A 69,968-nucleotide genomic window follows, 5' to 3' on the forward strand; every position below is an offset into this window, starting at 1 on the left:
TTTCTCCATGTAAGTCAAATCCTTACCCGTTTCTTAAAATTTTTATGTTTTTGTGATTTTTACATTTAGGTCCAATTAACCTTGTAACGACCCAAAATCAATGAGCACAGAAAAAGTGTGTTATCGAGCCTCCGTCTTAGTGAAATAAGTTCGAAAATAATTATTAAAAAAATTTATGAGCCTAGTGGTGTGTCTAATTAAGTTTTAATTAAGTAAATTTAGCTTAATTTAGAGTAATTAGCAAAAAGGATTAAATTGAATAAAGAGTGAAAGTCTAATTATAGATTAAAAGAAAGTAAAAAGGGCTAAAATGGGAATTAAGCCATTTAGCATAAGTTGAGATGGCAAACATGTTAAAATCTAAGATATTTTTAGATTTTAATTATGTAAATATATATAATTTAATTATTAATTACTTTTTTATTTAAGTATATAGATATTTATTATTTATTATTATTCTATTAAATTATAATTTATATTATTAAATTATGATTATTATTATTATTATTAAAAATAAATTAAAATAAAGACAAATGTATGGTGATTAAATTATACAAGTGTAATTCATATATTTATACATTTGTAATATATTTATTTAATTACTTTTTATTTAAGTAAAAAGATTTTTATCATATTAAAATATTAAATTATATAAACTAAATAAAATAAGGACAATTGGATGGTGATGATAATAGGCAAGTGTAAAATATATGTGTGTCCAATTGTAATATATATATTTGTTATTAAATAAGATATTTATAATTATTATTATTATTATTATTATTATTATAAAGTTAATAAAATAAAAGAATAAAAGAAATGAAATAAAATAAAGTAAAGAAGAAACAGAGAACATTTCGAAACAGAACAGGAAAGAAAAAAGGAAAGAAAGAAGAAAGGGAAAATTAAGGTTTTAAAGCTTGAAGTTTAATTGGTAAGTTTAATCAAGTCCTTTTCTTATAAATTTGATGTTTTTGGAATCTTAGAGTGAAATACTCTTGAATTTAAGTTGAAAATTTGAAAGTTAATAGATTTTTGAGTAGGGTTTATGTTGAACAAATGATGGAATTGGGGGATTATTTGATAGAAATTTTGATTAGAATTGGATAAAGGATAAAATTGTAAACTAAGCTATAATTTTTGAGTTTTAGGGATTAAATTAAAATAAATTAGAAATTATGAAAATATGATAAAAATTAAGTAGTTAGATGTGAGTTTGGTAAGAAATTGAGTAGTAAAAAGGTATGAATTGAGAAAGAAAAATATATAGGTTTAGTTGGGATTAAAGTGGAATTAAAGTAAAAGTTAGATAAAAATTTCAGCATTTAAATTGTGTTATGCTAATAATTCTGGAATTATTTTAATTGTTCGTAACTAATATCGAGCCTGAAGCATCGGCCCAAAAAGGAAAAGGAAAGATCGTCGAGGATTAAATCCGAAGAGAATTCTGGTTTGTATCACTATAACTCAAGCTTTATAATTAATATGTGTTTAATTTAATATGAATATGTGGTAAGTATTTTAAGGTAAGTATTTAATGAAATAATAAAATTTGTGATTGGGTATTAAAATTAAGATTGATACTGAACTGAATTATTGGATTCTAAATATTGTTTTGAATACCGAATTGAACTGTGAAATTACTGAATAATGTTACGTATATTGCATTGAACTGTAAAATTTCTAATTAAGTGAATTACTGTATTACTGTGAAAATTGATCAAAATAATAAATTATAATTAATATTGAATTGAAATGGAAATTATACTGAAAAATGATTTAAATACCCTATTAACTAGTCGGGCTAGTCGGATATAGTTGGCATGCCATAGGATATGGAAGAATACGGGTTTTTGCCGGCTTACTGATCAGGCACTTATGTGCCGAACATTGTTACTGTTACTGTTACTGTTACCGATTCGACACTTTGTGTGTCGAATACTGTTACCGTTACTGTTACAGATTCAGCACTTTGTGTGTTGAATACTGTTACTGTTACTGTTACTGCTACTGCTACCGTTACTGATTACTTATTAGATATTGTGTACCGTTAAGGCACATTGTGCCGTACTGGTGTGTTGGTTGGAATCCGTGTATCCGTTGAGTCCGAGTCAAGTTAATAGGGATAAATGAAATAAATCTATTGATAAAACTAAATTTGAATGATATGTCCTATGTGAAAGTTGAGAATTGAAATAAAGAAATAAGAATGGTATATATATAATTGAATGATAACATGAAAGATTGAATTGTTCATTAAGTGATGATAATTGTAATGTAAAAGTATGTGTGTGATTTAATGTATTTAATTATAAACTGAATTATAGTGATACCACTGAGTATATGCATACTCAGCGTACGGTTGTTTCCGTGCGCAGATTGTAGAAGTCAAGTACTGAACCAGCATCCAAAGCTAGACCCGACTTCAGCAAACTTTTGGTGATGTATATTTTCTTTTGGTGATGTATATAAATGGCATGTACTTAGGATGTGTATAAAGGTTATTATGTTTTGAATATAAATGGTTTAAAATATTAATATTGCAAGTTTAAGAATTATAATGAAAAAGTTTATTCATTTCAATTTAATTAGCACAATGATAAATTTAAATTAATATTATATTGATTAAGTTGATTAGAAAGTAAATAGAATAGAAAATGAATGCGTGAAATAAATTGGTTGAATTGGTTATGTTTGAAATGATATGGTTTTAATTGCAGGGGGTTTTATGTAAAAATAAGCAGAAATGCTGTCGAAATTTATAAAAAAATAAAAAAATAAAAATAAAAATTTGGAGTATTTAAAAGGATCTCGTTTCACTTAAATGTATGTTTTAGACTTTGAGAGTTCGATATAGGGATTTAGTAATTAAATTATGCTATGAATGTTATTTTATTTGTGAGTTATTCATAAGTTGTCTGATACGTCCGATAATGCCTCGTAACTCTGTTCCGGCGACGGTTCGGGGTTAGGGGGTGTTACAAACCTTTACTTTGGTTTTTGATTTTATTGAAAATCTTAGAAGTTACCATTGATGAGTTCATATGATTTTAGTTATTAGATGATGAATTTGAGGTGTTGATAGATATTTAAAAGTGTTTTATTAAAGAATTTTGATGAAATCATGATTTAGGGATTAAATTGATAAGATGTTGAATTCATGGAAAATTCTGAATTTTATGGAATCCATGGATTGCTATTAATATGTATTAAAATTAATAGGCTTGGAATGAAGATTAAATTTCATGAATTTCATTTTTCGAGCCTAGGGACGAAATTATAATTAATCAAAAGCATAGGGGCAAAATGGTAATTTTTCCTAAGATGTAAATTGAATGTGAATTGTATTAAATTGATTTAAATTTACTCGTATAGATCCAAATAGACCAAGTTTAGAATTGGATCGAGAAAAACAAAAAGTATCGAATTAGTAGCCTACGAACGCGAACATTGACAAGGTAAGTTTGTGTAACTAAATTGTGTACATTTATATGTTTGAATTAAATGTTTTATATGTGAATTTTATAATTTCCATGTATATGAAATTGATTGAATATCCGATAATGCCTGATAAATGTTAAGTCCCGTTTGAACAAATGAAAATCGATGGATATAGGTCTCCCCTATTAGCTGTAGTATTGTATATGTTGTGAATACACCACAGCTCGAAAGAGGATCTCATTATTAGCCCTCTCAAGTTCTTGCGAGCTTCCCGTTAATAGCTCTTCGGAGCATCCCAATTGGTTGTGATCCTACATATGTTGTAGACTCACCGTAGCTCGTATAAGTTTCCCGATTATGGCTCTTTGTGAGCTTCCTATTAATTGGCTCTTTGTGAGCTTCCCGATATGGCTCACTTGAACTTTTCGATACTAAGCTATTTAGAGCTTCCCGTTTTGGCTCTTCGAAGCTACTCTATATTGGCTCTTATGAGCTTCTTGAATATGGCTCTTATGAGCGTCTCGTTATAAAGCCCGAATAAGCTTCCCATTATATGGCTCGAGAGAGTGCTTCCCGTTTAAGTGTTCTTATGAGCACTCTCGAATATGAATTGACGGATTACAAATTCATACACTTTATTGTGCACTACCCGATGTCCATCGATATTTCATAAGGTTCAATGGCAAAGTTCCGATATAAGTTAAGATAAGGTCTGAATGAATCAATAATTGTATCTACCTAAAAATACATAGAAAGGTTTATACGATGAGCTCATCTCTGTTACTTGAAATGCACATGAAATACATGACTAACATGCTTGATGAGTATATGTGTTTAGGAAATTGGCCAAATTGCTTTGGATGCATGTTTATTTGTATGCTTACAGTTGTGAAGTAAAGGTGAGTTAAATTACATGTTATACAAACTTTCAAAGCTTAAAAGCTTACTCTATTTTATTTCCTCTGTTTTATAGTACTCAGAAGCTCGTGAAGGTTAGAACTTGGTCGGAGTCACATCACACTATCCCTCGGACTTCTCGGTATATAAAGCAAGTTAATTTTTTGTTATAATGGCTTGTATAGGTTAAATTAGCCAAATGATGGTATATAAATACTTGGTTGGAACTAGCTATTGGAATTACTTGTAATAGTTATATTTTGAAGTATATATATTTGTATGTAGCTTTATCATGCTTGGTATGTGTTAAGTGTTGAAAAGCATATAGATATATTGATGGTTAGGTTGAGTTATCATATTTAGTCCAATATGCATATATGTGAAATAGGTTAATTTAGTAAGTTTGAATACTTAGTTATATGTGATATTACATCATACTTAATACATGAATTTGGCTTGATTTGAATAGTTTGAATTGGTTGGTGAACATGTTTAAGTGTTTATGTAGGTGGAAGGCAATTTGGGTGAGAAATAAAGCTTGAGAAAGGCCTTATTTTATCCATACAGGCAGAGACACGGACGTGTATTTCAACCGTGTATAACACACGGCCATGTGCATAGATATGTGGTTTGGTCGTCTGTTCCCTGCATTTTAAAAATTAAGAAACAGAGTGCTCTGAATTGCCCATATGGGCAGAGACACGGGCGTGTGTCTCAGCTGTGTATGACACACGGCCTAGCATATGGGCGTGTGCCTTGGCCGTGTGACCCCTATACCTAATTATTGCAAATTAAATTGTTCACATGGCCTAGCACATGGGCGTGTGGATTGGTCGTGTGACTCAAGTCAGAGAGTTACACAGGTATAGACATGAGCTGGGATACAGTCGTGTGCCTCACATCGAATGCCCACATGGCCTGGGACACGGGCATGTCTCTTGGTCGTGTAAGCCACACGGCCTAACCACGCGGGCATATGTCCCCTGCACTTAAGAAAAATTTTAAAATTTTGTAAAAAATTCTCTAAGTTTCCAATTTAGTCCCCACTTGTTTATAATGTATATTTTGGGCCTCAAGGGCTCATGTAAGGGACAATGTGAGTGAATTATGATTGGTTTCTGATATGTGTATTAAATGATATAAAATGTTCATAATTGATCTGAAAAGCTCGGTAATGTTCTATAACCCTATTCTGATGATAGATAAGGGTTAAGGGTGTTAAATTTCCTATAAAGGAAAACTATATATCTTCTAGATATGTTGGGTCAATAACCTTAGCCAAACACATTCTCGATTTGCCTCATGCATTGCAATTATTTTTGTATGATTTGAAAAGGCGACAGTTATTAAACGCGATGATATGGTAGTACCACTACATGTAAATAAACACCTCGTTTGAGGTCGACATTTATATGGATCCGATAAATATCCAACACCAGCATAGTTGGCTAATAGGGACTTTGAATCATTTGAATAAAATAATCTTATATCAATGGTCCTTCTAAGATATCCGAATACATGTTTAACTCCGTTTCAATGTCTATATGTTGGAGAAGAACTAAATCTTGCTAACAAGTTTACAGCAAAAGCTATATTAGGTCTTATATTGTTTGCAACATACATCAATGCCCTTATGGCACTTAGATATGGTGCTTGAGGATCAAGAAACTCTTCAACATTTTCACAAAGACGAAATCAATCTTTATCCACATCTAATGATCGTACAACCATCAGGATACTCAATGATGTGTTTTATCCATGTAAAATTTCTTTAAGATCTTTTCCGTACAAGTTGACTAATGGAAATAAATTCTATCTTTTAAATGCTCGATCTGCAAGTCAAGAAAAAAATATATTTTTCCAAGATCTTTCATTTCAATTTTTTCTTTAAATAATTTACTGCATTTTGAAGCTCTTCAAGAGTTCTAATAATATTTAGATCATCAATATAAATAGCAATTATCAGAAAATCTGATCCAAACCTTCTTATAAAAACACATTGATAAATTGGATCATTTTATAACCTTCTTTTAATAAATATTCACTAAGACAATTGTAACACATACGTCCAGATTGTTTTAATCCATATAGACTTTTTTTTAATTTGATTGAGCAATTTTCCCGAGAAACTCTTTATCCTTTTGGGATTTTAAATCCTTCTGGGATGTCCATATAAATTTCACTACCAAGTGTACCGTACAAATAGGCTGTAACAACATCCGTTAGACGTATGTAAGGTTTTTTACGTACTGTTAGACTAATAAGGTATCTAAACATGATTTCAACCACCACAGGAGATATGTCTCTTCGTAATTAATGTTGGGCCTTTGTGAAAATCCTTGTGCTACAAGTCGAGTTTTATATCTTACAACTTCATTTTTCTCATTTCGTTTTCGCACAAATATTCATTCATATTCTATCGGCTTTACATCTTTAGGTGTTTGGACTACAGGTCCAAAAACCTCATGTTTAGAAAGTAAATTCAATTTTACTTGAATTGTGTCTTTTCATTTTTCCCAAGCTTTGATATTTTTACATTTCTCAATAGATTTTTCTCAATCTTTTCAATAGAAACATTATAAGTAAAATTGTTGTTGACAATTATAGTTTTCCAGTTCCATTTTTATCTCGTATTGACATAATTTATCGAGATCTCTTTATTTTCATCATTTTCTTTATCACTTTCAAGTACCTGAATCTCTTCTTGAGTTTTATAATTAGTTATGTCATGGGTCTCTTCAGGAACCCCCACCTCCATTGTATGATCATATTGAATGTTTGCTCCTTTTCTTTTACGAGGATTTTTATCTTTGGAACTGACTGGTCTTCCACACTTCAAGCGTGTATTACTTTCTTTTGTACTAATAATTTGTCCTATTAGGACATCAATTCATATTGGAGCATTTTCAGTTGATATGTGAGATATTGTAATTCTCTTTAGGTTAGTAAATGAATCTGGCAGTTGATTTGTAAAATGAATTATTTGTTGAACTTCTGGTTCACATTGCTTTGTACGAGGATCTTAGACAGTGATAATTCATTTCAAATACTTTATTGATCCAACTTTTTATTCTCTCCCCCTAATGTTCGGAATATTATTTTATCAAAGTGGCATCAACAAATCGTGCACTAAATAAATCTCCAGTTAACAGTTCAACATACTTAATTATAGAAGAAGATTCATATATATTTCCAACCTCCTTTGAGGACCTATCTTTGTGCGTTGTAGTGGAGCAATTTGAACATATATCACACATCCAAAAAATTCTAAAATAAGAAATATTTAGCTCTTGACCAAAAGCCAATTGTAATGAGGAGTATTTTTAATTTATTTACTTGATGTGTAAAACATGCAAATCACACATTCTCATGTTGAAATAGGAAGCTTTGTTCTTATAAGTAATGTTTAGCTACTAGTTGGAGGCGTTTGATAAACGGTTCAACTAAAACATTTTATGTGTGAACATGAGCTACAGAATGTTCAACTTTTATCCCTATTGATATACAATAATTATTGAAAGTTTGGGATGTAAACTCACCAGCTTTCGCAAGATGAATTGTTTTAATTGCATAATCTGAAATTAATCATTTAAACAAGCAATCCTGCAAGCTACAACTTGCAAGTTGCAAGTTGCAAGTTGCAAGTTGATAACACATGTGATTATTTTTGAAGATGCATCTACCAAAACATATAATATCAAACCATCTATATGGTGGATGAATGGACCCATATTCATTTCAGAAATTAAACCTCAACTTTAGTTAGTGAGTTTGTAATAATCAATTATCTTCGAGAACAAGTAATGCATGAGAATTCTTTAAATTAAAAAAACTTATGGTTTTTTAATGAATGTCCATATGAATTCTCAATATTTTTCGCATCATATATGATCTAGAATGGTTTAACTGGTCATGCCAAGTAGTAAATGTTTTTGTATCAATAAACTTCTAGTTCACTTTAACATGTTTTTCAATTGTACTAATAATGTCTATATAAATTTTGACAATTGATAATTTTATTGACATTCCTTTTACTTTGTATCCACATATAAGAAATGTTGTGACATTCACTTCTGGAAATGTCTACATTAATTTGAAGTCCATAATGTCATTAACTCAATAAAAGAAATATAATTTGCAAACAATTATTTGCAATATTTACTTCAAGAAATATGCCAAAAATTTTAAATGTCCAAATTGACTTTAATGATCAAAAGTTATTACAAAAATTTGTTATATTTATTACAAACATTCACTTCAAGGAATGTGCAAAAAATAATTCATGCAAAATGTAAGCGTATATCATATTCTTTACCAACAGCATCATATAGATATAACCTGTTTCAAGGAATGATTAATTAGTATAAATCATTGGTCATTATGTTTTAAGAATGAAATGTAGCAACATTTCGAATCATCCATTTTTTTAATCCATTTGTCAATACTGATAATAGGTTCCGTTATTATAATTGTTATGTATTGTTACATTCACTTCGGAGAATGGAGCAGAACCAGTGGAACGAATAACTCATTATTTTGTTTAGCCATAAGAAGGCATGGAATCAATTCGGAATACTTTAAAAACCCTTTTCACAAGAATTTTACATTTTTAATTAACTAGAAAGAAATAGTCAACTCATGCATGAAATTTATTGTAAATCAAATGTATGGATAAAACTGACATCTAAAATATCAAACCTGATATAATGCTAATGCTAGCAAAAATTTCATAAACCATTGCAGGCATGCAAAAATTTCAACAAGGTGACTGTGAAGAACAAGTATCCCTTGCCAAGGATCGATGATTTGTTCGATCAGTTGAAGGGAGCCACCGTGTTTTCTAAGATCGACTTGAGGCCGGGCTACTATCAGTTAACGATTAAGGAGCAAGATCTACCAAAGACCGCATTTAGGACGAGGTATAGGCACTATGAGTTTCTTGTTATTCCCTTCAGTTTAACACATGCTCCTGCGGTGTTTATGGATTTGATGAACCGCATTTTTCGGCCGTATTTGGATAAGTTTGTAGTGGTCTTTATCGACGACATACTGATTTATTCACATGATGAGAGTGAGCACGCGGAGCATCTGAGAACTGCTTTACAAACCTTGAGAGATAAACAATTATATGCCAAACAATTATATGCCAAGCTCAATAAAAGTGAATTTTAGCTTTAAGAAGTCGGATTCCTAGGACACATCGTGTCGAGAGATGGAATCAGATTTGACCCAAGTAAGATCTCGGCCATTGTTGAATGGAAACCGTCGAGGAATGTGACAGAGGTTCGAAGCTTTTTGGGTTTAGCTAGATACTACAGAAGATTTGTAAATGGGTTCTCAATAACAACTACTCCGATGACGAAGTTGTTACAAAAGGATGTCAAGTTTGAATGGACAGAGAAGTGCCAACAAAGTTTTGAGAAATTAAAAGCTTTTTTGACCAAGGCCCCAGTTTTGGTGCAACCAGAATCGGGGAAAGAATTCGTGGTATATAGCGACGCCTCCTTAAATAGATTGGGGTGTGTGCTCATGCAAGAAGGCAAAGTGATAGCATATGCCTCGAGACAGCTAAAGCCACACAAGAAGAACTACCTGATGCACGATTTAAAGTTGGCTTCCATTGTGTTCGTGCTGAAAATTTAGAGACACCATTTGTATGGCGAGAGATGTCGAGTGTTCACCAACCATAAAAGTCTAAAGTATTTGATGACTCAAAAGGAGTTGAACTTACAGAAATGATGATGGTTAGAGTTGATAAAAGATTACAAGTTGGTGATTGATTATCACCCCGGAAAGGCTAATGTAGTAGTCGATGCATTGAGTAGAAAATCATTATTTGCCTTGAGGGCTATGAATGCTCAGTTTTCAGTGGTTGAAGATGGTTCAGTTCTGGTAGAGTTGAGAGCTAGACCGATGTTCCTACAAGAGATTTACGAAGCTCAGAATAACGACAGTAAACTACAAGCCAAGAGAACTCAGTGTGAGTCGAGTGTCAAATCATAGTTTAATGTTGGTGCTGATGGTTGTATGATGTACTGAGGCTGAATTTGTGTACCCAAGGATGAAGAACTTATTCAGAAGATTTTACGAGAGGCACATAGTGGTTGTTTGTCTATCCACCCGGGTAGTGTGAAAATGTACAATGATTTGAAGAAAATATACTGGTGGTCGGGAATAAAAAGAGACATTTCTAAGTTTGTCTTAAGTGTCTAGTTTTTCAACAAGTGAAGGCCGAACATCGAGTACCCTCGAGTTTACTTCAGCCTGTGATGGTTCTCGAGTGGAAATGGGATCGAGTAACCATGGTTTTTGTGTCAGGGTTGCATTTGACACCAAGGAAAAAGGATTCAGTTTGGGTCGTTGTTGATAGACTTACTAAGCCGGCTCATTTTATACCAGTGTGTACCAACTACTCCCTTGAGAAATTGGCTTATCTTTATGTTTCTGAGATCGCGAGACTTCATGGAGTGCCCTTTTCGATTATTTCGGATAGGGATCCGAGATTTTACCTCACAGTTTTGGAGGAAGTTTCAAGAGGCATTGGGAACGAAGCTGAATTTTAGCACAGCCTTTCACCCACAAACTGACGGTTAGTCAGATAGAGTAATTCAAATATTAGAGGACATGTTACGGAGTTGTGTTCTTGAGTTTCAAGGCAGTTGGGAAAGGTATTTACCACTGGTCGTATTCGCTTACAACAATAGTTATCAATCAAGTCTGAAAATGGCACCTTATGAGGCTTTATATGGACGCAAGTGTCAGACGCCCTTGTGTTGGACAGAACTTAAAGAGAATTAGATTCACGGGATCGATTTGGTCAAAGAAACCGAGGAAAAGGTTAAGGTGATTCGTGATTGCTTGAGAGCCGCATCGAATAGACAGAAATCTTATATGGATTTGAAACGGAAAGAGATCGAGTTCCAAGTTAGGGATAAAGTGTTTTTAAAAGTATCCCCGTCGAAGAAAGTTCTTAGATTCTGTAGAAAAGGCAAGCTGAGTCCGCAGTTTATTGGACCTTATGAGGTGATTGAGAGAATTGGGCCGGTAGAGTACCGATTGGCCTTGCCTTGTGAACTAGAGAAAATTCATGATGTATTCTATGTATTGATGTTGTGCCACTACCGATCTGACCCCTCACACGTGATATCACCGGAAGAAATTGAAATAAGTCCGTATATGACTTATGGGGAAGAATTGATTAAGATTTTAGATCGAGAGGTCAATAAGTTAAGGAATAAAAGTGTAGCACTCGTAAATGTTTTGTGGCATAGACACGGAGTTGAAGAAGCCACATGGGAACCCTAAGAGACTATGAGAGATCAATACCCGAACTTATTCGATGGTAAGATTTTCGGAGACAAAAATCCCTAAGGGGGAAGAATTGTAACAGCTCGATTTTGGGCCTAGCCGGAACAGTGGTTTTGGAACCACTAACCCAAGGTCAGAGAAATTATTTTTAATATTATTTTATGTGTGATGGCATGTTTATAAAGATGCATGAAAATGTTGGTGAATTAATTTTAGGGTATGTGAGCTTAATCGCGAAAAATGACTAAATCGCATAAAGTTTAAAAGTCTTAATTTGATAGCTAAGGGTGTTAAATTTTCATGTATCTTAAATTGGGGGTCTTTAAAGGGAAAATATACCCTTAAATTATAGCTTGGTCGGCCATGAGATAAAGAATTAAGATAGTCAAATGTTAGGTAAAAATTTGGTGACTTATTTGGCTAAAAAGAAATAAAATAAACAAGAGATGATATCATCCCTTTTCACCATTTCTTCTCCACCAAAAATCCAGCCATTGTAGGGGGTTTTGAGCTTCAAAAATTTCAACCACTCTCTACTCTTGCAAGTAAGTGACTTTGATGGCTTTTCTTAAAAATTTTTACATTTTTAGAACCCTTGTAGCATAAGCTTTCAAATGAGGGGACTCTTTTGCAAAATGGTTGAAAGTTTATGGTTTTTCCATGATAGTAGACATGTTTTTTTCTGAAATTCTATGGGAGAAAATGAACCATGGTTGTGAAATAAACATCTTTTGTGAAGAGATTTTTCATGAAAACCCTAAAAAGGACCATTTTGCATAAGTTGTAAAATAGGTGATAAAGGTGTAAAATATTGAGAATTTTGGACTGCTTCTAGTGTAAAAAGTAATTGACTAGGCTTAAGATATAAAGAAATTCAATAAAAATCGATTTTGGAACCTAGGGGTAAAATGGTCATTTTGTAAAAGTCTAGAGACAAAACAGTCATTTTTCTCAATTTTAAATTGTTGAGTATCTAGATTAATAAAATGATTAAATTCGTAAATTTTTATCATTCTAGATCAAGAATTACAAAATCCAAACCTAGACTGGGGAAAAACGAAGCAAGTGGACTAAGCCGAACTAGTCGCCACATTTTAAGTACTGAGGTAAGTTGTATGTAAATAATACAACTACATTGTTATTATATGTGTTTGAATTGATATAGCATAAATTGCTTGTTTGTGGAGATGATTATGTATGATGAATATTGAGATAAAAGAACTTCCGTTTGAACCTTAGGAAATAAATCGGATATTCATGCTATGACATTCGGGTTATTTGTGTGCCAGTGTAAGACATGTCTGGGACATGCATCGGCCACATTATAAAAGCCAGTGTAAGACCATGTCTGGGACATGGCATCGGCATTAAGACGAGAGATAGTGTAAGACATGTTTAGGACATGCATCGGCCTCGTGACGTAAGCCAGTGTAAGACATTCTGGGACATGCATCAGTTACGAGATGTGTTAGTGTAAGACCATGTCTGGGACATGGCATCGGCACAGATATGTGAGAGCTAGTGTAAGACTATGTCTGAGACATGGCATCGGCATTATACCCTGTGTCTGAGGCTTAGTGAATATCTGATAGTATTTCAAATAGTTCAACGGCGAGAGTTACAATTTAAGTTAAACGAGAAATGTATAACCATGTTGTGAGTGGTACAGGTACCTATTTGAAATGTATGAGATATGGGCTCAATATATGCCATATGAATTGTATTGGATGGTGATGAGTAAGTTGTTTCTATTTCTACTTATAATATTCATGAACAATTTATGAAAGGTTATAAGCATATTATTCTATGACAATTAGTTGATGTTTATTTTCATGCAACTTACTAAACTTTATGCTTACCCTATTTCCTTTCCATTTTCTTATAGTGCCGCCAGAGTAGCTCGAGGATCATTGCCTATGTCGGTGAAGCCAGTCACACTATCATCCGAAGCACTTGGTATAGTTAGATCTTTTATTTTGATTATGGCATACATAGGACTCTAACTTTTGAGTTTTGTGTCATTGTTAATTGGTCAAATGTGTTGGCTTACTTTAGCATTTGATTCATTTTGTATAAAGCCATGGAAAAATGGCTAATACTAAAAATTATTATGTGAATGCAAGCTAGTCTTTCATGAATGTGAAATTGTTGGCATGGTTGAATATATGTAAAGTATATAGGTCTTGATTATGGTTGTTTGGTTGTGAAAATCATATTAAGTTAAACTTTGATACGTTGGTTGTTGTTATGTTGTGTTTCAGAGTGGCAAAGGGCTTGGTAGATAGCCCTATATTATTCACACAGGTAGACACACGGGCGTGTATATAGGCCGTGTGTGACACACGGTCATCTCCCCGAGCGTGTTGTTCGGCCGTGTGTCCCCTGCACGAAAAATTTACAAGTCAGAATGCATGGTAGTAAACACACGGGCAGAGACACGGCCGTGTGTCTCAGTCGTGTGAAGGACACGGCCTTTGGCCACGGGCTTGTGCCTTGGCCGTGTGCCCTAAATTGGGTGTTGACGTCAGAAATATAATGTCAAGGTTTTTAGACATGGGCATGTCATGGCCGTGTGAGGGAAACGGGCTATAGACACGGGCGTGTGTCAGGCCGTGTGAAAACCCCTGTAGGTTCTCATTTAGAATTTAATTTACATGGGCATGGGACACGGGGGTGTCCCTAGAGGCTTAGGCCGTGTGTGTCATACGGGCCATCAGCACGGCCGTGTTATAATGAACACACGGGCGTGTTACCCTTCCACACCGGCGTGTGCCCTGTTTCAAGGGTCATTTTTATTGAGTCAATTTAAGGACCCGAGTTGGTTCCGAATGGTTTCCAATGAGAGTTTGGGGCCTTGTAGGCCCACATTAAGGAGTTTTAAGAAAGGTTAGAAAAGGTTTTAAATTTGACCAAGTCTTGGTGACTCGGAAATGATTGTATGCATGTGATTAAGTATGGAATGCCTCGTGCCCAGTGCCGACCTCGGACTCGAGTAAGGGTGTTACATCTGTCGTATAAAGTTCAACTGTAGCTTTATGGACAAGTTATATATAGTTGCAATGACGTGAACTTCATTATAAACTTGTAGAGGCTCGTGCTGATAACATGTTATAAAAAAATCAAATAAAAGAACACTAAAAAGTTTAAAATAGATCAAATCAACAAAGAATTTTCTTGTATCATATTTTCACTCATACAAGGGTTTTATTTATAAGTCATTCAATGCAACACAAATAAATGAAGCTTACTTAAGTGCTTCATTAACACATACGTTAAGCAACTTGTATATTTACTTTCATAATGAATGAGGGGTTTTTATCTCATAAATGAAGAGGTTAGAATATGGACATCCAAATTTATATATTTGTAACAATATGTCATTGAATTAATGTGCCATAAATTATTGTTTATCATGTTCAATTCCCTCATCGAAGTGAAGCCTAGAAACCTCCTCTCTCTTTCTTCCAAAGTTTAAACTTTTGGCCTTCTTTGTGAATGGTCCTTCGACCTTTGAATCAACACCATTCACCTCTCCATTTATCTTTTCTTTTTTTTCCTTTTTTGCCTTTTATGCTTTTGGCATAATAACCTCAAGACTTCTCCTTTCGTTTCTTGACCTTAGCCCAACGACTGGTGACAACTTGGATCTTGTTGCTCCATGGTTCCCACCATTGCTTGGTTATCCATCCTTTACTCTCTAACTAGGCTTTTAGGTTCTCTTGACTTTTGGTTCTGATTTCTTTCCTAGGCAAAGTTCCCATGCTCTAATGAGGATGTGATATTGTTGTCCCCTTAGAGTTATCATTAGTTGATTTCTCAATGGTGACTTTAGTCATTGCATCAAAACATTTATTTTTAGTGACTATCGTTGCCGTTATGTCCGCTTTAGTTCTTTCCATCGCTGAGGTTTTGGTTGGTCTTCTTTGGGGTTTCGACCTTTTAGGGGGGAATTTGACGGTGGCATGGCCTTTACCAAAGACGCACATAGTAGTGGCTAATTATAGCAATCATGCACTCGATTTCTATTGGTGTCCTCTCCCCCTCTTCCTTTGCAAGGTGATGACAAGATATGAGTACTAAGGTTTGGTAGGCTTTAGCTCATAGGTTTTCATTCTTGTATATGTCTTTTGGGTTTCTCACCCATTTGTTGTGATCAGAATTGTTTTTAAGAATCTCTTTGAAAAAAAAAACTAACTACAACCATTATTGGAATATTGGAAAACCATGGGAAGAAAATTGAATTTCTTACCTATAATTATGCAAGGCTAGTTTGGCATTCTTATTACGATTGAGAAATGTGTCTCTGAAAAGCTCAGTTTGAAAAAAAAAAGCTTTAAGAAAGTGTTGTGAAAAAGTGTGGTTTGTTAATTTAAGATGCTTGATATTGTTGTCAAAATTTGCGGTGGGAAGTTAAAAATTTCCATTTTTGACTTGATGTTGGAAATCAAAATATAAATTAATTTAGATAATATTTAACTAATTTAATATAATTAAACATGAAATATATATTAAATGCTGTTTAATAAATGAAAAATTATTTTAAATTTAAAATATTTTAAAATTCTAAATAATATTTAATATTATAATATTTGTAAATAATATTTAAATAATTTAATATAATGATGGATAAAATATAAATTAATCTAAAATTTTAAATATATTTTAAATAATTCATACAAATAAGAGTATTTTGATCGCTTGGACTTCAAAACGTAAAAGCTAAAATCACCTAAATCCCCTATTTTTGCGTTTTAGTGAAAAAGCACTTTTCCAGTGCAATTTCAACTCTAAGAAAAGCCAAATGTTTGGCATTGATTTTAGGTTGAAAAACACTTTTGTCGAACCGCCTCTTAGACTTCTAAGTAATATGTTAATAAGATTTCAACGAATTAGTATAAAATCGTTTCAGAAAAAAGGTCATTGTTATAGAAAATTTATAATACTAAATATTAATTATTTTTATTCAGAAGAAAAAAAAACCTGATTTTTTTTTATTATTTAAGAAAATAGATTATTTTTACTTAGGTTGTGAAAAAGTATACCCTGTGAGACACTTTTAGAAGGCATTTTATAGAAGAAACGATTTTTATAAACACGTCATTACTATTAGTTTGATAGTTAAATGTCGTGTCTCAGGTTTGATTTATCTTAAGCATATTTTATTTTTAATTCTTATTGTTTCAAGCTTTTTTTTTATTTTTAATTAATAATTTAATTTTTTATATTAATAAAAGAATAAATATGTAATTACGTAATGAATATATATTTTAAAAACATCAATTATTTTTTATATATTTTTCTCTATATATAATTATTATATGTCAAATATTTATTTTTCAATCTATATTATGAGTATAGTAAATTCTAATATATAAGATCAAATAATTATTTTATATATCATCATTATTTTTATATTTCAAATATTTAAAATATCATTTTTTCACCTACATTGTGAATATGATAATTTTTAATATTATAAAATTAATTAATTATTTCGAATATAAATATTTTTAGTAATTATAATTTTTATATCCATAATATTTATTTTTCATATGTATCATGAGTGTGAAAAATTTTAGTATTTTATATTTTTATGTGTATTTAAAATAATTAATTAAAATATTTTACTTATAAAGTTAATAATGATGTTTGAAATAATTATTTGATTTTATAATATTAGAATTTACCAGCATGATATTTGAAATATTTTACATATAAAGAATAATATTAGAATTTACCATATCCACAATGTAGATGGAAAAAATACATATTTGACATATAATTTTTTTCAAAATATGCTTGAACAACGAGAATTAATAAATAAATAAATAACCAAATATGCTTAGAAGGAATCAAACTTGAGACTTATGATTGTAAATGAATCGAGCTTGAACAAACAGACCTCTGTTCATTTTTGTTTGTCTATTTTTAATCTTTTTTTGTGTTCGATTCGTTAAGAATTCCAAAATATTTGTTTGCGATCGTTTATTCAAAATTATGTATGATCATATTTATTCATTTAAGTTAAACGAACATATTCACGAACATATAATTAAAAAGGTTTACAAACAAGGTTCATGAATAACTAATAAACAAACAATAAACATATGCATATGCATATATATATTATTTTTAAAATATAAAATAGTCAAACATAAATATTAATAATTATATTATAAAAAAACACATAAATCATAATAATTTTATTGATATATACTAATAGAACAATAAGCAAGCTTTAAATGATTTATTAATCGAGTTTTAAACAAACTTAAACAAGTTTGTTCATGAACATAAATGAACTGAACAAACTTTGTTTATGTTCGAAGCCTCAAAATCTTATTCATGTTAATTTATTTAGCTTAATAAATAAACATAAACGAACAAAAATCGAATTATTCATGAACTGTTAATTTTAGAAGCCTTATTAGGGTCTAAAGATAAAAATCAATTCTTAACCATCTGACTAAAGGTAATGACATGTAAATAAAAAACACTTTCTGCATAAAGTGGTTTTCAAAATCAGGTAGGTCCACATGACCCGCTTTTACACCTCGTCAACAAAAATAGCCTATTTTTTTAAATAATAAAAAATTCAGTCTAAATTTCAAAATATTTTTTAAAATCAGCATCTACCGATAATTTAACCATTTTATTCATGTAAAGAAAACCAATATTAACCAAAATACATAACTTATGATAGTTTTAATTGAATAATCTGAATATCACGATTTTTTTTCATTCGTTGCTTACAACTTATCTCTTACTTGCTACCTAAATTGCATCTCCTCCAGTCCCACACAATGGGGCATTAGAAACCGGCAGGGAATCCTCCTTTTCTAGGGTCACTAACTACCACAAGTTCTCCATGTCCCTTACCATCTAAATCATGAACTATAAATTGGCTCTCAGTTGTACTGGTTGCGCGTTCTAGGACATGCCCCTTCTTTCGAAGGTCTGTCCTGATTGTTTCAGGCACTTCAAAATGGTCACCAATCACACTTGTCCAATTCTCATACCTCACCACGTTGGGTATCAGCTGCATCAACACACAATGGAAACTACAACAGATAATCAACAAAACCAAACCCAGAATGTAAATGGCAAGAGTTTTCAGCAAAAGAAAAAAAAAACCTGATGGTAGACTCTTGGTGCCATGACAGACGAGAGTGGATCCATCCCCAGAGCAAAATGATTCAATAAAACCTGTGTAGTCGCAGCAATGATATTAGCTCCTCCACTTGCACCCACCACCGCTTTCAGCTTCTCATCCTGAAGAATCACGTGTGAAAAACCAAACTTTCCCTAAATGGATAGAAACGAATTATTTTTTTTAGATGTTAGTTTATGTTTGAAGCAGCAAACCTTCAAAACGATTGTGGGTGTCATAGACGATAATGGCCTTTTGCCAGGGTGGACAAAGTTGGGCGGTGCCGGCGGTGGGGTAACTCCGGAGCTATTGTTACTTGGCATGGAGAAGTCATCCATTTCATTATTGAGGACTATACCAGTGCTTGGAGACAGTATTTTTGAACCAAAATATCCATTCACTGTATTAGTTATGGATACAACGTTTCGCTTGGTATCCACTATGGATACATGACTGGTGCCATGGTCATGGATCTGGTTCCACCTGCCAGGATGCAAAAATTTACCATCAAAGTTAATTCAGATGGAGAAAAGCAAGCATGGGATGTACAGAAACAGAGCATTATGGTTATTTAAAGGTTATTTGGTAATTGTGGTTTTACCTTCCACCATAGTAATTGGGGCCAAAAGTCCTGTTGTCATTAATGGTTTTTTTCAGCTCTAGTGCAAACTTGGGAGAGAGCATATCGGCTACTACTTTGGAAACCTTTACAAAATCAGGATCACCTAAATTCATCCTTACTGCAAATGCATGTTTCAATGCTTCTATTAGTCTATGGGTTCCAAGTGATCCTGAAAGGCCTGATGGGATTGCGTATTGAGCAAGAATGTTCAATACCTGTTACAAGAAGGTAAAAATCCCAATTTATCAGACTTTTTTATTACCATTAAAATCATAATGATGCTAAATGTCATGGTATTAAAGATGAACCATAATATACTTACTAGCATCATTGAAACTCCCCCTGACGAAGGCAGTGGCATGGTAATAATTTTAAGGCCTAGAATGTTAGCTGTAATGGGTTCCCTTACTTTAACTTTATACTTCTTCAAGTCAGTTATTGTCAGTATCCCACCAGCTTCCTGAATGTCGTTTACCAAATTAAATCCAATGGATCCATTATAGAAAGTTTCTACCCCATATACTGAAATCTTTCGAAGAGTTTTTGCTAGCTTCTTGTTATAACAAATGTCACCCACTTTCAAAAGATCCCCATTTGATGTGAAGACTTCTCGAAGCCCCTTATCTGCCATGATTGCTGATTTCGAGCTTTCCATCTGCATGTGGAGATATGGAGAAATTTTGAACCCTTTTCGAGCAAGATTCTCAGCTGGTTTCACCAGTCTTTTCCACGGAAGCCTTCCATGTTGGTTCCAAGCTTGGTGAAGGCCTGCAAGTTGCCCTGGCACTCCGATGGAGAGACCACCCTTGGCTTTGCGATTAGCATTGCCTGCATACATGTTCTGAATATGGAGAAAATTGGAGTGATTAAAGAAGTAAAAACACAAAAAACAGATGGGTATTCAACATATGAAAAAAATTAGTATTAGGTGGTGTGAACCTGGGAAGCTTTCATTGGAGCTGTTTCCCTCATGTCAAACACGTGTGCTTTCCCATTTGCTTCTCTGAATAGCATGAAGGCTCCTCCACCTAAGCCACTTGATCCTGGGCTTACAACCCCCAAGCAAAGGGAAACAGCCACCGCTGCATCGACGGCATGACCTCTGTGCCGGAGAACATTCAACCCAATCGTCGAACATCGGCCATCATCAGCAGCAACTGCGCCATGACGTGCAACAATTTGCTGACGTCTCCGTTTCGTGGAGGCACTTGCACCATCCTCAGTTGAAGTTGCAGGGGAGACCAGGAAGAAGAGGAGTGCAACGGTGATCCACAACATCAATGTCATTACTGCAATATTCAAAGATCATTCATATTGAAACAAATAAAGAAAAAAATTCAAACATAAAAAGACAGTAAACAAACAAAAAATGCATTACAGAAAAATACATGATCAGGCATTTACATTAATGGGGAAGGGGATTTAAAGATCATGTTTGAATAAATTCAGGTCAACCTCTTCGTATTTTTAACATCTGTAGAATTTCTTCTATTTACTTTAAGGAGTATGTGCCCTCGATCTGCAAGAGCAGTGAATACCCCTCGAACCATGGCGTAATTTTGAGCACTCACTCGACATTGCAGAACCTTTGGAAGATTAGTAATTTTGTTAGTTCAAAATCAACTAAGACACGAACGAGAATAGAATAGAATAGATGAATATTTGGAAAGGTGAAACCCCAAGTTTCAAGAAGAGATGGAGTTTGGGCGACGGAGAGTTTCAAACAAAAATGTAGACAGAAACAATTTCGACAATACTTGTTCTCCATTTAATTAGAAAATACTTTCTATTTTTAGTTTCACACCAAGTATACACTACACACATTGATTACATGGATAAAATGCAGACATGTGGTGCGTTGTTATAAGTTGACGTGTTATTTTTTTATTTAACAATAATAATAATGTTTTTTAATTGTATAAGTAGTTTTTTTTTTCTTTACTATCATTAAGGAATAATTTTACTATCAACGAAATTTAATGAAAGTACATGTTGTCCATTTCGTTGTTTCTCTTGTTAACATGTGGTTGTTTTTTAGTTGTTGTTCAATGGTGACAAATTGGAGGTTCTCAACGGCTTTAAATGTTGTTTTAGTGCGTTCAAGAATGATGTTGGTCTTCAATAACTTACAAGCAAAAATATTGTGAGACTTTAAAATTAAAAAAATAATATTGGACAAAACAATAGCGCGGAAGATAAGAATTCTAGCCTAAAATTTGCTAGCAAACATGAAGCTTCGAATGGATAGCAATTGGAATCCATTATAGTTCTTAACACTGGTTGCTACTCGAGTCATATCCTTCTATCACAATAGGGAGAAGTGATCACCAAGGTTGAGAAAAGGTTGATTCTTTGATTGAAAAGTCTGAGATGAATGAGCAGAGATAGGTGCTGAGAATCGAAAGATAAAGATCAGGAATTATTATAATGGCCCCTATAGGACATGGATTAGATCCTCGAAAGATAAGTTTATTTCTCGATTTTCATATAACCCAAAAGGTACATGTTAAAGCAATGTAGAAATTTCTTGAATTGTGAGAGTTGGTACAATTTCCTTGGAGCCATTGTAAAATCTAATTGGAGATAGATGAGTTGGTAAGAGAGTCGAAGCGAACTAATTTCTCATCTCCTCCATGTATGGGGACTGTTTTACAAAGGAGATCAAAGGCTCTCTTGGTGTCAAGAGATTTATGGGACTTATTTTGATCCCAAATGATGAGATGAGGATAGAGGTAGGTTTGTGTTGGAACATTTTCAATAATATTTATATATAGCGTTTCAATAACTATAAATGAAAAGATGTAATAAATCAAAAATTATATCTTTTGCTTATTGTTTAAGAGTTATATTTAATTTTTGACAAAAAATTATAACTATTCAAATAATATTACTTGAATAGTTATATTATTAGATGAAAATTCTTATAAATAGGAATAAGATTTCATTTCGAAACCATACCAATAAGTTCTAAAATTCTATCTTTACTCCATCTTCTAATATTATTATATTGTTTTATAAAAAATTCCTGTAGAATTTCGTTATAGAAATTGATTTTTTCATTTACATTGGTTAGTGCTTAGTGGACTATTTTCATTAGTGCAAAAATAGTAATCGAATTTCTTTGTATCTTTTAAGTTTATTTGCTTGAAACTCATTTGCACATCAAGTATAGCTAGGGCGAATAGAAACTTAGAAGATATTAACTTGATACACGCTTTAAAATCTCATCTTATTTCTTGGTCTTTTATTCAAGTTGTTGTTCGTGTTTCATTCGTGTAGTCGTGATTTTTCTTAGCGAAGTTTTTGTACTAACAGCTTGAACTTGGAAGTCGGAGTCATATGGTTCAACAGTGTCCAACTCTTTCTTCCACCCCAGAACTAAACACCCTTTCCTCTGTTACAAATATCCTTACCTAGTAAAATGCCTTTCCAGACCCAAGAGTAAGAAGGTTTTGGATTAACAGATTCAAAGGGGGTGTGACTGCAATATTGAGCTCTAAGAACTTTTGAGAGCATACAATTTTGGCCCGTCATTATTCGCCTTGCGACTTTCGAGAGGAGGGCTTCATTTAGTCTTACGGATTTCCAAGCCCCCTTGTGAGATGGGAGCGCAAAGCTTATCCCATTGACAAGGATGAAATTGCCAAGTGTTTGTGTCGTGACCCTACTAGAAGGCCCTAATTGTCTTATCAATTTCATCATAAATGTTCGTGGGGGCTTGAAAGTAGAAAGGGGAAGAGGGAAAGCAAAGTTAGAGTGGATTTAATAAGAGTGAGCCTCCCATCCAACAACGGGCATTTTGTCCTCCATGAAGCTAGCTTGCTGTTAATCTTATATAGAAGTCGTAAAAGAACTCTTTCTTCTTATGCAATTTCTCTAGCTCAAGCCTCAAATACCTTCCAGAAAAGTTAAAACTTTTTTGGCTAAAGATGCCACTAAACCATCTCTTCACATGTTGCTTGGTAGAAAGACTGAGAAAGAGCTCGAACTTAGCAAAATTTATTTGGAGACATGAGAGAGAGCAACATCTTGTAAGCAAGGCCTTGAGAGATTTGCAAGTCTGTAGAGAAGCATTAAAAAAAATGTAGCAGTCATCTGTAAAGAGAAGATGATTAATAGGGGGCATTTTTAGATATCTTAGTTCCACATAAGGATCCATTTTCATTTGCTTTTTGAAGCATGAACGAAAGAATATTCATGCACAGAACAAAAAGATAAGGGGAAAGAGAATTACAAGTAGTTTCAAGCTAAAAATAGATGCCAGTAGAAAAGTGCTGATGGAAATTTGATGGGGCTTGGAGCAGATTAACGTGATATTGTAGATGGTCTCTAACAGGAAATTAGGATATCCTGATTAAATATATATTTCACTCTCAATTATTTTGATTAAATAATGATCATAAGATTATAATCTCACACATGCGACCTGAATTTCATCACCCACAATCCGACTAAACGTGGGTATTAGAAACCGGCAGGGAACCCTCCTTTTCTAGGGTCACTAACTGCCACAAGTTCTCCATTTCCCTTCAAACCATCTAAATTATGAACTATAAATTGGCTAACACTTAAACTGGCTGGACCTTGTAGTATATGTCCCTTCTTTTGAAGGTCTTTCCTGATTGTTTCAGGCACTTCAAAATGGTCGCCAATCACATTTGTCGAGTTCTCATACTTCACAACATTGGGTATCAGCTACATCAACACATAAAGAAAATAATATCAGATAGGGGTGAGCATTCGATCGAATCGAATCGAATCGAATGAAAAAATTTCGAGTTAATCGATTTGACGAATCATATTTTATCATCCTAATCTGATTTGAAATTTTCTCGAATCGAGTCGAGTGAGATGGAATTCAAATCGAATCGAGTCGAGTGAGATGGAATTCGAATCGAATCGAATTGAATTTATTTGTTCGAGTTAAATTTTAAAAAATAATTTTGGGTCCTTGTAATAACTGTCATCCATCATAATAAAATTTATCCACCTTAATCAAAATTTTTATTAACTTTCATCACTTCATAATTTATTTATTAATCTTTTATATACGGGTTAACTTATTTGCTTGCTTAGTTTTTTCAATTATCTTTACATTCTTGTCACTATATATTTTGGAATTAAAAAATATATTAAATGTAAAAATATGATTTTTTAATAAAAGTTATTTTAAAGATAAAATGTGAATACCAATATAAAATTTTAACATGAATATTTAATGGCATAATTAATAATTTAATTTTAATATAAATATTCAATATCACTAAACAATTTAATAATATAAATAATATAAAATGTGAAATTTAATTTAATAATATAAATAGTAGATATAAATAAAATTATTACTATTTATGTTTAGTGATTTTTTTGGGATAATTTTGATTTTTTATTTGAGAGTAAAAGGTGAGAAGTAAAAATTTAGGAGGAAAATAAAAAGTTTTGGGGGATAAAAGTTTGAGGGAAAGTAAATAGGACGAGTAAAATTTTGGAGGGAAAATATTAAAAAAAAATTGGGGGGGGATGGATTTGGGGAAGATGGGAGGTGGAATTGGAAGGAAGTAAAAGTTTTAGGGGGAAAGTGGGAGGGAGTAAAAATTATGGGGGAAAATAAAAAATTTTGAGAAAAAGTAAATGGGAGAGTAAAATTTTGGTGGGAAATGGATTTTGGGTAGATTGGGAGGTTGGGATAGAAGGGGAGTAAAAGTTTTGGGGGGAAAGTAGGAAGGAGTAAAAATTTTGAGGGAAAAGTAAAAAGGTTTGGGAGTTTAGGGTAAAAATGTAAAATACTATAGTTTAATATTCGAATTATTCGAATTATTCGAGTTATTCGAATTCGAAAACTCAACTCGATTCGAACTCGAAATTCGAAAAAAAATTCGAGTTGACTCGAATAACTCGATTAACTCGAATAACTCGATTCGTTTAACTCGAAATTCGATTTTTTTCGATTTTTTCGAGTCGAATCAAGTTTTGCTCACCCCTTTATCAGATAAATCAAGAAAACCAAACCCAGATTGTAAATGACAAGAGTGTTATGCAAAAAAAAAAAACCTGATGGTAGACCCTTGGTGCCATGACAGACGAGAGTTGATCCATCCCAAGAGCAAAATGGTTCAAAAAAACCTGTGTAGTCCCAGCGATGATATTAGCTCCTCCACTTGCACCCACCACCGTTTTCAGCTTCTCATCCTGAAGAATTACATGTGTGAAAAACCCATCATTTTTTTAGATGTTAGATTATGTTTTGAAGCAGCAAACCTTCAAAATGATTGTGGGTGTCATAGAAGATAAGGGCCTTTTGCCAGGGCGGACGAAGTTGGATGGTGCCGGCGGTGGGGTATCTTTTGAGCTATTGTTACTCGGCATGGAGAAGTCATCCATTTCATTATTGAGGACTATACCAGTACTTGGTGACAGTATTTTTGAACCAAAGAATGCATTCACTGTATTAGTTATTGCTACAGCGTTTCTGTTGGTATCCACTATGGATACGTGACTGGTGCCATGATCATCGATCTGGTTCCACCTGCCAGGATGCAAAATTTTTAACATCAAAGTTAATTGAGATGGAGAAAAGCAAGCATGTTTATTTAAAGGTTATTTGGTTACAGTTGTTTTACCTTCCACCATAGTACTTGGGACCAAAAGTCATGTTGTCATGAATGGTTTTCTTTAACTCTTGTGCAAACTTGGGAGAGAGCATATCGGCTACAACTTGGGAAACATTTACAAAATCAGGATCACCTAAGTTCATCCTTACTGCAAATGCATGTTTCAATGCTTCTATTAGTCTATGGGTTCCAAGTGATCCTGTAAGGCCGGTTAGGATTGCATATTGGGCAAGAATGTTCAATATCTATTACAATAAGATTAAAAAAAAAACCAAGCTATCAAACTCTGACAATATCTTACAAATTGATGTTAATTGTGACAGAAAGCATGAACCAGAGTATACTTACTAGTGTCATCGAAACTCCCCCTGAGGAAGGCGGTGGCATGCTAAGAATTTTAAGGCCTAGTACGTTAGCTGTGATGGGTTCCCTCATTTTAACTTCATACTTCTTCAAGTCAGTTAATGTGAGTATCCCCTCAGCTTTTTGAACATCTTTTACTAAATTAAACCCGATGGATCCATTATAGAAAGCGTGTACCCCATATACTGAAATCTTTCGAAGAGTTTTTGCTAGCTTCTTGTTATAACAAATATCACCAACTTTCAAAAGCTCCCCATTTGATGTGAAGACTTCTCGAAGCCCCTTATCTGCCATGATTGCTGATTTCTAACTTTCCATCTACATTTGGAGATATGGAGAAACTTTGAACCCTTTTCGGGCAAGACTCTCAGCTGGTTTCACCAGTCTTTTCCATGGAAGTTTTCCATGTTGTTTCCAAGCTTTGTGAAGGCCTGCAAGTTGCCCTGGTACTCCAATAGAGAGACCACCATTGGCTTTTAGATTAGCATTGCCTGCATACATGTTCTGGATATGGAGAAAAATGGAGTAATTAATGAAGAAAAAACAAACAAATAAACAGATGGATATTCAACATATGGAAATGCCAATCAATTTGCTGTTCACCTGAGAGGCTTTCATTGGAGCTATTTCTCTCATGTCAAATACTTGTGCTTTCCCATTAGCTTCTCTAATTAACATGAAGGCTCCTCCACCTATTCCACTTGATCCCGGGCTTACAACCCCCAAGCAAAGGGAAGCAGCCACCGCTGCATCGATGGCATGGCCTGCTGTTCCAATAGGGTCGGAAGCGTGTAAATTATTGTACTAAAAAATCACACAAAGTTTAATTTCCAGGGAAGAGAGGTGGATCACATGGATCTCTTAAATACCAAGTCTTTCCTTAGTCAGAATATCCCTTCTATAGTAATTTAATAGCACAATTAAATACTACTATTATACCCTCAAATATTGAAAGAAAAATAGGACAAGAAAGAACACAAGAGTTTTAACGAGGTTCGGTAAATTATACCTACGTCCTCAGGCACTAACACCAGATGATAACTTTACTATCTTCAAAATATTACAAACAAATAGAATTCCTTAAGAATTCTCAAATGGGAGAAGAAAGAAAACTAAGAGAGAAAGATTGGTTGGGATGGTGTAAATGAGAAATGGTTAGGCCTATTTATAGTTGAGGTTCATGGACTAACTTGCAAATGGCCTAAAAAATTAGGGACCAAAATTGCAATTATCCCATTCAACTTTAAACAACTTGCCTACCATTTTTTTCTTTCGGTGCCACTTGCACCTCCCATTTTTTTGACTTGTCAACACCCCTTTTAATTTGACTTTTCAACAATCTTCACCTTGAAGATTTGATTAGGATAATCACATCTTCACACACTTCCTTCAACTCCCCAAATTCGATAAAGTTATCTTTTGTAGTGCCTCCAAATGCGCTCTCGAGCGCCATACACCTGAAGGTGCTCAAATTCTCAGGATGTTAATCAAGTTCAAACAATGATTAAACTTGATTGTTGTTACCACCTTGGTCATCATATCTGCGGGATTATCTGCTGTCGGAATCTTCTGAAGTAGAATTTTTCTTTTTTCAAAGACTTCCCGCACAAAGTGATATCTTACGTCGATATGCTCGGTTCTTGAATGATAGATTTGATTTTTCGCTAAATGAATAGCGCTCTGACTGTCACAATATAAACTTATGTGACTTTGAACAACTCTTAAGTCTTTCAACAATCCATTAAGCCAAATAGCCTCCTTAACAGCTTCTGTAACTGCCATATATTCTGCCTCTGTAGTAGACACAGCTACTGTAGATTGTAAGGTAGACTTCCAACTCATTGGGGCTTTCGCAAGAGTAAACAGATACCCCGTAGTTGAACGACATTTATCTAAATCACCAGCAAAGTCGGAATCAACATATCCAACTACAAACTGACCAAGTGCTTCATCCTGTTCAAAAATTAAACCAACATCTACGGGTTTTCGAAGATACCGTAGAATCCATTTCACAGCTTGCCAATGTCCTTTTCCAGGATCATGCATATACCTGCTCACAACTCCAACAACTTGTGAAATGTCAGGCCGCGTACACACCATCGCATACATCAAACTCTCAACTGCATTAGCATATGGGACTTTTGCCATATATTCTCTTTCTTCTTCAGTTTTCGGAGATAATTGAGCACTAAGTTTCAAATGAGAAGCAAGTGGGGTACTTACATGTTTTGTGTTTTCATTTACACCAAAACATTGTAATACCTTTTTCAGATATTTCTTCTGATTCAAACAAAGCTTGCCTCTCTGTCTATCTCTACTTATCTCCATGCCGAGAATCTTCTTGGCCTCACCTAGATCTTTCATCTCGAACTCTTGATTCAACTGAGCCTTCAGCTTATCTATCTCTTTTTGGCTCTTCGAAGCGATTAACATATCATCAACATACAAGAGTAGATAAATGAAAGATCCGTCATGCAGCTTCTGCAAATACACACAATTGTCATATTTGCTTCTTGTGTACTTCTGCCTTCTCATAAAGCTATCAAATCGCTTGTACCACTGCCTCGGGGATTGCTTCAATCCATATAGCGATTTGTTCAGCTTACAAACCCAATTTCTACCACCAGCATCTGTGTATCCTTCGGGCTGAGTCATATAGATCTCCTCTTCTAACTCACCATGCAAGAAAGCCGTCTTAACATCAAGTTGAGCTAGTTCCAAATTCAACTGTGCTACCAAGGCTAACAAAATTCTAATGGAGGAATGCTTCACAACAAGGGAAAATACATCATTGTAGTCAATTCCCTCCTTCTGAGCGTAGCCTTTAGCTACCAATCTTGCCTTATAGCGAATATCCTTCTTGCTAGGAGATCCATCTTTCTTTGCGAATACCCACTTGCATCCGATTGCCCTTTTACCTTTCGGTAATTGCGCCAACTCCCAAGTATTGTTCTTCAGGAGAGACTGCATTTCTTCATCCATGGCGTTTTTCCATTTATCACTTTCTAAGCTTTACATTGCTTCTTGATAAGTGATAGGAATATCATCAACAATGGGAAGGGCGTAGGCCACCATATCAGTAAATCGAGCAGGTTTACGAATTTCTCTCCGTGGCCTTGCAACTGCAACTGGTTCTGGTGTACTTAGTGGTTCTTGGGTCAGAACCTCTTCAACCTCTAATTCCTCCATTGTGGCTGGAGAATTAGACTTATTAACTGGGCAAATCCCCATCTGCTCAAACTCCACATGTTTTGGAGTACACTCCACCTGCTGTGGAGTATTGCTCGTCTGAATATCTTTATATGCTACCTTTTTCAATGTGGCAGATTCATCAAAGGTAACATCTCTGCTACAGATCATTTTCTTTATCCCTTCACTCCAGAAGTGATTCCCATAAAGAGAGTTTTCTTTACCCTCGGATCTAACTTTGACTCCTTCACATGGTAATATGCAGTGGATCTAAACACATGTAAGGAATCATAATCTGTAGCCGGTTTTCCATACCATACCTCCATAGGAGTTTTTCTTTCTAATGCAGATGATGGCAAACGATTAACAAGATGACCAGCGTATGTCACAGTCTCGGCCCAAAATTACTTGCCCAACCCAGCATTGGACAACATACATCGAACTTTCTCCAGCAATGTTCGATTCATACGCTCTGCCAATCCATTATGCTGTGGTGTATCCCTAGCTGTAAAGTGTCGAACAATACCATACTTTTGGCACACATCGAAGAACGGATCACTTTTATATTCCCCTCCATTATCCGTCCTAAGCCGCTTGATTTTCTTGCCAGTCTGGTTTTCGATCATAGTTTTCCATTTAAGAAAAACTCTAAGCACTTCATCCTTAGTTCTCATGGTATACACCCAAACTCTTCTGGAAAAGTCATCAACAAAAGTAACAAAGTAGTGTTTTCCTTCCAATGAAGGTGTCTTGGAAGACCCCCACACATCTGAGTGAACATATTCCAAAATACCTTTTGTATTATGCATAGCAGTACCGAATTTCACTCTCTTTTGCTTTCCCAGAACACAATGCTCGCAAAATTTTAATTTGCAAGCCTTTGCACCTTTCAAAAATCCTTGCTTTGCCAGAATTTGCAAGGATTTTTCGCTGGCATGTCCCAACTTCATATGCCACAACTGCATTGAGTCCAATTCTTTGTTACCGGAAGCTGTAGCGACTGCTCCAATAACTGTACTACCTTGGTAGTAATACAAGTTATTTTTCCTGATGCCCTTCAATATCACAAGTGCACCAGATGTCACTTTCAAAATCCCATCTCTCATAGTAACAACTGAACCATTGGATTCCAAGGCTCCCAATGAGATGAGATTTTTCTTCAAACTGGGCACGAACCGAACATCAGTCAGAACTCTGGTTGATCCATCTTGATTCTTTAATTGGATTGAACCTATCCCAACAGTTTTACAGGCATTGTCATTGCCCATATAAACAACTCATCCATTTAGTTCTACTAAATCAGAGAACCACTCCCGGTTAGGGGACATATGATAGGTACAACCCGAATCCAATATCCACTCATCTGAATGGAACGACGATGATGATGCAACCAGTGATAGTTCAGAGTCACTAGTATCATGTTTTGCAACACAAGCATCTACAGCAGCTTTTCCCTTATTCTTCAGCTTTGGACAATTTTTCTTCCAGTGGCCTTTCTCATGACAAAAGGCACATTCATCTTTCCCGAGTCTGGACTTTGACTTTGATCTCCCCTTCTGAGTTTTCTTCTGAGTGTATGAACGACCTCGGACTACTAAAGCTTCTGTATCTCTGATTGAGTTTTTCTGTTTGTCATTCTTTCTCTGTTCATAACTGTATAAGGCTGCACAGACTTCGCTCAGAGATATATCACTCATGCCATGAAGTAGAGTAGTTTCTAGGAACTCAAACTCCTCAGGAAGTGACCCCAACAGCATCAAAGCCAAATTTTCATCTTTGAATGTCTCATCCATATTTAGCAAATCAGTGACTAACTGATTAAATTTGGTGATGTGATCATTCATTGCGGTATTTGGGACGTAAGAGAAGCGAAATAGTCTTTTCTTCAAGTGGAGCTTATTTTGACTGTTTTTCTTCAAAAATTTTTCTTCAAGTGCCACCCACAACTTATTTGCAGAAGTCTCCTTTGAAAAAGCATACCTCTGCTCTCGAGAAAGGCATGATCGAATTGTGCCACATGCCAACCGATTGATCGCCTTCCAATCTTTCTCCTGTACATCATCTGGTTTCTTTTCATCAATGGCAATGTCTAGACCCTGCTGAAAAAGGGCATCTAGAACCTCACTTTGCCACATACCAAAATAGCCCGTGCCATCAAAGATCTCCACGGCCAGTCTTGCATTTGCAATTGTCGGTCTTGTCCATATGGACGATGTTGAAGCTCCTACACCGATCGTTTTCTCCATAATCTTTCAATATACCTAAGAAAATCTTTTCTGATGTGGAAGATCAGTTCAAACTGCAACCACAGAGCATACTACGATTAACCTTCGGCTCTTGATACCACTTGTTGTTCCAATAGGGTCGGAAGCGTGTAAATTATTGTACTAAAAAATCACACAAAGTTCAATTCCCAGGGAAGAGAGGTGGATCACATGGATCTCTTAAATACCAAGTCTTTCCTTAGTCAGAATATCCCTTCTATAGTAATTTAATAGCACAATTAAATACTACTATTATACCCTCAAATATTGAAAGAAAAATAGGACAAGAAAGAACACAAGAGTTTTAACGAGGTTCGGTAAATTATACCTACGTCCTCGGGCACTAACACCAGATGATAACTTTACTATCTTCAAAATATTACAAACAAATAGAATTCCTTAAGAATTCTCAAATGGGAGAAGAAAGAAAACTAAGAGAGAAAGATTGGTTGGGATGGTGTAAATGAGAAATGGTTAGGCCTATTTATAGTTGAGGTTCAGGGACTAACTTGCAAATGGCCTAAAAAATTAGGGACCAAAATTGCAATTATCCCATTCAACTTTAAACAACTTGCCTACCATTTTTTTCTTTCGGTGCCACTTGCACCTCCCATTTTTTTGACTTTTCAACACCCCTTTTAATTTGACTTTTCAACATGGCCTCCGTTCCAGAGAATATTCATCCCGATCGTCGAACATCGGCCATCGTCGGCAGCAACTGCGCCTTGACGTGCAACGATTTGCTCACGTCTCTGTTTAGTGGAAGCAATTGCACCATCTACCTCTGTTGAAGTAGCAGGGGAGACCACGAAGAAGAGAAGTGAAATGGTGATCCACAACATTACTGCAATATTGGGTAAATCATGACCTGCTTGAGTTCAACACCAGAAATAAGCATGATTCATAAAAATTCACAGCCCTTCTCCCTCTGTCAAAGATTAATATTTTAAACATGAACACCTACACTAAGTAGCCTCGTACTTACATATTTACATAGTAGAACAACGACATTTATTTCCTCTCCATTTATGTATTTAATATAGGATTCTCTTTTCAAACTTTTCCTTCTTTAGCACTCGCCACTCGACATTTGGCTATTGAAATGCATGCATCATATTCATCTGATTAAATAAAATAAAGAGAAACAGAAATGGGCTTTGAATTCGATTCTCTTCTTCTTGTTCTACTAAAAAATAAATGTATCATAGGAAAATACGCATGATCAGGCATTTTCACCAATGGAGGAGAGGGGAGGGGGATTTAAAAATCATGTTTCAGCCTTATTTGATCTGGGAATATATGTATATATAAACACCCTATAATAACCTTGCCATCATACTTAGAAAGATAATAGAAAGCTACTGAAGCATGCAAGCATGGCAGTGCCAACATTTCAGTAAAACAATATGAAATGAAAACTACAAGTCAAAGCAAATGAAAGGATATTTCTTACATGATGTAGAAATAGTAGTAGTAGTCTTCCTCATCTCTTTCCTTTGTGTTTCTTTCTCCTTTGAAAAATATTAAGTTTGAGTTTAACTCTTGTACTACAGATCTCATAGATATCATATTATCATGGATCAATTGGTTTGGCTTAAAATATTATCCAAGGGACAAATGTGATTGATGCCATTTTAATTTCCAATTTAATAAGACAGCAGCACATGGAATAATATGTATCATCTTCTTCCTGTCCCAAAATGTCAATGTTCTCTTTTGTTAAATGTTAGATGCTTGATTTAAAAACCAATCTAATTTGTTTGGAGTATTGTTTTCATCCAATTACCTATCTAGTTTTGGATGTTTTTCCATTTTTCCAAAACATACTATACATTTTCTTCTAGTACTTACTATATTTTTAAGCACACTTGCACTTATTTACCTAACTACAAAGATAGCATAAAAAATAATTATTAAATAAATTATTGCATAATGCATTTAGCTCTTAAACTTCAAAATATTTTAATTAGGTTTTCAAAGTCTCGAATATTACCTATTAAAAACAAAAGAATGTACTCTTTCTAGATTTTAGAAATTGATTTTGTATTTGTTGCAATTATTATAGGTTCATATTATATACACCTCTCCAACCCTTAAATAGAAAACTAATGCAGTTCAATACACTCGAACCTACATCCTCTTATATTAACAACAATACTAATACCAATCAAATTAAAACTCAATCGACATCACATGGAACTAAATTAAATCCTACAAAACATGTTTTGGCTTACTTGACTAACATATAGGTCTTTAAAATAGTTGTGAAAATCTATCTAACACTAGTTCAAAAAGAAAAAAATAATTTATTCCATATACATTTACACCTAAAGGAAAATCTAACCTAATTTTACTAAAAATCCTAAGTTCCATTTTCTTGATCATGATATTCCATTTTCTCCTCAAACACCATTGACTTCAAAACTCACAATTGATACCCTAAAAACATTGCTATAAAATCCCATAATTCAAAATGATTTCTAAACCCATAACTTGAAGAGATTGAAAACCCATCATAACTAGAAATAAATCATTAAGTGATCTAACCTTAGACCATAAGAATAGTAAACTAAAAAATGTCTTTTTTTCATCCATCTCGAACTCAAAAACTAGAAAGGATAAATATTCAATTATATTGTTATTGTGGGTTGAGAGCTTTAACCTGCAACTTCAACGCTTTGTGGAATAAAGGAAGAAAATTTTTTGGATTAATATTCGTCTTCTTTTTTGTTTTTGTTGAGAAATTTTTATTTGGGTATTATGATTTGTGAGATGAGAATGAGTTGTAATACAAGATTTATAGTTAGTGAAATTATTGTTTATAAAGTTTGGAGCTTAGGGTGGATATAACTTTTTTTTCTTTTTTATGTTTAAATTGATGTTGAATTATGAGATTATATCTCGATTGTTAAATTTGTTAGAAAATTGTTTGTTGAGAAATTATTGATGTTTGAAATTTTTATTGAAGTTGCGTAAAAGTAATTAAGATTATTGTTGAAATAGGCTTAGGGGTGTTATTAATTTATGGTTTTTTTTTCGAGAAGTGAAGAATAGCAGAACAACAAAACAATGGAACATTTTTGTTTAATTCATCAACACAATATGTTACTAAGAAAGAATAGGCAATTGGGAATTAACAACAATGAGCCGCAACAATTGGTTAATAATAAGGAATTCTAAACTATGCGAATGAAAGCTATGCGGTTAAAAAAGAAGACGATAAGATACCTGTCAATTATTTCAAAAAAGAACTATTATATTTGTGTATAAATTGAGTTTATTTGTCACCTGGATTATGCTTTTGTTATACATTTTCTGTTAGCAATTTAGTTCAATATTACCAAAGGTTTTGATTAATGGCATATGTAATTGATGTGAACATTGGAATTTGTTATGGAATTTTTCAATTTATTGCATTGGTGTAAACTCTCATTCCCTACATTACCTACTTCCCCCTCTTAGTAAGTCTTGTTAGTATCTATTATGTCAAGGCAATTGGTTTGGTTGAAGTAGGTGGGGAATGGTCTATTGAAATACCTTATTCAGTTGAAGGAGTTGACTGTAACGAAGTAGTTTTTGTTTTGTATAGAGAGACAATAAAGAAACCCTACACACACATACATATCAGGTGCTATTTATGCTAGTCAAACAAGGAAAACAATCATCATTTACCTCAACATATGTTGTTGCATTCAATGCTTTTGCTGGAGACTTGTTTCTTAAGGTGTGCATAGGTAGTCTGTAAGAGGATAATATCCCACAATCCTACAAAGTTTTGAATCAATTCTATGGGAACATGTGAAGAGGGTCTAACTTGTTTTTGGAGGCTTACCTAAACGATAATTCTTGCTAGCATCAATGCTATTGTTGGAGTTGTAGGATCTAGTTCTACCAAAGTTGATACACTTGTTGGTGGAGTTACAGGTACTGATGGAACTGGAGTTGATGATGCTACATGAGATGTAAGAATTGTTGTTTCTAAGGGAAACAAATAAAATATAGTTAAATGAAAACAGAACAAAGAAAACATTTGTTTTGGTTGAGAAGCACTTACAGTAGATTTTGAACGTTTCCAAAGGTTGTGTTGGTGGAGTTACAGGTACTGATGGAACTGGAGTTGATGATGCTACATGAGATGTAAGAATTGTTGTTTCTAAGGGAAACAAATAAAATATAGTTAAATGAAAACAGAACAAAGAAAACATTTGTTTTGGTTGAGAAGCACTTACAGTAGATTTTGAACGTTTCCAAAGGTTGTGTTATACTTCAAAGCATTAATGATACCTTATCTTCCTTCCCCTCCTAGATGGTTTGGCACCACCACTTTATTCACCCTCCTTTAATCTATACATATATATATTGAATTAAAGTCCAAAGTATCTTCCTCATGCTGCATATGGCACACACCCATCGTTCATTTTATTTTATTTTTTTATTTTTTTTTTACATTTTGTAAAAGTGGTTAATTTTCAATTTCGGTCCTTCTAATATGCTTAAATTCAAGATTTGTCCTTATACTTTAATTTCTAACATAATTTGGTCTCTATGTTGTTATAATGTTTGTAATTAGTTTAATATTTTTATAATGTAATTAATTACTTCAAATAGATAATATTGTTAACTTTTTAATTAAAATGTTATGTGATTATATATACTGTGAAAGTAGCTTTATAAATCCAAAAAGCAGAGGGATCAAATTCTTAAAAATAAAAGTAAGAGAACTAAATTCCAAATATACGAAGTGTAGAAACCTAGTGTCACGGTTGTTTGAACCAATCAAGGTATCAGTCCGAAGAGAAGCATCAAAGTAGTTAACATGCAAACCAGTACAAACTGGTTGAACCAAGTTAAAAAACGATTAAACTAGTTGTCATTTTTAAAATATTTTTTAATGATTTGTTCAATTGAACTAGTGGACTGATTAGTTTGACTATCGATTCAGTTTTGAAAATCTTACTTAGAGTATATTTTAATTTTCAAAATTTTACCCTATAATATAAATAAATAATCAACCCAACATAAAATGTAAATAACTTTAATTGTTGCCATGCATTTTACTTTTAATTGGGGCTGAAGCGAAGGCATGTTTGTTATCGTCCAAAATCTCTCACTAGGAACAACAATGAAGATATAACCATACAATTTTTTTTTATAAATTACTAGAAGAGAGTAAAATTTTAATAACAAACGGCTAATACCATTCGAATCTATATTACACCTAAAACAATAAACACTCAGATATAATATTTTTTATTACACTAACAATGCTTCACCTATAAAAGATGTGACATAATGCTACCAAATTTTGTTCCAGCATTTAATGCCTAAACCCCGCGAATACATCAAGTCAAACATCGTCAAAAGTCTAGTTATTTGCATTTACTTGCATTTTCCACATAAAAACGCCGCTAAACATGAATGTTCATTTAATCTGCCCTTTTGTTTCAGCGACGTTTTCAAGTGCAATCGCCGCTAAAACCTTCATTATGCCCAACACCTTCGTCCTTCCTCCCAAAACACAAACCCCAAATTTAATTTCAAATCCTAAAGCAGCGACGGCTCTATATCTCCATCCGGTTCTCTTTACCTCAATATCTATTGTGTTTTAACAATTTCATAAGTTGATTTCTTCCACAAGCCAAAATTTTAGCATTTTAAAGTAGTAATGGTTAACGATCGTAGGATTTTAGCATTTTAGTATTCCCTCCCATAAGTTGATTTCTTCCACAAGCCAAAATTTCATAAGAATGGTAGGATTTTGTAAACTGTAATGATCGTAGTTTCGTATACTGTAACTTGGAGAAATGGAGCTTATTATGGTTTTAGCATAAGATAAATCTCTAACGTGGTTCAGAGTCGACTGATTAAGCTTTACTGTCTACTTTTCATTGCTTTGCAAAAGATTTTTGAATCATCTGAGCTTGTTTAGTGTTTTCTACGTTCAATCATGCTTAATTTACGGTCATTTTATAATTAGAACTGTGGCTTGTATTCTGGGTCTGAAATCTGCATTTTTCACCTCTGCAGTAAGAACAAGTTTTACGTTTTGCTCTGATATTATCTCTATTATCTGCCAATTATTGGATGAAATGCATTCTTATTTTTAACTTTCTTGCAATTCTCTACACAAAAACATCTGAATTTTCTCTATTCTCCAGCATTTGTATAACTTTTGGCTTCAATTATACCGAAAATGATAGAATCACTTTTCTCGGAAACTTGCAATGTCTTGGTTCCATAATTGAAAATAGATCATTTTTTGTGTATGTTTTGCATCTTTCTTACCATCTGACATCTAATCAAGTGGCTTAGATTTCTTAAGCATCTTACTTCCTCCTAGAACCCCATCTTGGACTCATTGACCAAGAGTTTTCACTTCATTCCCGATATGTGGGATCGATCCACAGCATAGCCTGTGTGATAATTTAGTACGAATGTAGGTGTGTGAGTTGTACTTGAAATAAAAATAAAAAAAATCTTACTTCCTCCTAAGTGGCTACATCTAAAGCTAATGCTAATGCTAATGCTAATGCTAAAAACAACTCAAATGATATGTCATATACCCTTTTTCTTATAGTGGTTTCTTTTCATTTTAGTTTCAAATTTGAGATATGCTGTGCTTGTCTTCATTGCTTGTGTTGTTACCTACTACAATCCAACACATATGGTAAGCATTTTTCATTATTTATAGGTGAAAACAAAAGAAAAAAAAATTGCCGAGTATTAAATTAAGCAGCTGCACAATCAGTCAGTTCATATAGTATGCAGGATACTGAAAATGAAGTGTTCACTGAAATTACTAAAAGAGAAAGGAACAGAGGGATCCGAGGTATTGGAATAGGTCCCCTGCCATCTTGCTACTTTGAGCGAAATACTTGGTTGTCTATAGAAGAAGTTGATGAAATTGAGAGAAGAAGTGAATTTTATGAAAGCAAACCTGGCCAGAATGCAAGCAGAAAGAGAAGTAGACATGGCCAAAATGCAAGCACATGAAGAAGAAATGAAGAGAAAATATCAGGAAATGCAGTCACAGATTCAGGTTATTTCAAGTTTCATGCAACAGAACTCCAAAAACCCATCATTTCAGGTTCTATTTTTATTCACGTTGTTAATTGTTTAATAGGGTAATTAGGGCGGTGATGAAGGTGGTGCAGAAATCGACAGTAAACCAGTTTGCTTCCAACTGTAACGGAGAGATTCTATCTTTTGTATTTTGTTCAAAAGTGTTGAGAAAGACCCATCTATGATGAAGTTTGAATTTTAAAACTTGAATATTTCCTCTCAACTTGTATGTTTCATGGTATTCAAAGCAGAAATTAGTGTTAATTCTTTATTAACACTAAAAAATTAGACAGAAGACTATATAACACCATGCTAATTTCTAACATCTTTTTCCATTGAAATATAAAATTATGTATACACAAAAACCAAAAACGGTGAATCCGGATGGGATCGGGGAATTGAACCCGACGTGAACCGAACACGCAACCTTCTGATCTGGAGTCAGACGCGCTACCATTGCGCCACGGATCCTACGGTCCTAGCGACCTTAGCTTATTATATATAATCCTTAGTTATGAATACACTTGCAAGATAGATTTTTTTAATTAAAAGTATATAAAATATCCACATAAGACATATTAATTAAATTTAACTTATATGATGTTGACATCTGGATTTATATCAGATTGAAATATCTAATTAAATATATTTTAATTAAAAAATAAATTAATAAAGGCTAAGTAATATAATAGTAGTGTTATATAGTTTTCCTTAGTGGAAATTGCCAACCAGTTTGTTGGGAGAATTAAAAAGACATACAACCACATGCGAATCTAGAGGTTGGATCTGCCTTAAAATAAGAAATTGTTCTTTAGATCTTTAAAATTTTTAAAATTTTAAATTTATAAAAATAAAATTACATTTTAACTTTTTAAAATTAATTTAATCTTTTAAAAATTATAAAAATATAAACTATAAAAAATTAAAATTTCATTCGGCCCTAAAAGTTAATTCTCGCTTCCCCCTACATACAACTAATCAACCGGTAATAACCACCCATCAAAGAACGTGTTATGGTCACAACATAATTAACAATACTTCACTCTTAGGGACACGTTCGGAAATTGTAAACATTATGATATACATTTTTGTACTCTTCAAATTTCACATATGTATAGATTTAATAGTTATTATTATTATATTACTAAGAGTAATTGTTATTATATTATTAACAATATCTATTTATATATTTAAATTAAATATTACAAATAATTTATATTAATGATTTAAAAGATATTTAAAATTTATATGTTAATATTATTATATTAAATTATTTAGATTATTTTATTTTTTTACTTTACATCATCGTGTCCAAAATAGATAATTTAACTTTCAACCATAATTTTTCGATAATAATATTAAACACTTAAAATTAACATATTACATTTATTTTTATAACACTTTTTCAAAATGATTTTATAATAAATTTCTTAAAATTATTTATAAAATGAAAAATGTTTGAATTGAATTATTATTTTTGGGAGGGGATAAAATTGAAAATTTTCTAATTATCCAGAGAGGGGGAGTCAAGACCCGAGCTGCCGCTAAATTTGTCCCTATTCTCATGTTTATGTAACACATTATTATTTTGTGTTTTTAAATTTTAATCAAGAAGCTTTTAAATTTTTTAACCTACTATTTTTATTTAATTAATTGCGTTTTAGTGTTGTTTTGATGCTAATTAAAAGTTTATCTTCTGTTTATAATGAATTAATTATTTTTAATATTTTTTAATATTTTTTTAGAGGTTATAATTTATTTATATGTATAAATAGTTATTTCTTAAATCTCTAGATATTATATAACTTTCAACTATGAGGTGAATAGCAAATTTAATGTTTTATGAGTTTAGACTTTTATGATTTTCCTTTTTTTTTTCTTTTTTTATTACAAAGAAAGTTGAATTTCAAAAGTTCAACTAAGAAATAAAGGATTAAGTTGTCTATCACTGATCACGTAACATAATATCTTGTACCACAAGAGGCGGGTGAAAGAAAAAATGAAATCTTATTGTACAGCTCCTTATCACCTTGGTCATAACATCAACTGCCATGTTTGCTATTTGTGGCATACATTGGATGATTATTTTAATACGAAAGAGAAAAAGAATTTTTAAATTTTTATATGTTGTAATTTAAAGAATTTTGAATTATACTCTAGATTAAAAAATATTTTATAATTTTTTATAGGTATAGTGCAAAGTTCAAAACATGAGTGTAAAATATTATGTTTTAATTTATATTTAAATTTTAATTATGTTTTGTTTCATGATAAAATTATTCCTAGTGATAACTCATATTGGATTTCTTAAATTTTCTTATTTTTCTCATTCTCCCATTAAATTTTTTTCATTTTTAATTTTTTTAATCAAAAACCATTAGTTTAGTTTTTTTTTTCTCAATTCATCAAATTTTCGTGCATTTTTTTCTTTTGTTTCTCATGCATTTTTAGGCAGTCCCCAACTTTTTCTTATATTATTTTCATTTCTTCACTTAGTCTTGTAATCTAGTGCAAATATAATTTTTTACATATTAAAACAAATAAAAAAGATATAAATTATTTTTTTACATAAAATATTTTAAAAAAACTAGTATAAAAGTTTGTGCTAATAAATTATTAGAACATATCCGTATATTGTCAATGAAATTTTAGTTGTGTTCGCAAATGTTAAGATAATAACACAAATTAATTTATTCAATTTAGTTTTTGTAAAAATTGATCCTGATTAAAATTGTTGATATAATAAATTATAAATAGCTTTTCACTTGGTAGGTGGGTGAAAAATTTTTTTATTCCATATCCTACCCTTATAATTAGTTTATTTGAGTAAATTAAGTCATAAAAAAAATTAAAAGAAAGATATATTAAAACAATTTTTTTAAAAATAATAATTATATTTTGAAAAAAAAATATAGTAATTTTTTAAGTTGGTAGTTTTTATTTTAATAAATGCTTTAGTTTTTATTAAAACTTAAAAAGTTTTAAACACCTTTAATCATCTTTTTTGTAATTTTAACTCATGACTCCAAAGACTGTTATATTTTTCATACATAGCTAGATTATGGCACACTCACGTTATGAGTGGAAAAAACATATATAGAACATATATTTCTGTTAAGGGGGAATCGACTTCTCTTGAAGAAGTCATGTCTTCGAAGTGTTATCCTCTAGGCAATCGATTTGAACCTCAACAATTGAAGATGTTGTACCCATATTGGGGTTTTGTCCTTGGTTTCTACGGAGTCCTGTGTACGATTCATGGAGGGGGCACTTCGATCGAGGTATAACATACCCAAGTACCTCCATTATTATTCACACGCCTAATACTAATACCTATCTTAAGTCTTGTGTCACAGGTTGCGAATCAAAGCTCGTAACTAATGCACAAAGAGTGTCTCATGGAGGCCAATTGATTAAATGGGGCTCATTTGACCCACTTGAACTGACTCAACTCATGGAACATTTGGATAAGCCTATCTACTTGAAGTTTTGCGGCCTAGTGAAACACTTAAGGAAAATTAGGGCTGCCTTGGTAAATATGGAAAGTAATCTTAGAAAATTTGATTTAGTAATCTTAGGAGATCAAGTAAATCCCTTAAGAATCTCAAATTGTAGATTGGATTAATCTCGATCGACAATATAAAGTAAATTGTATCGTTGGATCTAGGAGAGCTCAACTATAAAGAGAAGTTTTCCCTCTCATTTGTAATCATACTATTACATCTCACAGTACTTTATTATTGAGTTAAAGAATATGTTTGAAAGCATTTACTCAAACATTTAGTGTGCATTACTTTCTTGTGGTTTTTTCAATTCTCTCATTACTCTTTCGCTTTTGAGTTTGCTTCCACTTTATTTTGATGCCTTAGAGAAATTCCAGGAAAATTATCACATTTCGAGAGATAAGCTAACTTAGGCAAATTTGAAGCAAAGAAATTACCTAAGGCCGCGCGGTTTGCTAAACTTAAGTTCTAGCCCCATGACAGTTGGTATCCAAGCTAAGGCTCGAAGGTGTCGGTCGAGATGACGAAAGGAGGAGAATATTAAGTTGAGCCAATAGAGACTTGTGGGAGGGCAAGGAAAGCTAGCCTATTAAGGGAGTGCTATTAGCTTTGGAAAGTCGAGTAGTCAATCTTGAGGAACCCATGAGGGATGTGAGGAGACACTCCAGGTAGTTGAAGGATGCACTGCAGAGTTGGATTTAATAGAAGAGCAACATAAGGAATTTGAGTTGGAGTCTATCAGTAATGTGGAAGTGATGCGAGGGGTGCTCAATTCCACTACAGATAAGCTGATAGTAAGGGACGATGTTCTCGGGGTCATGGTGATGGCTTTAAAAGAGGAAACTAAAGTCAAGACGAAGGCTTTAAGCACAAGAATTGAAGAGCTTAAGGGAACTAAGGGAGGCAACGGAATAAACATACTGAATGCTAAGTAATTCATATGAAATTTACTTAACTTACCTTAACAACTTACCTTAACAAAGGGAGGCAACGGAGTAAACATATTGAATGCTTAGTAAGTCCATATGGAATTTACTTAACTTACCTTAACATTACAACATAACATTTAAATACATTGGCATTCTATATGGCATCCTTATAATATCATATGCATAAACAAATACAACTAATAGGTTAGTTCACTTACATATCAAGAACTTATAACACAAAATATATATGTATATATATATACACACAACAATTCTATTTAATATCATATATCATCCAATTTGTACTCAATTTGAAAGCATATGTAATTTAATTCATGTTCAAATCATTTCAACAATTTCATTTCCATTAGGTTACCATTTTCGCTCAAGAAAACCTTAGTAAATCAACTCAGATACATGGAACTATATTGCTCAGACAAGCTGATAGTGATCAGGGTTGCTCACACAAGCTGACATTTATGAATTTGCTCACACAAGTTGGAATTATATTGAGATTACTAGTCCATGCTAAACTAATGATACATTTAAACCGAGAATCCGCAACAAATGATGGATCTCATATAACTATGTCAATCCTTAACCGTTTTCATATTTGACCTTAATGGCATACCATACGTATTCTAATCCTTTACTAAGTTCACACAGACATTATTACTGTATTCATATCATTTCAATCCCTGTAACAACATATACATTTCATACCAAATCTGATAAACATTCCATTTCCATTTCGATACCTTGTACCTATTCATAAATATAATATTTTTCATACTTTGTAATTTAGTCCAATTGATGCCAAAATCACCAAATTCACAATTATATAAACTAATGAGCAAAATAATTACAATTAAATTATAACATGTAACAAAATAGTAAGTTCCATATGAAACTTACCTGACAAAATAACAAATGAATAAGTCTTTAAGGACTAACCAACAAATTTGCCTTTTCCCCGATTATCTTTAATTTGGTTCAATTCTTGATTTGTACAATAATTCGATTCAATTTATCAATTCCAAACATTTTATAACATCTTATTATATGCATAAATCAATTCAATTTCATTTTTTGATTCTCCCTAAAGTTTTACATTTTATTTAATTTAGTCTTTAAAACCAAATTTTCCATAACTTTCAATTTTGAGATTTGGTTTCAAAATTGATCTTAATTACATCCTTTTAAGACCCTCTATTATCCAAAATCACATAAATTTCACATTAATTTTTAAATCTATGCACTTTAGTCCTTATATTCAAAAACTAGCAATTACGTTTTACAATCTAGTCCTTTTCACTTCTATGCTTAAAATCTATCAATTTAACACCAATTTATTTAAGAAGTCATCAATGGAAACTTTTATAAAATTTAACAGTTTTACAAATCGGTACATGGGCTAGCTAAATCAAGCTCTTATGACATCAAAAACATAAAAATTATAAGAAATGACTTGATTGAAATTACAAATTAAAGGCCGCAAGTTTTGAAAGCTTAAAATCCTATTCTTTTCCTTACAAATGGTGGAGAAGAAGATGATGAACAAATGTTTCTTTTTTCTTCCAATTTTGTCTTTTATACTTAGTCTAACTTTTAATTAATCTCAATTAATTTAATTAAACTTGAGTAAGCTAACCTTAAGCATGACTAAAAAATTTGGTGGATTTTTATCGTCACCCACCACCATTTGGCCATATACAATTGGTCTAGTTGTTCATTTGGTCTCTTGGTTAATTAAAAATCTATATCGAAAAACTTTTACAATTTAGTCCTTATATCTTAATTAGCTACCAATTTGACAAAATTAAGAGACTAAACTTTAATAAAATTTAATACTAACCTCATAAATATTAATATATATACGGGCTTGGATATAAAAAATGGGGTTCCAAAACTACTATTTTTAACACCACTAAAAACTGGGTTGTTACAAATTCTCTGTTAGTTCCTTTTGTCGATTGCATATGTATCGTGGATACTCATTAATGACAATGCATTGTGTTGGTGAGTCGTGATGAGAAAGGTGAAACCAAGGTATTTTTGACAATCCACCTAGTTGAGGATGTTCATTGTGGCAAGAACACTGACTTGGTAGATTGGGGTGCTATGAAAACTTCATTGGAAATGCTAGAGGTACGACAAACCAATGTGAAGCCTGTTGAACTATCAATGGGGCTACCACCTATGAGAGAGGTGGTTGTGCATCAAAATTTATCAGAAAAATAGTGATACAAATTGGGTAGTTAGATCGATTAAATGCTACGCAGGAGATACATCTCAAACATTTTCCTAGTGTTTTTCATTTTGACTTACCATTGGCTTAGAAAAGATACAGAAGCCCTTTCAAAGTTCTGAAGCAAGTAACCTGAGGGGCTTTCAAATCAGAGTTGGGGAGAAAGGTTAACCCAATGTTCAAGTGGGCACGTCTAAGCCTATTTGTAAGGATCAAGAGGTTCTTAATCGAGGTAAGTCACAATGTGGGCAAGTAAGAGCGATAGGCTCTTACAACTAAGATGTGCCAAGGAGAGGGACAGTTCGAGTTAGGCAACAATTGAAGCCAAGACAAATATTCTAAAGGGCGGGACTACCTAATAGAGGCTAATCGAGAATCAACCAAGGCATCAAGATAGTTCAAAAATAAGTCAAACCAATGTCATTTAGAGGATGCGACGAGGGCGTCGTAAGAATAGGCGGGGGAGAATGTCAAAGGCCGCAGATCAAAGCCTGTGACTAATGCACAAATAGTGTCCTATGGAGGTCAATAGATTAAACGGGGCTTATTTGACCTATTTGAATTGACCCAATTTATGGAATATGTGGAAAATACCATCTACTTAAAGCCTTGGTGGCCCAGTAAAACACTTAAGGGAAATCAGAGCTACCTTGGTAAATATGGAAAGTAATATTAGAATATTTTATTTTGTAATATTAAAGGATCATGTAAATCTTTTAAGAATCTCAAAATGTAGATTGACTTAATCTTGATTGTTGATGTAACAAAAATTGTTCCGTTGGATCTAAGGGAGCTCAATTATAAATAGAGTCATTCCTTATCGTTTGTAATCATCCATTAAATCCCATAGTATCCTATTGTACTTTATAATATATTTGAGAGCAGTTACTCAAACACTTGGTGTACATTGCTTTCTTGTGGCTTTTTCAGTTCTCTCGTTGCTCTTTTGCGTTTAGGTTTGTTTCTGCTTATTTCAATGCCTTGGAAATTTTTCAAGAGAATTTTCACTTTTTGAGAGTTAGGTAGATTTGAAGTAAAAAATCGTTTAAAGCCGTCGGTTTGTCAGACTTAAGTTCTAACCCTGTGACACTTGTAGATACCTATTGTAACAGCCTGTTTTTAGTGAAATAGGAACAGTGGTTTCGAGACTACAAATCCAAGTCCGTAAGAAAAATTATTTTAATATTATTTCATGATATGCATTATGATAGGAATATTGCATAGAAATTTCATTAAGAAAATTTTACCGATTTCACGCTTAATTGAGAAAAAGACCAAATTGCATAAAATGTAAAAGTTAGCTATGGAATTCAAATTTTGAGGTCCTTATATGGAAAATAAACCATTAAGAGGTGTTGGTAGATAAGTTTGATGAATCATCTATGAAAAATTAAATAAAGAAAATGATGAAATTGGAAATTAAAATAATAAAAGATGATAAATGATAAAATAATGAAAATATCATCATTTTATATCATCTTTCCCAAATAAAAACATGGAAACCCTAGTTTAAAAGAGCTTGAAGATAGCAAGTTATTTTGGTTCAATTAGGTGAGTATTCAAGTCCCGTTTTTAGTAATTTTTATATTTTCGAGATTGTAATAACCTAATTTAGCTATTTTGGGGACTAATTTGCAAAGTTATCAAAGTATTAAAGTTTTTCCATGAATGAATATGCATGAATTATGAATTTTTATGATAGAAATAGAAGGTTGTTGATAGATAAACAACTTTTGTAAAGGAAATTTTCATGAAATTGTGATTTAGGGACTAAATTGAAAAGACATAAAATTCATGGAAAAAATTTGATTTTTGAGAAATACATGGACTGTTATTGTTATATGAAAAATTCGGCTAGGCTTGGAATAAGGGTTAAGTTGCATGGAATTCATTTTCCAAGCATAGGGACGAAATTGGAATTAATCAAAAGTATAGAGGTAAAAATGGTACTTTTGCCTAAGATATGAATTGGATTGAATTGAATATGAAATGTGTTAAATTGATGTTAAATTCATTTGTATAGATCTGAAAAAATCAAATAAGAAATTAGATCAAGGAAAAGAAAAGGTGTTGGATTAGTAGGTTTTTGTATACGAGCAAGTGTTGAGGTATGTTCGCGTAACTAAATTGTATATTTATGTGATATGTTTAATTTATATGTATGTAATTTGTATAATTGTTAAGTATGCAAATAAATCACATATCCAACGATGTCTGACAAGAAATAAATCTTGTTTGAACAAATGAAATTAGATGGATACAGAGTTCTCGAAGTGGTTGTGGTTTTGCATATGTTGCGAACACACCATAGTTCGCAAGAGCATCCCGTTATAGCTCACATGAGCATCCTGATATAAGCTTTCTTGAGCTTTTTGATACATGGTTCCTCCAAGCTTCCCGTTTATATGTTCCTATGAACATTCTGATCGGTAGTGATCCTGCATGTATTGCAAACACATCACAGCTCTTATGAGCGTCCCGATATATGGCTATTCAGAGCTTCTTGATTAAAAGCTCTTTCATAAGCTTCCTGATAATATCTCTTCGGAGTTACCCGTTAAGCTCGTATAAGCCTTCTAATTTAAGCTCTTATGAGCTTCCTATTATTAAGCCCGGATAAGCTTCCCCTCACAAGCTCAAAAGAGCTTTCTGTTATTTGGCTTGGAAGAGCTTCCCGTTTAAATGCTCAATGAGCATTCCAGAATATGAATTGACAGAATATAGTATGTACACTTTGTGTGTACTAACCATGTATCTATGGATATTATAAGTGGTTCAACCAGTAAAGTTATGATAAATGACAATAATGAATTTGTGATGAAAGATTATGGACATATATTTGACTACAAGAACATGACTTGTATATGAAGTTTGTATACAAGATATGGAAAGTGTATGGAAATGATATTTGCTTGATATACTAAAGCATGAATTGGCTGTTACTTGAATGTGGAATTTGCTTGATGACCTTGTTCATCCATGATTAAGGGCTATTATATGTAATTACTTCGCTAATGATCAACATGCTTGAATATATTATGTGTATTTACCTTAAATGCATTTGAATGGTAAGTTAATTTCTGTTATACGAACTTACTAAGCAATTAAATGCTTACTCTATTTTATTTCCTCTATTTTATAGTAACTTGGAAGCTCGTTAAGTTTGGAAACTGGTCGAAGCCACATCACACTATCAATCACCCTTTTTCGGTATATTTTTTAAACCAACTTTGGTATAATGGCATGTATAGTTTAATTTAGCCATTGGTGGCACATAAATGTTTAGTTGTGATTAGTCATTTGGATGGCTTATGTTTGATATATTTTGATATATATTAGTATATGGTATTATCATAGTTTTTATGTGTTTTGGTATAGTTGATTGATGGATAACTGAGAAGCAAATTGTCAAGCATGGATATTTGAATATATATTATAATATGATATGTAATAGAATTTTTTTTGGTTTGATTTGTATGTTTTGTGTTGACTTGGAAATATGTTAAAATGTCATTGTAAATGGAAGACAAATTGGGTGAGAAAAGTGGCCTTAAAAATGGCCTTTTTTTTGGATAGAGATACGGGCGTGTGTCCCAGCCGTATGTGACACACAACCTAACACATGGGCATGTGATCTAGCCATAGGTCCCCTGCATTTTAAAATTTCAAAATAGAATGCTCAAAATTTATCACACGGCCTGGCATACGGGCGTGTAGCTTGGCCGTGTGACCCCTGCATCTACACACGACTTAGCACACGGCGTGTGACTTGGCTGTATGACCTAAGTCAGAGAATTACACGGGTATGGACACAGGCTGAGACATGGCCAGGTGCCTTATTTCGATTACCCACACAGCCTAAGACACAGACGTGTCTCTTGATCGTGTGAGCCACACAGCTTGACCATACGGCATGTATACCCTGCAATCTGGAAAATTTTTGAGATTTTGCGAAAAATTCTTTAAGTACCCGATTTAGTTCCGACTTATTTCTAATTCATAATTTGAGCTTTGAGGGCTTAAATAAGGAAATTTATGAATAATATTTGACATGAATGTTAAATAATATGAAATGTCTGTATTTGATCTGTTTATTCCTGTAATACTCTGTAACCCTATTCTGGCGACGGGTACGGGTTAAAGGTGTTACATTTATTGGTATCAGAGCTACGATTTAGTGGATTCTCAGACTAACGTAGTGTATACAAGTCTAACTGTACATGCCATTACATAATCTGTGATAGTATGATATTTTCTGACTATTTTAAATATATTTTTCATATAGTAATGTCGTTCAACCGAGTTGAATCTGAAGAAGTTGAGAGCAATGCTCAAGCTTCAGTATAAAGAGCAGCATCTAGTAGTAGAAAGTCCGTATCTGAGGGCCGAGGAAGAGAAGCAAAAGAAGCCTTCTTTCAAATGATGAATGAATGGTTTACCGAGTTTGTAAGAACAAACCCTGCTGTACAACAACCTCCATCCTTCCAGTTTCTCAATCGGTTCTTGATATGCCACAAGGTACAGAACTTGTTAGAGCCAATAAGCCTCCTGTTGATAAAATCCGTAAATATAGAGTAGAATAATTCAAAGCTACAGTTGAAAATGATCCTGAAAGGGCTGAATTTTGGTTGCAAAACACTATCAGGGTTTTGGATTAATTTTCTTGTTCACAGGATGAATGTCTGAAATGTGTTGTATCTTTGCTAAAAGACTCAGCTTAACAATGGTGGAATACACTAATTTTTGTTGTTCCAAAAGAAAGTATCATTTGGGAATTTTTCTGAACTGAATTAAAAAAAATATATTAGTTAGAGATTTCTTGATCAGAAAAGAAAAGAATTTCTAGAGCTTAAACAGGGGTATAGCACAGTATCTGAATATAAAAAGGAATTTGTTCGATTGAGTAAATATGCTAGATAGTGTATCCTGACTGAAGTCGCAATGTGTAAGTGATTTGAAGAAAGTCTGAATAAATACATAAAGTTGTTAGTTGGGATTCTGGAATTAAAAGAATTTGTGGTACTGGTTGGCCGAGTACATAAAGCCAAAGAGCTACGTAAAGAAAAGAGACAGGCTGAGATGGAAGCCAGAACTTCAAGTAAAAGATTTATCAGAAAATCATATCAGTCTTCCTAAAAAAAATCGAAGAAATGTCATGATCGTTCTACTACTTGTACAAGGTATTCTAGGAAGGACAAAATTATTCAACGTTCTAATCTGATATCTCAGGCTACATCTGTAGTGAGTGCAGTGCAAACACTATAATAAATTTCTTTTTGGTGAGTGTCGCATGAAAAACGGAGCATGTTTTAGATGTGGTTCTTTTGACCACTATCTCAGAGACTGTCCGGAAAAGCCTAAGAAAGATATTGTATAGACTTCAAACCTGAGCAACTCCGCTACAAAAGGTAGACCACCTTATAACACCGGTAATGTTAGTGGTAGTCGAGGTACGATAAAAAATTCAACTATTAAATCTAAAGCATGAGCACCGATAATGACATATGTTATTCGTGCACGTGAGGATGCATTTACACCCGATGTTATTGCTGGTATTTTTTCTCTTCTTGATACTGATATAACTACTTTATTTGATCTTGGTTTGACACATTCATACATTTGCACGAATTTAGTGACTATTAAAAATTTATCTGTTGAGTCCACTGAATTTGTGGTTAAAGTATCAAACCCCCTAGGCCAATATTTGATGGTGGATAAAATTTGTAAAGACTGTCCATTAATGATACGGGGTTTCTATTTTTCAGTTGGTTTGATGTTATTACTGCTTGATGAGTTAAATGCAATTTCGGATATGGATTGGTTGACTCAGCATTATGCCATTGTAAATTGTAAATGGAAGTATATTGTGTTGAAATGTCAGAAAGGTGAAATGTTCTGTATTGAATCAGATAAATTGGACGGGTTGTCTAATGTAATATCAGCCATGTCAGCACAGAAATATGTCAGAAAAGGTAATGATGCTTATCTTACTTTTGTATTGGATACTAAAGTGTTTGAATCAAAGATTAAATCTGTGCTAGTAGTCTGTGAGTATCTTGATGTGTTTCCAAAAGAGTTACTCGGGTTACCACCGATCAGAGAGGTTGAATTTTCTATAGATCTTATTCCGGGAACAACACCAATATCTATAGCACCCTACAGAATAGCTCCGATAGAATTAAATGAGCTAAAAACACGATTTCAAGAATTGACTGACAGAGGTTTTGCTCAACCTAGTTCTTCACATTGAGGTGCGCTGGTTTTGTTTGTTAAGAAAAAAGATGGATCTCTTAGATTGTGTATTGATTATCGACAGCTTAATAAAGTTACAATCAAGAACAAGTATCCACTACCTCGCATTGACGGCTACAGTATTTTTAAAGATTGATTTCCATTTTAATTACTATCAGTTACGAGTGAAAGACTCAAATGTACGAAAAATAGCCTTCAAAACCAGGTACGGACATTATGAATTCCTCGTGATGCCATTTAGCTTGGCAAATGCACTTGCGGTATTTATGGATCTGATGAACAGAATTTTCAGACTGTATTTAGACAGATTTGTGGTTGTATTCATTGATGATATTCTCGTATATTTCCGAGATGAAATCGAGCATGCTGATCATTTGAGAATTGTTCTATAAACACAATGTGAGAAACACTGTATGCTAAATTTAGTAAATGCGAATTTTGGCTTCAGGAAGTCGGTTTTCTTGGACATATAGTATCTGCTGAAGGCATCAAAGTAGATCCAAATAAAATTTTAGTAATTGTTAATTGGAAACCACTGAAAAATATATCTGAAGTTAGAAGTTTTCTAGGATTAGTCGGTTATTATCAGAGATTTATACAAGGGTTTTCAATGATAGCTTCGCCAATGACACGGTTGTTGCAAAAAGATGTGAAATTTTAGTGGTCTGATAAATGTTAGCAAAGCTTTGATCGATTGAAAGCCCTGTTGACCGAAGCACTAATTTTGGTTTAGCCCGAGTCAAGTAAGGAATTTGTAATATATAGTGATGCAGCATTGGACGGTTTAGGCTGTGTTTTGATGCAAGAAGGTAAAGTAATAGTCTATGCTTCTAGACAGCTTAAGCCACATGAAAAGAATTACCCGATACATGAGCTTGAATTAGCAGCTATTGTTTTTGCTTTGAAAATTTGGCAAAACTACTTGTTTGGTGAAAATTTTCATATATTCACTGATCATAAGAGTTTAAAGTATTTTGATGTCGCAAAAGGATTTAAATCTGAGACAGCGCAGGTGGCTTGAATTGTTAAAAGATTATGACCTGGTTATTAACTATCATCTAGGAAAAGCAAATGTGGTTGCAGATTCTCTGAGCAGAAAATCTTTGTTTGCATTGCGAGCAATGAATACTCGATTGTCATTGTCTGATGATGGCTCTATCTTAGCTGAGCTAAAAGCTAAGATAACATTTCTGCAGCAGATCTGCGAAGCTTAGAAAAATGATGATAAATTACAAGCTACACGGGTACAATGTGAGTCAATTTCTGATTCAGAATTTCAGATTAGTTCTGATGATTGCCTATTATTCAGAGGCAGAGTATGTGTTCCAAAGAATTCAGAGCTTGTACAGAAGATATTGTACGAAGCTCATAATGGTATTATGTCTGTTCATCCGGGGAGTAATAAAATGTACAATAATTTGAAACAGATGTACTAGTGGCTGGGAATGAAACGTAATATTTCTGAATTTGTATCTAGATGTTTGGTAAGTTAGCAAGTTAAAGCTGAACATCAGCTACATTCAGGACTGTTACAGCCAATTACGATACTGAAATGGATATAGGAAAGAGTTACCATGGATTTTATTTTGGGATTTCCCCTATCTTCGAAAAAAAATATGCTATTTGGGTAATCGTCAACCGTTTGACAAAGTTTGCACATTTTACTCCAGTACGTACGGATTTCTCCCTGGATAGATTAGCTGAGTTATATGTTTCTGAGATTGTCAGATTACACGGTGTGCCAGTTTTTATTATTTCTAATAGAGATCCACGGTTTACATCTCGATTTTAGGAAAAGCTACAAGAAGCTTTGGGTACTCAATTGCATTTCAGTACAACATTCTATCATCAGATAGATAGTCAATCCAAACATGTGATACAAATTTTAGAAGATATGCTTCGGTATTGTGTTTTAGAATTCAAAGGTAATTGGGAAAAATATCTGTCATTAGTCGTATTCGCATATAATAATAGTTATCAGTCAAGTATTAAAATGGCACCGTATGAATTTTTGTATGGTCGTAAATGTAGAACTCCATTGTATTGTACTAAACTCGGTGAGAAAAAGATACATAGAGTTGATCAAATCCGTGAAATCAAAGACAAAGTGAAAGTGATCCGAGACATCTTAAAAAGAGCTTCTGATCGTAAAAAATCCTATGCGAATCTTAAACGAAAAGAAATAGAATTCCAAGTAGGCGATAAGGTATTCTTGAAAGTATCACATTGGAATAAAGTTCTTCTTTTTAGCCATAAAGGCAAATTGAGTCCGCGGTTTATTGGGTCGTATAAGGTTTTTGAAAGAATTGGACTCGTTGCATACCGATTAGCAGTACCACCAGAACTTGACAAGATTTATAATGTTTTTCACGTGTCTATGTTACGGCGATGTCAGTTAAATCCTTCCCATGTTATCTTCCCGACAGAGGTTGAAATCCAGCCTGATATGACTTATAGTGAAGAACCGATCAAAATTCTGGCATTTGAGACAAAAAAACTGAGAAATGAAAATGTAGTTCTACTAAAAGTCCTTTGGCAACGACACGAAATAGAAGGGGCTACCTAGCCACCTGAAGAAACTATAAGAAAGTAATATCCAAATCTATTTACTGGTAAGATTCTCGAGGATGAAAATTCTTTAAGGGGGAAAGTTAAAACAGCCCATTTTTAGTGAAATTGAAACACTGGTTTCGAGACCACAAATTTGAGTCCTTAAGAAAAATTATTTTAATATTATTTCATGATCTGCATTATGATAGGAATATTGTATAGAAATTTCATTAAGAAAATTTTACCGATTTCATGTTTAATTGTGGAAATGACCAAATTGTATAAAATGCAGAAGTTGAATTCTAATAGCTATAAGTATTAAATCGCTATGGAATTCAAAATTTGAGATCCTTATATGGTAGTTAGACTATTAAATGGAGTTAGTAGATATTTATGATGATTTATCCATGGAAAACTAGAAAAAGAAAAGGACTAAATTGGAAATGAAAATAATTAAATATGGTAATAAACTAGTATCATCTATATCATCTTCATCCCCAAATTAAAAATACATGGAAACCCTAGCTAAGAGAAAGTGAGTTCAAGAAACTTATCTTGGTTCAATTAGGTATGAATTCTTGTCCTGTTTTTAGTATTTTTTATATTTTCGAGATCATAATAATCTAATTGATCTATTTTGGGGATCAATTTGCAAATTTATCAAAGTATTAAAGTTTTTCCATGGATGAGTATGCTGAAAATTTAAAATTTATGGTAGAAAATGAAAGGTTGTTGATAGATAAACAACTTTTGTAAAGGAAATTTTCATGAAATTGTGATTTAAAGACTAAATTGAAAAGATGTAAAAATTCATGGAAAATTTCTTATTTTTATGAAATACATGGACTTTTATTGTTATATGTATAAATTAGTTAGGCTTGGAACAATGATTAAATTGCATGAATTTCATTTTTCCAAGCCTAGGGATGAAATTGTCATTAATTAAAATTTTAGGGGCAAAATGATAATTTTTTCCTAAGACGTGAATTGGATTGATTTGAATGTGAAATGTAATAAATTGATGATTAAATTCATTTATATAGATCTGGAAAGATTGAATAAGGAGTTAGATCGAGGAAAAGAAAAAAGTTTCGGATTAGTAGATTCTTATATAAAAAAAGTATAGAGGTAAGTTCGTATAACTAAATTATGTATATTTTCATATTTGAATTGTATATTGTATGTGAATTATGAATTTTTATTTATTTATATAAAAGTAATTATATATCCGACATGCGCGAGAAATATTAAGTCCAGATTAAATAAATGAAATTCGATGGATATAAGTTTCCCGATTGGGTGTGATCTAGCATATGTTGCAGACACACCATAGTTCAAAGGAGCGCCTCGTTATTAGCCCTCTCGAGCGTCCAGTATATGGTTCTTGCAAGCTTCCTGTTATAGCTCTTTGGAGCATTCCGATAGGTTGTGATTCCTATATGTGTTGTGGACACGCCTTAGCTCTTATGAGCTTCCCGATTATATGGCTCTTCGTGAGCTTCCCGATTTAAGGCTCTTTGTAAGCTACTTGATAATGGCTCACTTGAATTTCCCGATATATGGATATTCTGGGCTTCCCATTAATGGCTTTTCGAAGCTACTTGTTATTGGCTCGTATGAGCTTCTTGATTATGGCTCTCATGAGCTTCCCGTTATACTGTCCGGATAAGTTTCCCTATACAATATGGCTCACATAAGCTTCCCGTTATATGGCTTAAGAGAGTGCTTCATGTTTAAGTGTTCTCATGAACACTCCTGAATATGAATTGACGGATTATAGATTTGTACACTTCATGTGTACTACCCGATATCCATTGATATTTCATAAGGTTTAATGGATAAAGTTTTCGATATAAGATAAGTTAAGGTCTGAATAAATTAATAATTGTATCTACCTAAAAATGAATGGAAATGTTTATACGATGAGCTTATCTTTATTATTTGAAAAGTACTTGGAATTCATGACTAACTTGCTTGATGAGTATATGTGTTTAGTAAATGGCAAATTTCTTTTGGATGCATGTTATTTATATACTTATTTTAAATGAACATGAGTGGTAAATTAATTTTTCATTATGCGAACTTACTAAACATTAAATGCTTACTCGGTTTATTTCCTCTGTTTTATAATATTCGGAAACTCGTAACGGTTGGAGCAGGTCGGAGCAAGATCACACTATCCTTCAACTCAATTTGGTATAATTAGTAAAACTACTTTTGGTATAATGGCATGTATAGGCTAAGTTAGATTAAATGATGAAATGTTTTGGTTGTAACTAGCCATTGAAATAGCTAGTGATATTATGGTTAATGTCTATGTATGAGATTATGCTATGTTTGATATGTAAGTGTGCATGATTGGTATTATAGGTTTAAACATGCTTAAGTAAGAATATGTTCAATCGAGTAAGCAGGATATTTGAACCAAGGTGATGATATATCATGCATAAGAATTCATTTTTGACTTGGTTTAAATGTCTTGAATTGGTTGGTGAATGTGCTTAAATATGGTTCAGGTGGAAGACTAAATGGGTGAGAAAAGTGGCCTTGAAAATGACTTATTTTCGTCCACACAGGTAGACACATGGGCGTGTGTCTCAGTCGTGTGTGATACATGTCCATGCGCACGGGCATGTGGTTTGGTTATGTGTCCCCTGCATCCTTAAATTTGAGAAACAGAATACCCAGGTATTTTCACAGGGGCAGAGACACGGGTGTGTGTCTCAACCATGTGTGACACATAGCCTAGCACACGGTCATGTGACTTGACCGTGTGAACCCTGCACCTAATTATTTGAAGTCAGTATACTCACACGGCCTGGCACACGAGCGTGTGGCTAGCCGTGTGACCCAAGTCAGTAGCTACCCTAAATTGAACATGGGCTAGGACATGACCGTGTAGCTCACATTGAATACCAACATGGCCTGGGACACGGGTGTGTCACTTGGCCATGTGAGCCACACAGACTACCCACACGGGCATTTGACCCTTGTATCTAAGAAAATTTTTAAAATTTTACAAAAAATTCTCTGAGTTCTCAATTTGGTCCCAACTTGTTTTTAAAGCACCAATTGGGCCTCGAGGGTTCCATTATGGGACAATATGATTGATTATGTATAATTTCATATATGAATAGTAAATGATACAATTTAATTATATTTGGTCTGTAAACTCCGGTAATGTTTCATAACCCTATTCTGGCGACGGATATGGGTTAGGGATGTTACATATACGAACTTACTAAGCAATTAAATACTTATTCTATTTTATTTCCTTTGTTTTATAGTAACCTAGAAGCTCGCTAAGGTTGGAAGCTGGTCGGAGCCACATCACACTATCAATCACCCTTTTTCGGTATATTTATTAAATCAACTTTGGTATAATGGCATGTATAGGTTAATTTAGCCATTGATGGTATGTAAATGTTTAGTTGTGATTAACCATTTGGATGGCTTATGTTTGATATATTTTGATATATATTAGTGTATGGTCTCATCATATTTGTTATGTGTTTTGGTATAGATGATTGACGGATAACTAATAAGCAAATTGTTAAGCATGGATATTTGAATATATATGATAATATGATATATATGTAATAGACTTGGTTTTGGTTTGATTTTTATGTTTTGTGTTAACTTAGGAATGTGTTAAAATGTCATTGTAAATAGAAGACAATTTGAGTGAGAAAAGTGGCCTTGAAAATGGCCTATTTTTGTCCATATGGACAGAGACACGGGCGTGTGTCTCAGCCGTGTGTGACACACAGTGTAACAACTCAATTTTGGGCCTAGTCGAGACAGTGGTTTCGGAACCACAATTCAGAGCTGGAGAAATTATTTTTAATATTATTTTATGTGTTATAGCATGATTATACAAGTGCATGAAAATTTTGGTTACTTAAATTTAGCGATTGTGAGCTTAATTACAAAAAATGAGTAAATCGCATAAGGGGAAAAAGTTTTGTTTTGCTAGCCAAATGTGTTAAATAGCTATAGAACCATAATTGGGGGTTTTTAAAGTGCTAATAGGCCTTTAAATTAGTGGTGGCCGGCCATAAGGGACAAGAATTGACAAAATAATCAAAGTTGGTAATGGTTTGGTATTTGATGACAAAAGCAAATACTAATAAAATAAAACAAGTGGTCATTTCTCTTATCCGTTTCCTTTCTCTGCCGAAATATTGAAGGAGAAACCTCCATGGAAGCTTGAAATTTTCAGCCACTTGCAACCCTTACTAGTAAGTCATTTTGATGGTCATTTTTATTGATTTTTGTGTTTTTGGGACCCTTGTAGCATGAGCTAGCTAATGGGGGGATTATTTTGCAAAATGGTTGAAAGTCTATGGTTTTTCCATGTGAATATCTATGTTGTTTTCTAAATTTCTATGGAAGAAAATGAGTCATGGTTGTGTAATAAACAACTTTTGTAAAAGGATTTTCATGAAAACACCTAAAATAGACCATTTTGTAAAGATGGCAAAATGAGTGATAAGTATGAGTAATAATGAGAATTGTGGGCTGATCCTAGTATAAAAAGAAGTCAAATAGGCTTGGGTAGTGAGGAAATTTGATAAAAATTGATTTACAAGCCTAAGGGTAAAACCGTAAATTTGTGAAAGTCTAAGGGCAAAATGGTCATTTTGCTGAAGTATAAATTATGAAATGTATTGGTTAATATGATGATTAAAATAGTGTATTTTATCATTATAGATCAAGAAAATTGGGATTCGAGCTTAAATCGGAAAGCACGAGGTTATGGACTAAAATAGAATAATTTGCCGAAATTTTCATTCGAGGTAAGTTCGTGTGATAATAATAACGCAATGTTATAATTGAATATTAAATGCTTTATTGTTATTATTATATAAATTGTATGATTGATTATACGGATATTCTTGATGAAGATTCGACAAGAAAGTACATAAGCAAATAATGTGATGTTGTAGCATATTTTAATGCTTTGATAATATGTGCATTTAAATGTTTTATTACTATCATGAAAGTATGAAATGTATGATGGAAGAATAAATGACATTATGAGCAAGTGCGACAACATTAAGAAATCCCGTTTGAACTCAGGAATAGTATAGAATACACGAGATATGTCATGAGAAATAATGTGGTCTGAACTCATGAGTTGTGTCTGAGTTTATGAGACAAGTGATATATGTAATGTGGGTCCGGGTGCTGACCATGTGATCAGGCCCGTGAATAACTCGCTAAGCGAGCATATCATGTTAATGCTTTGGGGTCCGGGTGCTGACCTTGTATACAGACCCATGAGTAGCTCAAATGCGGGCATTACATAATATGTGGTAGCTTTAGCTACATACTTTACGCGCTATGAGTTGGTTCTAGTTACGTATATGGCACTATGTACAAGTTTCCGTGTATCCATTAGTATTCTTAGTGTTCAACGGGTAATTCAATGAAGGATTTGATGATGGTCCCAATGAGGTGTGTCATTGGTGAGAACGAACTTGAGTTATGTTACGAATGAGTACAGGTATGTACAGAAACTCAATTGAATATGAAATCCACGAATGGTAAGTCCATGAGTATTGTGAAATGATGTTATGTTAATTTGGGGGACTATGATATATGTTTATAAATGCATAGATTTCTAATTTAAAACAAATGAAGGTGTGATGAACTTAGTCATCATCATTTTTGTACTAAAACTGTTTGGACAGTACCTATATTCCAAATTTGAAAATTCACAAAAAATTGTGGAAATTTAATTTGAGGCTGAATAAAATATGAAATTAAAGCTTATTGAGCCTAGTTTCACATAGAAGAAACGGTGTAAGAAAATGAATATCATATTATGAGATATTTAAATTATTGTGAGATAGAGGCAGAATGATTTTGAAATCCCCTATTATGATTTGATAAAATCATTAAAAAATGTACAAAAATAGTTATGGGTTTTAATTTATATTCTTAGAATCCTTAATGAGTCTATTTTTAAGAGAAATAGACGAGAACATAATCCAAGTCCTGTATTATGAGATAATTAATTTTTATTGAAGAGGGTTTGGAATTGTTAGATAGTGAAAAAATGGTAACTTTAAAGAATAAATTGTACTTATTGGTTAGAATAAAATTTCTTAAAATTTTAAGGTAAGGAGATATGTGAGTCTAGCTTTAGGAAAAATTAGCAAATCTTAATTTGGAGTTCTGTAGCTCTAGATATAAATAAATTAGTAACTATGACTCGAGAAAATAACATGACCAAAAAAATAAGTAAAAGTGTAATTGTAGTTGTATTACCTTGAAAAGCATGTTGGCATATTGCTTATTATTTTCATATGGACTTACTAAGCGTAAAGCTTACTCCCTCCTTTTCATTTCTTTAGTGTTGTCAGGTCGGCTTGGGGTTGGAGATCGTCGGAGGCAGCATCACACTATCAAGCTATTACCGTTGGGGTATTGATAAACCTTAGGTGTATTTGAGTTAGTGGCATGTATAGGGACTTAGTTATAATGATATGCATTCTTCTGATTTGGCCAAGATGTTGGCTTAAATTGATTCGTTGTGTTTAGCCATGAGACGTGGCTTATATGGGTGATGGCTTGTAAGCCTATTTATCCAAGCTATGTATTGATGCCTTGCGATGTGGTCATGTGATTATATTTGTTTGATATGAATGGTTAGTGTTACGGTACGTATGCTTTATAAATGTCTTATGACCAAACGAAGTGGTCATAATCAGAGAATAAAAGTGTGATATGGCAATAAGTCAATAATACTAGAAAACGAAATTGGTGTGGAATGACTTAGGCAAGCATGTCGTTTGTGAATGTGAAATATTGTCAAGCATGGTATAAACGTATAAGTGACAATCAAAATGACATGTTCAATTGATTGTAAATTGGTATGTTTAGACTTGGTATAAAATGAGTAAGCAAAACATATGTATGATGACATATGAATATTACAATTGAGTCTTAATGAAAGATGTTTAATTATCTACTTGATGCTACATTATATGTGTCTATAATGTATTTAAGTGTAACAGCCCGTTTTTTTAGGGTTGATCGGAACAGTGGTTTCGAGGCCACCAAATCCAAACGAGTAGGTTGGTAACTATTATATTTAATATTTACGAGTTAATTGTGATTTTAAAAATGTTTTTGATATTGTGATTTTTGTTTTATAAGCGATTTATTAAGTTCAAGTGGTATGACCCTAAGGTCAAGTGGGTTTAGAAAATGAGGTATCGGGACCTTGTTTCTATAAACTGAGTCATAAATATTTTTATAAATATTTACGTAGTGGCAATAAGATGGTATTAAAGTTTCGTTGAAAAATTTTATCGTTTCGATAGTTAATTAAACAAAAAGGACTAAATTGTGTAAAGTGCAAAAGTTGTGTTCTATAACCTAAAGGTATTAAATAGATATATAACTTAAAAGTAGAAGTCCTTATTTGGTAAGTAGCCTATTAAAGAGATAGTGGGATATGATGGCTTGGCATTTGGTGTAATAAATAAAGTGTATAAAGGTTAATATTGTAAATTGGTTAAAAATAATAATAAAATGAATATAATAAAAGAATCAAGGTGTCATCTTTTTCATTATCTTTTTACCAGCCGAATATGAAGGCTTGAGAAGCCATGGAAGAAGCTTCCAACTTTCAGCTAATGCATGGTAGGCATTTCTAGTCCCGTTTTTAATTATTTTTATATTTTCGGGATCGTTGTTGCTTAATCTATCTAATGAGGGGACTATTTTGCAAAACCATTGAATAGTTTGATATTTTCCATTGATGAATATAATAGGGCTTTGCAGTTTAATGGAAGAATATGAGTCCTTGTTGATAGTTAAACACTTTTTGTTAAGTGAAATTTTGTGAAATTGACAATTAAGGGCTAAATTGATAAATGTGAAAACTTTGTGGTTAAAATGTCAAACAAATGAAATGTGTGGGCTGCTAGAGACACTAGTGATATTCGTCTATAGTGGAATTTTACTCAATTTCATGAATTTGCATTTTTATGATATAGGGACTAAATTGTAAAGAAGTTGAAATATTAGGGGCAAAACTATAATTATGCCAAAAAGTGAATTATGGACTGTTTTAATACCATGAACATTTGGATAAGCTTAATTATGGTTAAAAATGGTTAATTTGCATGTTTTGAGCTCAGGGACTAAAATGAATAAAAGTAAAACTTTAAGGGTAATTTTGTAAAAATAACAAAAATGACCAAATTGTATGAAATGAGGTGTTTTAATGTCTAAATTAATATACTGAATGAAACTATTAATTTAGATCAAGATCGGGTGGAAAATTGAGAAAAATGAGAAAATTACCAAAATGCCTCTGAACTTTGGTATCTCTACAATTTAGCCAGGTAAGTTCGTATGCAATAAGCATTGTTAAATTGATGTTTCTAATGCTTTAATATTGTATAAATTGTATATACGTGAATATTTTAATGTCTGACGACATATCGACAAAATGTGGCACTTAGTGTGCGGGGTAATCAAATATGATACTCAGTGTACGAAATATTGAAAATGACACTTAGTGTGCGAGATATTGAGAATGACACTTAGTGTGCAAAATATCGAATGATTCAAAGGGAAATTATAAATTGTGATTGAATGATTAAATAGAGCAAAGTGAACAGGTATACATGCTATATTATATGAATTGTTTATGAGACGACTTTATAATGGTGATATTTGGGCTTTGAGCCTAGCAAGCTTTAAGCTGGTGAATAATATTATCGGGTTTAAAACCTAGCAGGCTAAATGCCGGTGATTTGATAAAAGTCTAAGATTATGAGACCTTGTGTTAAATCGGCAATTGAATTTGTTCAATGCATTAAGTTGGCCAGGTATGTGATATATTCTTATGCATGTTAGATCGATTGGAAATGAATCATGAATGTGAAATGAGAAGCATAGGTGAAAATGCCTATGTCATATATGTGAGTAACGGCAAAACCATCGTAAATTATCGATAAGGGTGGACTATGTGCGAAATCATCTTATAATTGCTAATTTGAACGGTTGTGTGCGAATCATTGAGCATGATGTATTGTATTGAGATTATGCTTGAGTGAAATTATAGATATGTTATGAAATTGATTGGTGATATACATGTTTAAATAATGTGAATGCAAAGAATGTGTGAAAGAGTAAATTTGTAATAAATCTACTTGGGACAGTAGCAGTAATGTGATTTTAGAAAATCACCATAAATTGTTGGAGTTGAGTTAGAAGCTGAATAAGTTATGTAATTAAAGCTTAATGAGTCTAGTTTCTTATAAAAGAAACCGTGTACGCAAAAGAATTTCTGATAATGAGATATTTGAAGTGGCGTGGGATAGAGTCAAATGACTTCGGGGTCCCCTGTTTTGTTTTTATAAAATCATTATAATTTGTACAAAAATGGTTATAAGATAAAATTTATATGATTAGACTCCTTAATGAGTCTAGTTTCAAATGAAATCAAATATAACATATTTTGAATTCTGTACAATGAGAAATTTGATTCGTAGTGAAGAGTGGTCAGATTAGTCAAACAGTGAAACAAGGGAAACTTTAAGAAAAATCTGGTATTGATTGGCCAAACCTAAAATTCTGAAAATTTTATGGATGGAAGATATATGAGTCTATTTTCAAGTAAAATTAACAGCAATTGATTTGGAGTTTTTTAGCTCTAGTTATAAATAATTTAGTGACTATTGCTCAGGAAGACAACTTGTAGTGAATTTGTGATTATGTTGTAAACATTGATAAAACTTGTTAATGAGTTGCTTATTGCTTTCTTATGAACTTACTAAGCGTAAAGCTTACTCCCCTTTTCTTTCCCATATTCCCTAGGGTTGCCAGGTTATCTCGGGTTGGAGGCCGTCAGAGATATTATCACATTGTCAAGTCTACGCTATCAGCATAAGTAAATCTTAATGTTTCAAGTCTATGGCATGTATAGGGTTGTAAAGTTGAGTAAGTAAATGATACAAGACTAAGATATTGGTAAATATTTAATAAGGCCTCATGAATATTTTGGGCCTTGTAAGCCCGATTAAAGGATAATATACGTGTGTATGAAAAGTTTAAAATCGATCAAAAATTTTTACGGTCTGGTTTTATATAAATGGATGAGTTTAAATCTGGTAGCACCTCGAACCCTGTTCCGGCGAGGGATACGGGCGAAGGGTGTTACATTTTATTAGTATCAGAGCCATGGTTTAGTCGGTTCTAGGACTACCATGGCGTATGTGAGTCTAGCTGTACATGCCATATTTGACCTGCGATAGTGTGATATCTCCTGACTCTGACGAAAATTATTTGAATAGGACAGATAAGTCTTTCAATCAAGCTAATTTTAATAGTATAGAATATGTACTCAGATGTTCGAATGAAATTGTGTTCTATACTGATTTGATTAAATTAAAGTTGGCTCTGAAATGTTTAAGTGTTCATGAATATATGAATCCAAAGTTAAATGAAATGATATGTTCAAAGTGCACATATGTGATGTTTTATAGACTTGGTTAAGTCACTTCAATGTGCAACAACAAGTGACCATAGGCACTGTGTGTGTAAGTTCCGTAACCGAACACTGTGTGTGCGAGATCAGTTGTTGAGGCACTGTGTGTGCGAGTTCCGTAACTGAGCACTGTGTGTGCGAGATCTGTTGTTGAGGCACTGTGTGTGCGAGTTCCGTAACCGAGCACTATGTGTGCGAGATCGGTTGTTGAGGCACTGTGTGTGTGAGTTCCGTAACCAAGCACTGTGTGTGCAAGATCGGTTGTTGGGGCACTAAGTGTGTGAAATGAGATCATGTAAGACCTCGTCCGAGACGAAGGCATTGATTTGAAGTAGTGTATAAGAACGTGTCTGGGACACTGGCATCACTTATGATTCGTGTAAGACCCTGTCCGGGACAGTGGCGTCGATATTGAATAAACTTGGTCAGATGTATGTAGTCCATGTGAAAATGAGACGTGATAAATAACAGATAAATATATGCTATATGTGCTTGACATGTGACCTTGTGGTTCCATGAATCAAACAAGGAAAAATATGACATGTTTTGGTTGGTATGTATTGGATATGTGCAAGTTTTGTTCATACGAATGAATTGACAGTTATCACACGAATTTAAAATCATAGTCATAAGTTATTAGTAAATATAAATAAGTGAAGCTATTTAATAAGGTTATATGAACTTAAGAGTACTATGAATGTATATGCAATTGAGATTATTTTTCAATTCGGTTAGTGATATGGAATTTTCATAATCATTGAAATGATTTATTTGCTTAAGGCTTAAGCTTATTCTGTGTGTTTTTCATAAGACAGATATGCTTTCCAACCGAGCTAATTCTGATAGTACAGAATGTTATACTCAAACGTTTGAGTGAAAATGTGTTGGTGATGAGTTGAAACTCATAAAAAGGTATGAATCAGAATGCATGATATTCTGCTATTGATAAATGTTATAATTATATGAGTATATGAGTTGTGATGTTGGGTATATGATTGTTATGTGAATATTTTGATTTGGAATTTATGATTTGATTTAGCGTATGAACTATGTGTTAAGTACCAAGTGATCATAAGTAAATGATTGCTAGATGTTTGAGAATGCGGAATTAGTAATGAACTGTTCGTTCACAATAGTATGTGTGATGTGCATGCTTACGTAAGAGTTAAAATTGTTGGCTTTACAACCCTCACCCCCTCATTGGTAAAGCATTATAATGAAATCCGTACTATATGGATTAAATAAGCTTATAAGTGCGGAATGATAGAGTCTCATGATTGAAGGATTAGTATTGTGATCAGATAAAAGAATGAGCCCGCAAGTGAAGACAGTAACAGAAAAGATATTGGATCGTGTTGAAGGCCATTTGTAATATGCAAAGTCACTGTTAAAAGAAAAGTTGAATTAGATGAAACCAAATATTCAGGTATGATATCTAAAGAATATATTAACTGGAAGTTCTTCCGAATTGGCCTCCGTTAGTGTTGGGATAATGAGAAATTAGTGATGTCAGAGATAGACAGTAGAATCATATTTGAATTATAAAGATATTTGAGCACAACAATTATAGTCGAATGGTTTACGAGAACTCTTCTGGGTATTCTATGTGTTCAATTATCCTCAGAGGTATGTGAAGCTGTATATTTTCAGATGAAATTCTTATCATATGAGAACGTTATCTATATATATTGATATATGAAAGCATTGTTGGGCTGTTTGGGTTACAATCAGCATTATTATATCTTTCTCTGGTATTCTATTTCATTTTATTGAAAGAAAAGATCGACGATTAAATTTGTGTGATGTTGGTATTCTGCTCCTACTGGTTGTTGATCTGCTTAGTATACATGAAGATTATATTGTTTTTGTTACTGTTGATTCCGGTGCATATGAGTGATGCTTTACTTCTGGATTTCCTCTGAAACATCATTGAGATATCTGTCATCTGATATGGGTGCTTTCTTAAAAAAGATTAGTATAGTGATATATTCGAGAATTACAGTATCTCTGCTTTCTTATGATTCTATATGGTTATCTGTGAAAAATATCTATTGAATGACTGTAACTATATTTCAATTTCTCTTATGTTCAAAATGCATTATTGATAATTGGGACATTATATATCTATACGGTTGAGATGTCAGCCTTATTATGGCACTATGATTTTAAATTATCTGATGGTTGTGGCTTCAGTATGGTTCAAAGCTTCGTTGATTAATAATTGAAAAGTTATTACTTGACAGTCGAGATCGATTCAGTTGTCTAGTTTGATTAGATTAATTGCTTGAAGGATTAATCGAGTTACTTGTATTTGAATCTATCCACAGGGTGGAAATAAAGTTTGAATGTTCATGGATAAATAGATGAATATTCTGAATGCATGATTCATATTCTAGAAGATATGATACAGAATTATATCCATCAGAATGATTTTATTGAGAAATGTTCTTATAGATCGCGATTGGGAAGTCTGAATGATGTGATAATTATCAATAAAGTGGTAAACAGTTGAAGAAATTGTTAATTGAAGCGTCAGTTCTCAGGTGAAGAGTTATTCGACACAAGAATTAAAGATGGTTTGAACTGTTGAAAGATTATGAGTCAGCGATTGATTATCAATCTGGACAAATGATTATAGTCTTTGGGGTTCTGAGCGAGAATCTTTATGTGTTTTACGACCGATAATCATGTGATTAATCTTATCAAATGATGAGTAGTTATTGGCTGAGCTAGAAACTAAATTGATGTTTAATTAGCAAATTTGTGAGGTTAAGAGGTGTGTCAGTGAATTACAAGTTAAAAAGGGTACAACGTAAATTGATTTCTGATTTAGAATTTCAGATTGGAACCTACAATTGTTCGTTATGTCGAGATAGAGTTCGTGTATTGAGAAATCCAGAGATTTTACAATAATTGTGACATCTAGCACAGTGGTAATTATCTGTCCGTACGGGGAGTACTAAAAGAGTGCTAGTTTTCATTGTTCAAATGGAGACACGAGGATTATATCGTGTTACTAAAATAAACTACTATGAGCTTTGGGTATGGAATTACTTTGTAACACTGTGTTCTAGAACTTGAAAGCAACCGAGAAAGACATTTATTGTTGGTTAAGTTTGCCTATAATAATAATAGTTATGAGATAAATGTTAAGATAGCATTGTATGAGTGTGGTATGGTTGCAATTACTGAACTTCGTTGTACTGAATTGAATTTTTATAAAAAGAATTTCGGCGTCGATGTGATTGGAAAGACTGAAGGAAAATGAAAGTAATTCATGACCGTCTAAAAACAGTTTCAGATTTGCAGAAAATATATGTGGGCTTGATGCGTAAAAGCATTGAATTTTCAATTAGAAAATTGAGTATTTGTAAAAGTATTATAGTGGGAATAGAATTTCTAGATTTAGCTATAAAGAGAAGTAGAGTTCGCAATTCATCGGATTGAATGAGATTATTATCAAAACTTGAGAAGACCCGTAATGTGTTTTTTATATATATGATATGATTATACAAATAAGATCCTTTATCTATAGTATCTCTTACAGAAGTAGAAACTCAGCTTGTTATAATGTATAGCAAAGAGCAGATCATAATCTTAGCTCATGAGATTGAAAAGTTGAGAAATCTGAGGCTAGGTGAGAAATTGTTGAGGTTGGTGAAAGAAAATCACTAATTTATTCTCTGGCAAGATTTTCGGGGACGAAAATCCCTAAGGGGGGAGAGTTGTAACAACCCATTTTTTTAGGGTTGATCGGAACAGTGGTTTCGGGGCCACCAAATCCAAACGAGTAGGTTGGTAAATATTATATTTAATATTTACGAGTTAATTGTGATTTTAAAAATGTTTTTGATATTGTGATTTTTGTTTTATAAGCGATTTATTAAGTTTAAGTGGTATGACCTTAAGGTCAAGTGGGTTTACAAATGAGGTATCGGGACCTTGTTTCTATAAACCGAGTCGTAAATATTTTTATAAATATTTACGTAGTGGCAATAAGATGGTATTAAAGTTTCGTTGAAAAATTTTATCGTTTCGATAGTTAATTAAACAAAAAGGACTAAATTGTGTAAAGTGCAAAAGTTGTGTTCTATAACCTTAAGGTATTAAATAGATATATAACTTAAAAGTAGAAGTCCTTATTTGGTAAGTAGCCCATTAAAGAGATAGTGGGATATGATGGCTTGGCATTTGGTGTAATAAATAAAGTGTATAAAGGTTAATATTGTAAATTGGTTAAAAATAATAATAAAATGAATATAATAAAAGAATCAAGGTGTCATCTTTTTCATTCTCTTTTTACCAGCCGAATATGAAGGCTTGAGAAGCCATGGAAGAAGCTTCCAACTTTCAGCTAATGCATGGTAGGTATTTCTAGTCCCGTTTTTAATTATTTTTATATTTTCGGGATCGTTGTTGCTTAATCTATCTAATGAGGGGACTATTTTGCAAAACCATTGAATAGTTTGATATTTGCCATTGATGAGTATAATAGGGCTTTGAAGTTTAATGGAAGAATATGAGTCCTTGTTGATAGTTAAACACTTTTTGTTAAGTGAATTTTTGTGAAATTGACAATTAAGGGCTAAATTGATAAATGTGAAAACTTTGTGGTTAAAATGTCAAATAAATGAAATGTGTGGGCTGCTAGAGACACTAGTGATATTCGTATATAGTGGAATTTTACTCAATTTCATGAATTTGTATTTTTATGATATAGGGACTAAATTGTAAAGAAGTTAAAACATTAGGGGCAAAACTATAATTTTTTCATAAAGTGAATTATGGACTGTTTTGATACCATGAGCATTTGGCTAAGCTTAATTATGGTTAAAAATGGTTAATTTGCATGTTTGGGTTCAGGGACTAAAATGAATAAAAGTAAAACTTTAGGGGTAATTTTGTAAAAATGAAAAAAAGACCAAATTATATGAAATGAGGTGTTTTAATGTCTAAATTAATATACTGAATGAAATTATTAATTTAGATCAAGATCGGGTGGAAAATCGAGAAAAATGAAAAAATTACCCAAATGCCCCTGAACTTTGGTATCTCTACAATTTAGC

General features: G+C 33.0%; 1 protein-coding gene, 1 long non-coding RNA gene and 1 other non-coding gene across 5 annotated transcripts; 1 reads left to right on the forward strand and 2 right to left on the reverse strand.

The window, feature by feature from the left end:
- Window positions 1-18,279: 18,279 nt before the first annotated feature.
- LOC107951667 (glutathione hydrolase 1) lies at window positions 18,280-21,137 on the reverse strand. Of its 3 annotated transcripts, none has more exons than XM_041082167.1 (7): window positions 20,874-21,137; window positions 20,358-20,707; window positions 19,741-20,259; window positions 19,398-19,633; window positions 19,012-19,279; window positions 18,781-18,918; window positions 18,280-18,685 (listed from the first exon to the last, which is right to left on the reverse strand). In XM_041082167.1, the coding sequence occupies exons 1-7, from the start codon at window positions 20,890-20,892 to the stop codon at window positions 18,458-18,460; spliced, it is 1,758 nt and encodes a 585-aa protein (XP_040938101.1). In that variant the 5' UTR covers window positions 20,893-21,137; the 3' UTR covers window positions 18,280-18,457. The 3 variants fall into 3 exon arrangements, with proteins under 3 accessions (XP_040938101.1, XP_040938108.1, XP_016742283.2); XM_041082174.1 differs by having other exon boundaries at window positions 18,280-18,707; XM_016886794.2 differs by having other exon boundaries at window positions 20,823-21,137.
- Window positions 21,138-37,271: 16,134 nt separating this feature from the next.
- On the forward strand, window positions 37,272-39,117 carry LOC121210098 (uncharacterized). The gene is made up of 2 exons (XR_005905229.1): window positions 37,272-38,884; window positions 38,969-39,117. It is a non-coding gene; the product is annotated as an uncharacterized lncRNA (long non-coding RNA).
- A 189-nt stretch (window positions 39,118-39,306) lies between these two features.
- TRNAW-CCA (transfer RNA tryptophan (anticodon CCA)) lies at window positions 39,307-39,378 on the reverse strand. The gene has a single exon. It is a non-coding gene; the product is annotated as a tRNA-Trp (tRNA).
- Between the last annotated feature and the right edge of the window lie 30,590 nt (window positions 39,379-69,968).

The sequence above is a fragment of the Gossypium hirsutum genome, chromosome A02 (genome assembly GCF_007990345.1).
Source record: "Gossypium hirsutum isolate 1008001.06 chromosome A02, Gossypium_hirsutum_v2.1, whole genome shotgun sequence".
NCBI classification, from domain to species: Eukaryota; Viridiplantae; Streptophyta; class Magnoliopsida; order Malvales; family Malvaceae; genus Gossypium; species Gossypium hirsutum.

Excerpts from the sequence above, each read along its gene's own strand:
- LOC107951667 (XM_041082167.1), bottom strand. Across the intron at positions 19,280-19,397 it reads CCCAATTACTATGGTGGAAG|GTGGAACCAGATCCATGACC; the intron begins GTAAAACCACAA and ends GCATCCTGGCAG. Across the intron at positions 18,919-19,011 it reads CACCCACAATCGTTTTGAAG|GATGAGAAGCTGAAAGCGGT; the intron begins GTTTGCTGCTTC and ends GTGATTCTTCAG.